The sequence below is a fragment of the Chiloscyllium plagiosum genome, unplaced genomic scaffold (genome assembly GCF_037043375.1).
Source record: "Chiloscyllium plagiosum isolate Xiang-an unplaced genomic scaffold, Cpla_swu_hap1 HiC_scaffold_6, whole genome shotgun sequence".
Classification (NCBI taxonomy): Eukaryota; Metazoa; Chordata; class Chondrichthyes; order Orectolobiformes; family Hemiscylliidae; genus Chiloscyllium; species Chiloscyllium plagiosum.
In genome coordinates this window covers 32051169-32123257 of record NW_028270144.1, presented here as the reverse complement: position 1 = coordinate 32123257, position 72089 = coordinate 32051169, and the positions used below count along the sequence as shown (strand labels likewise).

The following is a 72089-nucleotide window of genomic DNA, read 5'->3' as shown; positions in this document are numbered from 1 at the left end:
ATAAATACAACGGTACTAATGGGTTAGTGTATTTATTTCAATGCAAAAGGTATTACAGGTAAGGCAGATGAGCTAAAGCCTGGATCAGTTCATGGGACAATGATGTTGTGGTCATTACATAGACTTGGTTGAGAGAGGGACAGGACTATCTGCTCAAAATTCCAGGGTTTCATTGTTTTAGACGAGATAGAGAGGGAGGTAAAAGAGGTGGAGGAGTTGCATCACTAATCAGGCAGAGTGTTACATTTGCATTCAGAGACGCCATACTGGAAGGGTCATCCACTGAGGCAATATGGGTAGAGCTCAAAAATAAGATGGGTCCGCTCACTCTGATAGGATTATACTATCAGACCCCTGGCTGCCACCGAGACATTGAGGAACAAATATGAAGGCAGATTATGGAAAGATGCAATAACAACAGGGTTGTCATAGTGTGTCATTTTAACTTCCCCAATATTGACTGGGACTCCCTACAAGCAACAGGCTTCGAAGGAGCAGAATTTATTAAATGCATCCAAGAGGGTTACTTGAAACAGTACATGAATAGTCTAACTAGAGGAGGGGCCATACTGGGCGTTATATTGTCAAGTGAGCCTGACCAGGTGACTGACCTTTTAATGAAAGTGCATTTTGGAAACAGTGGTCACAACTCCTTACATTTTAAGATAGCAATGAATAAGATTCAACCAGGACCTTGTGGCAAAGTACTAAACTGGGAGAGGACAAATTACATCAGTATTAGGCTGGAGCTAGGAAGTGTTAATTGGGAGCTGTTATCAGGCAAGTCCACATTTGGCATATGGGAATTGTTTTGAGACCTGCTGATGACCAACATGTTCCAGTAAGACAGAAGGATAAGGATGGCAGGTAAGGGACACTTGGATAACAAGAGAGATTGCAAATTTGATTAAAAGTAAAAAAGAAGCATATGTAAGGTTCAGGAAGCTAAAATCAACAGGGTCTGTGAGGAATATAAAGAAAGCGGCACGGTGGCACAGTGGTTAGCACTGCTGCCTCACAGCGCCAGAGACCCGGGTTCAATTCCCGACTCAGGCGACTGACTGTGTGGAGTTTGCACTTTCTCCCCGTGTCTGCGTGGGTTTCCTCCGGGTGCTCCGGTTTCCTCCCACCATCCAAAGATGTGCAGGGTCAGGTGAATTGGCCATACTAAATTGCCTGTAGTGTTAGGTAAGGGGTAAATGTAGGGGTATGGGTGGGTTTCGCTTCGGCGGGTCGGTGTGGACTTGTTGGGCCGAAGGGCCTGTTTCCACACTGTAATCTAATCTAAAAAAGCAGGAAAGAACTCAAGCAGGGAATTAGGAGAGGGTGAAGGGGCCATGAAATGACCTTGGCAAGTCGGGTTAAAGAGTATCCCAAGGCATTCTATACATACTTCAAAAATAAGAAGATAACTAGGGAGAATATAGGACCACTCAAGGATAATGGAGGGAACTTGTGCTTGGAGGCAGAGGATGTGATCCCAAATGAGTGCTTTGCGTCGGTATTCACCCAGGAATAGAATCACAGAATCACAGAACCCACACAGTGTGGAAGCAGGCCATTTGGCCCAACAAGTCAACACCGACCATCTGAAGAGCATCCCACCCAGACTGATCCCCGTACCCTATCCCTGTAATCCTGCATTTCCTGTAGCTAATGCATCTAACCTGCATGTCCTGAACACTTTTGGCAATTTAGCATGGCCAATCTACCTAACCTGCACATCCTTGGACTGGGAGGAAACTGGAGTATCCAGTGGAAACCATGCAGACCCAGAGGGAAGTGTAAACACCACACACACAGATGCTCAAGGTTGGAATCAAAGTGGGCTCCCTGGCGCAGAGGCAGCAGTGCTAACCAGTGAATCACCATGATACGGAGGTTAGTGAGACATATATGGAGCATATATGGACATATAATGTTCTTAGGCATTTTGAGATCAAGAAAGAAGTGGTGTTGGCTCTCTTGAAGAGCATTAAGGTGGATGAGTCCCCAGGGCCCAAAGGTATTTACCCCAAGGTTATTGCGAGAGGCAAAAGAGGAGATTGGGGCCTTGATCAAGATCTTTGTATCCTTGCTAGCTGCTGGAGAGGTCTCAGAAGATTGGCAAGGAGCTAATATTGTTCCTCTATTCAAGAAGGAAAATAGAGATAATCCAGGAATCTCTAGACTGGTGAGTCTCACATCAGTAATTGGGAAGCTATTGGCGAGGACGATTAGGGATAGGATTTACATGCATTTGGAAAAGCATGGCCTAATTAGGGACAGTCAGCAAGGATTTGTGCAAGACAGGTCATATCTTAATAACTTAATTGTTTTTTTGAGGAGGTAATGAGGCTGATCAAAGAGGATCGAGCAGTGGATATTGTCTACGTGGATTTTAGTAAGGTTTTCGACAAGATCCCTCATTGTAGGCTCATCAAGAAGATTAAGGTGCACGGGTTCCATGGGGACTTGGCCACTTGGATTCAGAATTGGCTTGCCGACAGAAGGCAGAGGGTAGTGGTGGAAGGTTGTTTTCAGGCTGGAAATGAATAATGATGTTCCATAGGGATCCATGCTGGCACCTCTGCTGTCTGTGATATATATAAATGACTTTGATGAAAATGTAGATGGATGGGTTAGTAAGTTTGTGGATGATACAAAGATTGGTGGAGTTGTGGATAGCCTAGAAGGTTGTCAAAGGATACAGCAGGATATAGAGCAGTGCAGATATGAGTGGAGAAATGGCAGATGAAGTTTAATCCAGGTATGTGTGAGGTGCTGCACTTTTGGAGATCAAATGGTATGGAAAAATATACAGTTAATGGCAGGACCCTGAGCAGCATTGATATACTGAGGGACCTTGGTGTTCAAGTTCATAGCTTCCTGAAAGTGGCCATGCATGTGGTTAGGGTGGTAAAGAAGGTGTATGGCATGCTTGCCTTTATTGGTTGGGGAATTGATTACAAAAGTCAGGATGTCATGTTGCAGCGTTATAAGAATTTGTTTAGGCCACACTTAGAATATTGAATTCAATTCTGGTCTCCACATTACAGGAAGGATGTAGAGGCTTTGAAGAGAGTGCAGAAAAGGTTTGCCACCATGCTGCCTGGATTAGAAAGTATCAGCTATAAGGAGAGGCTAGAAAAACTTGGGTTGCTTTCTCTGGAGCCACGGACAACAACAGGAGATTTGATAGATACCTATGAAGTTGTGAGATGCATAGATAGGGTTGACCATCGAAATCATTTTCCCAAAGCTGAAATGTTTAATACTAGCGGTCATGCATTTACGGTGAGAGGGGCAAAGTTTAAAGGGAATGTGGGAGGCAAGTTTTTTACACACAGAGTGATAGGAGTCTAGAACACACTGGCAGGTGTGGTGATGGAAGCAGATATGATCAGGGATTTTAGATAAACACATAAACATACAAGGAATGGAGGGATATAGACCAAGGGCAGGGAGAAGGGATTAGTTTAATTTGGCACCATGTTCGGCACAACATCGTGGACTGAAAGAGCCATTCCTGTGCTGTACTGTTCTATGTTCTAAAAGCCTGACCCCGATCTCAGAACAAGATCCAAGTGACCAACAAGGTGACCAACAACATCATAATGCTCAAAGCATGAGAGTTTATCAAAACACACTTAAAATATCAACAAAGCGAACAGTCAAAAAACCAAAAAGAAACCTTTGGAAGGTAACTAAATCTTTCACATCTTTAAATAAATGGTATAAGATGAGCAGGAGCTTTTCTGACCAACAACATCATACTTCCCCAAAAGGCAGGTCCACACACCCTGAAAGCCTACATTGGTACAGGAACTAGTGCTTTCAATTTACCATGACACATCCTAAAAGATTTGTAGCCCATCAAGTAGTGCTCCACGGTACAACCTACAAAGGACCAGCTTACAGCATATAATCATTCATCAACTCCATGTAGTGGCATAATCACACTGTTGTGTAAATATGAAAGTTCAGCATGGATTCCTAAAATATTCTCTCTGGTCAATACAAATGATCCAGCAAGGCTACCAATACGCCCAGATCTTAGTGTTGTAGTAATTCATGCGTTTCAAACCATCCCAGTGATGGTGAGAATGAAACAGCCGGTTTTAAGTGATTATTTAATGATGACCTGACTTTGACGAAGTAGGTGTTTGTTTTATGGCAGATTGACCACCAAGAGGATATAAGCTTCTTTCCATGTGTCTGAATGAGAGCTATGTTAGATTGTTAAAAGTATAATACTTTTAAAATCTCCATTTCAATGAGGTGCATTAGGTTTGTCAATGCTGGATGCTTTAAAGTATCTTCTTTAAAGCGGTGGGTGATTGGCTATGGAGAAGGAATGGGGGAATTGGAGGTCAGGGAGAATCAGGGTGGAATGGAAAGAAATATGATGATGCATGGAGGTGTCAAGAGAATGTGTGACTTGGAGGGGGAATGGGGCATGAGTAGATATTGGAGGCAAAGAGAATATGATATTTATTGATTTTCACATGTATCTTATTATAAAAATACCATGAAAGGTGTAGTGTCACTACTTTGCAGCGGAATCTTAAAACACAGTATAAAGAAAAAGTCTCCAACTTTACAGTCCTGGTTAAGTGTTCCATTACGTGTCATGGGCCTGGTGGCCAGGCATGAGTGGCCCTCGCCACACATCGCTGTCGCTGGACTGAAAGTTGCCAATCTTCTGCACTGTCTCACCTCCACCAGTTGTTTCAGTACAGGTACAACACTGGCACCTACACAACAATTTACAACATTGCCCAGGTACGTCATTAATGTTTCCAGACCCAGCGACCGGTGGCATTTGGGTCTTGATGAATCGGACCTAATATTTGTTTCCAATGATACCGTCAGCAAAACCTTCTCCTTTGATGTTCAAATCTTAGCCACAGCCCTACTGAGGTGCACAGAGTGGAAAGTGGAATGAGTGAGAGGAGATAGGTGAGGATTTGTGATCCTGATATTCAATTTTAAAACTGGGCATTCTAACCTGTCAACCTGGAAAACCCATCACTTCTATTGCTGCCTCAGACCTGCCTTAAACACAACAGCCCAGCTCTAGCCCCCCCCCCCCCCCCCCCCACCTCCCAGGATCATAAAAAAGACATGGGAGGTTTGCCCTAGAGCAAATGGATCTGCTAAGTTTCAGAAAGTTTCCTGCCTCGCTCTCCCCACCTCCTCAATGATAATCTATCCTGTTATGGCTGATTGGCGATGAAAGTGCCTAATAAGATCCCTGAAGGGTCATGAGTTGGGCATGATGTTGGAAGCACCATGACAAAAGAAAGTTAATGCAGACAAACATGAAGTACTGCACATCAGAATGAAACAGAAGGTGACATATTGTAACTGAATCATGTTGAAATGGCTCAAAATACAATCAAGAGCCAGTATTTCAGTACTAGTTAACATGGAGTGGGAGCATGTTTAAATTTAAAAACAGGTTAGATAAATTGTTGCAGAATATTCACTCTTCTGAATGATCAAGAATACAGATTTCCATTGCATGATCTGGATCTGAGGTAAAAATGTGTAACAAATGCAATATGCAGCTGACAGAGCAAAACTGCTGCACATACTTTCATGGTGATTTTCCTTTAAAATGCTACCAACATTGGCAATTAGGAATGAATGCAAGACAGCATCATAAGGCAGCACTTTAAAATGAAGACCACCCAAGACTTCTATAAAAAGATGTAGTTTACTTTAATTTGCAGTCGCGCCTAACAGCAAATATAAATATTCTGAAGCTTAACTTGTGTGAGTATGAGGCTGACATTTATGGAGCAATCATGTCTTCTGGTGCCCTCCAGCACTGATCCTGCTTGAGCATGTAAAGTTAATGGGAGGGCACCTCATTAATATGTGAAGAATATGTCCTTCTTTGGGGTTTCTCTGGTAGCAACATGTACATGGCAGCCAGCAACTCAAGTGAGTATCCAACCTTGGGGAGAAATTGCTCTTGAGTCCAGGCATGCATTCCTTAGCTCCTTACATTAATGAGAAGGTCACCTTCTTTAAAAAACAGTGCTCTCTTCAGGGGTCCAATCCACATTGTTAGGGTCCACTCGCATACAGAGGCCAGTATGCTTCATATGCCTTAGCTTCCCATGAACATTCAGGTCCCAGCTGAAGTAAAAGAGTTGGACCTCTCAGGCTGTAACCCTTTGCTGCTGCTGCAATGATGAAAATCAACCCAATCAAACCATAACAATTTTCTGTATTTTCCACTATCATCTTGCTGGTTAGAGACTGGTGGAATTTTGACCAGAGGAATTTCGGCTCCTCAACTCTGTGGCATGGCTCTCCACCATCTTTTCTGCTCCCAGGTAGATGATATAAACAGAGAGCTTTTTTATGCTTCTATCACAGGAAAATTACTTCTGAAAGCTGTTCTATGATATACATATTACCATGCAGCAACAGTATATGGAGTGGGAAAAAAAACTAACAACTTTGTTTGGTCCAACAAGAACAGAAATGACAAGTCAAAGTTGACTGCATTTGTAATTTGTCAGACTGATTGTAGTGAAACAACTCCAGTATTTGAGCAGCTGGGAAACATGATTTCAAAATGGGCATTCATTCAGTTTTCTGCCTGCACTGGATTTATTGTTGTAATCTGGATCAGCGTAAACAGAATCCATGTCCAACAAAAACTTTGAAAAGTGCGAGTGTCTTCTGAGAGATTGCCCCAGAATGTGTCGTGATAACCTTATTTGGATCATTCCTCCACTGCACAATGTAATCCAGGCTGCAGACTTGGAAACCCCAACTGGGCCTCAAATTCAGGTTGACGTCTTGCCAGACAAAGTCAAAGTTGCACGTTGTAAACAAGATGCCTCAGGATTCAAAAGCATATTAAACTATTCACACTGCAATTTAGTAATTGCATCTTGGCTGAATTTGGAGCTGTATAGGTTGCAAAAATATGGCATGATTAGTGGCTCAACTGTTTGGCAGTCCAGTAGGTATTAGGGAGTCAGCTTTCAGTAATTCCAAAGGTCCTTTGATCCCTTTTTAATACCATTGGGAATGTAGGTTTAATTCAATGGACATTTGACAGATAATATGCACACTTTGAAATCTGTCATGTTGAGGCAAATGATCACCAAATGTGTATTTGCTAAGGAGATTCCATAATATATATGTGCTATCAGAGACCGTAGCATAGTGCTCCCTCGATTAGTTGTCCTCTAAAGTGGTAAAGGACCAGTGGGTCCCTGAGCCAATGGAATTGTTTATCATGTTAAATTTGGGTACAGGGAATTGTGTTAAGGGAAAAACCGAAGATTCTTATGTGACTTGCCAAGGTAGATGTTAAAGAATTGTTATCCCTTAAGTGAGACTCTTGGACCAGAGAGCTTAATCGCAAAATAATGGGTCAAATATCTGAGACAAAAATGAGGAGGAATTCATCTCTCAGAAGGTAATGAATCTGAAGTGTAGCTTGACACTAAGAGTTGTTGAGGCTGTGTTATCCTGGTTGGGGGGGGGGAGGAAGAGGAGGAATGGGGGGGGTTGGTGTGGTGAAGAATGTACTCAATACCACCCTTATCCTGGTGGCCAGCTTCGTGTGTGGCTGCATCATGTTGTATGTAAACCCTCAGTACACAAACATTAAATGTCATTATGTACTGAGGTCCTACCTGTAGAAAGTATTGTGAAGGATGGACCTGGCCTCAATGCTGCTGGCCTCTAAGTAGTTGGACTGTTCCATATCACACTCCCTTCGTGGAAAAATTTACAAAGAAAAACACCTTTGATCATAGGTCCATCGGGCAGTGGTCAGCACGTAGCATCCTCAACACCCTAAGGGAAAAGGAGAGGCTGGATCCTGTCGTGCGGTTCCCTAAGCAAATCGTTAAAGTCACTTGGCAGAATGCCTCATCACCAGAACTTTCCAACAAGCACCAAGACGTAGCTTGGTTGGCAGTGAGAGGGGCATTGCTGTGAGATTCTTATGTATGCTCAGACTCTCTCCACCATCACACACCAAACTTGAAGTGGCTGCGCTGGTGAAGTGACTGTCACTCATCTCTTTCTGGAATGTTCCATTGCATGGAAGGTCTGGAGAGAGATGCAGTGTTTTCTTTTCAAGGTTTGTCCCAAGCAGCTCCATGACACAGGACTTTGTGCTTTACAGGCTGTTGCCTGGGACATGAGCCGAGACAAACATTGACCAAAGATCATCAGTTTGGTAAAAGACACTCTTTGGTCCACACAAACTTGTTGATCTTCCAATGTAAAAAGTTGACCTCGATTGAGTCTGCAGACTGACACATTCCAAGGTCCAGGACTATGTGCTGGGAGACATTTTAAGCTTAGGGTAGCTGCTGCCAAGGCACAGCAGGGAAAGACCACCATCTCAGGTCTTTCTGCCAAAATACAATGAGAATCAGTGCAATTGTCAGACCCCCCCCTTATTGCCTCAAAATGAACATAAACAGTTTTCTGCATTAATAGAAAAAGACTTTGTTTTTGCAACTGTAGGGAAGCTCTAAGAAATGTCAAAATTCCAATGTTTTGTTTGTTTTTTTTTCTCTCTGCAAAGACTTCACAGAATTGAGTTAGAACCTCTGAACAAATAGGTGAATTTTATGAATAAAGCATATTTTAACTAAAAAGAATAAGTATACCCAAGGCTGAATGTAATTAGGAAGGGAATCAAAGGTTATGGGAAAAGGCAGGAAAGTGAAGTTGATGATTATTAGATCAGCCAAGATCTCATTGAATCTCAATGGGCTGAATGGCCTATTTCTGCACTTCTGGCCTTACAGAACTGACTTTCTATGAAGTGAACATAGCTTCTCATTGCATTTGCACTCAAGGTGTGCACATTGCACAGTGGAACCCAGCAACTCACTAAGGTACTCTTACTATCCTGAAACCACCTATAGATGAACAAAAGTGTCTCAATTTAAGATTTAAATGTTAAAATGCCATGCAACATTTCCCTTTGTTTTCTGTCATTGCCCGTCTAAGTATTTTCTCAGCCTTATTCCCATGGCGAAAGGCATGTCCAGTGCTAGTAATTCACAGGATGTGTGAGATCCCATGGTGATAGGACACTGCTCCTCCTCCATGATAGACCGCACCACCATCTTTATTTAAGGACACCATGCCTTGGAGGTAGCAATAACTTTAGAACTAAATGCCAGCAAATGTTTATTAACCAAATGTTGCCTCCAAATCAATGCATAACTCTTCAGAAGCGCTGAAACTGCATAAAATTCTTAAACATGGAGCGTTAGGAGGACCATTCTTGTTATTTCTGAATTCTTGTATTTATTTCAGGAACACTTCAGGTTTCCTTTTTGAGCTCAGGCTCTTCCCAGGAGTGTCAAAATGCCAACTATATAGAAATAACATTACACTTACAATTCTGCCAGTGAGTTTATGTTCCCTATTCATCAGCTTAGATACATCCATTTAAAGTCAGAGAGTCAGAGAACTGTACAACAGAAAACAGACCCTTCGATCCAACTTATCCTTGCTGACCAGATATCCTAACCTAATCTAGTCCAACTTGCTAGCACCTGGCCCATATCCCTCCAAACTCTTCCTATTCAAATCCCAACCAGACGCCTTTTAAATGTTGCAATTGTACTAGCTTCCACCACTTCCTCTGGCAGCTCATTCCATACCACACCACCCTCTGCATGAAAACGTTGCCCCTTAGATCTCTTTTATATCTTTCCCCTCTCACCATAAACCTAAGCCCACTAGCTCTGGACTCTCCCGTCTCAGGGAAAATACTTTGTCTATTTATCCTATACATACCCCTCATGATTTTAAAAACTGCCATAAGGTCATCCCTCAGCCTCCAATGCTCCAGGGAAAACAGCCCCAGTCTATTCAACCTCTCCCTAGCGCTCAAATCCTCCAACCCTGGCAACATCCTTATAAATCTTTTCTGAACCTTTTCAAGTTTCATAACATCTTTCCGAAAGGAAGGATACCAGAATTGGACACAATATTCCAACAGTGGCCTAACCAATGTCCTGTACAGCCGCAACATGACCTCCCAATTACTGTACTCAATACTCTGACCAAAACAGGAAAGTACACCAAATGCCTTTTTCACTATCCTATGTACTTGCAACTCTACTTTCAAGGAGCTATGAACCTGCACTCCAAGATCTCTATGTTCAGCAACACCCCCTATGGCTTTACCAATTAAGTGTATAAGTCTTGATAGGATTTGCTTTCCCAAAATGTAGCATCTCGCATTTATCAAAATTAAACTCTATCTGCCACTTCTCAGCCCATTGGCCCAGCTGATCAAGATCCAGTTGTAATCTGAGGCAACCCTCTTCGCTGTCCACTACACCTTCAATTTTTGTGTCATCTGCAAACTTATTAACTGTACCTCTTATGCTGGCATCCAAATCATTTATGTAAATGACAAAAAGTAGAGGACCCAGCACCGATCCTTGTGGCAATCTACTGGTCACAGGCCTCCAGTCTGAAAAACAACTCTCCACCACCCTCTTCTGTCTTCTATCTTCAAGTCAGTTCTGTATTCAAATGGCTAGTTCTCCCTATATTCCATGAGATCTAACCTTGCTAACTAATCTCCCATGGGAAACCTTGTTGAACGCCTTATTGAAGCCCATATCGATCACGTCTATGGCTCTGCACTCATCAATCCTCTTTGTTACTTCTTCAAAAACCTCAATCAAGTTTGTGAGGCATGATTTCCTGTGCTGGAAATGTGTTGCTGGAAAAGCGCAGCAGGTCAGGCAGCATCCAGGGAACAGGAGAATCGACATTTCGGGCATAAGCCCTTCTTCAGGAATGGGGAAAGTTTGTCCAGCAGGCTAAGATAAAAGGTAGGGAGGAGGGACTTGGGAGAGGGGCGTCGGAAATGTGATAGGTGGAAAGAGGTCAAGGTGAGGGTGATAGGTCAGACTGGGGTGGGGGCGGAGAGGTCGGGAAGAAGATCCCAGGTTAGGAAGGCGGTGCTGAATTTGATGGATTTGACTGAGACAGGGTGGGGGGAGGGGAAATGAGGAAACTGGTGAAATCCGAGTTCATCCCTTGTGGTTGAAGGGTTCCTAGCCGGAAGATGAGGCGTTCTTCCTCCAACCGTCGTTTTGTTGTGGTCTGACGATGGAGGAGTCCAAAGACCTGCATATCCTTGGTGGAGTGGGAGGGGGAATTGAAATGTTGAGCTACACGGTGGTTGGGTTGGTTGGTCCGGGTGTCCCAGAGGTGTTCTCTGAAACGCTCCGCAAGTAGCCGGCCTGTCTCCCCAATATAGAGGAGGCCACATCGGGTGCAGAGGATGCAATAGATGATATGTGTGGAGGTGCAGGTGAATCTGTGGCGGATATGGAAGTTTCCTTTGGGGCCTTGGAGGGAGGTGAGGGGGGAGGTGTGGGCGCAAGTCTTGCACCTCCTGCGGTTGCAGGGGAAGGTGCCGGGAGTGGAGGTTGGGTTGGTGGGGGGTGTGGATCTGACGAGGGAGTCACGGAGGGAGTGGTCTTTACGGAATGCTGATAGGGGAGGGGAGGGAAATATATCCTTGGTGGTGGGGTCCGTTTGGAGGTAGCGGAAATGACGGCGGATGATGCGCTGTACATGGAGATTGGTGGGGTGATAGGTGAGGACCAGTGGGGTTCTGTCCTGGTGGCGGTTGGAGGGGCGGGGTTCAAGGGCGGAGGAGCGGGAAGTGGAAGAGATGCAGTGGAGGGCATCGTCGACCACGTCGGGGGGGAAATTGCAGTCCTTGAAGAAGGAGGCCATCTGTGTTGTGCGTTTTTGGAACTGGTCCTCCTGACAGCAGATGCGGCGGAGTCGAAGGAATTGGGAGAATGGGATGGCGTTTTTACAGGGGGCAGGATGGGAGGAGGTGTAGTCCAGGTAGCTGTGGGAGTCGGTCGGTTTGTAGTAGATGTCCGTGTTGATTCGGTCGCCTGAGATGGAAATAGAAAGGTCGAGGAAGGGGAGGGAGGAATCTGAGACTGTCCAGGTGAATTTGAGGTCGGGGTGGAAGGTGTTGGTGAAGTGGATGAACTGTTCAACTTCCTCGTGGGAGCATGAGGCGGCGCCGATACAGTCATCGATGTAGCGGAGGAAAAGGTGGGGGGTGGGGCCAGTGTAGTTGCGGAAGATGGATTGTTCCACATATCCTACGAAGAGGCAGGCATAGCTGGGGCCCATGCGGGTGCCCATGGCTACTCCTTTCGTTTGGAGGAAGTGGGAGGATTGGAAGGAGAAGTTGTTCAGGGTGAGGACCAGTTCAGTCAGTCGAAGGAGGGTGTCAGTGGAAGGGTACTGGTCGATACGGCGGGAAAGAAAGAGGCGGAGGGCTTTGAGTCCTTCGTGATGGGGGATGGAGGTGTACAGGGACTGGATGTCCATGGTGAAAATAAGGCGTTGGGGACCGGGGAAGCGAAAATCATGGAGCAAGTGGAGGGCATGGGTGGTGTCCCAAACGTAGGTGGGGAGTTCTTGGACTAAGGGGGACAGGACCGTGTCGAGGTATGCAGAGATGAGTTCGGTGGGGCAGGAGCAGGCGGAGACAATGGGTCGGCCGGGGCAGTCAGGTTTGTGGATTTTGGGCAGGAGGTAGAAGCGGGAGGTGCGGGGTTGTGGGACTATGAGGTTGGAGGCGGTGGATGGGAGATCACCCGAGGTGATGAGGTTATGGACGGTCTGGGAGATGATGGTTTGGTGGTGGGGGGTGGGGTCCTGGTCAAGGGGGCAGTAGGAGGAGGTATCTGCGAGCTGGCGTTTGGACTCAGCGGTGTAGAGGTCGGTGCGCCAAACTACTACCGCGCCTCCCTTGTCTGCTGGTTTGATAGTGAGGTTGGGGTTGCAACGGAGTGAGTGGAGGGCTGCGCGTTCCGAGGGTGAGAGGTTGGAGTGGGTGAGTGGGGTGGGGGAGTTCAGGTGGCGGTTAATATCGTGGCGGCAGTTGGCTATGAAGAGGTCGAGGGCAGGTAGGAGGCCAGCACGGGGTGTCCAGGTGGATGGGGTGTGTTGGAGGCGGGAGAAGGGGTCGTCAGAGGGTGGGCGGGAGTCTTGGTTAAAGAAGTAGGCACGGAGGCGAAGGCGGCGGAAGAATTGATTTCCTGTGCCCAAAGCCATGCTGACTATCCCTCATCAGTCCTTGCCTTTCCAAATACATGTACATCCTGTCTCTCAGGATTCCCTCTAACAACTTGCTCATCACTGATGTCAGGCTCACTGATCTATAGTTCCCTGGCTTGTCCTTACTGGCTTTCTTAAATAGTGGCACCACGTTAGCCAATCTCCAGTCTTCTAGCACCTCACCTGTGACTACCGATTATACAAATATCTCAGCAAGAAGCCCAGCAATCACTTCTCTAGCTTCCCACACAGTTCTAGGGTACACCTGATCAGGTCCTGGGGATTTATCCACTTTTATGCGTTTCATGACATCCATCACTTTCTCCTCTGTAATATGGACATTTTTCAAGATGTCACCATTTATTTCCCTACATTCTATATCTTCCATGTCCTTCTCCACAGGAAACACAAATGCAAAATACTCGCTGAGTATCTCCCCCATCTCCTGTGGCTCCACACAAAGGCTGCCTTGCTGATCTTTAAGGGGCCCTATTCTCTCATTAGCTACCCTTTTGTCCTGTATGTCATAGAGTCATAGAGATGTACAGCATGGAAACAGACCCTTCAGTCCAACCTGTCCATGCCGACCAGATATCCCAACCAATCTAGTCCCACCTGCTAGCACCCGGCCCATATCCCTCCAAACCCTTCCTATACATATACCCATCCAAATGCCTCTTGTCAAAGCTATCTCATGTCCCTTTGTACCCTCCTGATTTCCCTCTTAAGTATACTCCTACTACCTTTATACTCTTCTGAGGATTCACTCAATCTATCCTGTCTATACCTAATACATTTTCTTAACCAAACCCTCAATTTCTCTAATCATCCAGCATTCTCTACAGCTACCAGCCTTTCCTTTCACTCTAATAAGAATAAACAGTCTCTGGACTCTTGGTATCTCATTTCTGAAGGATTGCTACTTTCCAGCCATCCCTTTACCTGCGAACATCTCCATCACTATTTTAAAACTAATAGAATTATGGTCACTGGCACCGAAGTGCTCCCCCACTGACACCTCAGTCACCTGGGCGGAAGTGGGTACTGCAGATGCTTAAGATTAGAGTCAAGATTAGAGTGGTGCTGGAAAGGCACAGCAGGTCAGGCAGCATCCGAGGAGCAGGAAAATCGATGTTTTGGGCAAAAGCATTCCTGATGAAGGGCTTTTGCCCGAAACATCAATTTTCATGCTCCTCAGATGCTGCCTGACCTGCTGTGCTTTTCTAGCACCACTCTAATCCTGACCTCAGTCACTCGCCTTGCCTTATTTCCCAAAAGTAGGTCAAGTTTTGCATCTTCTCCAGTAGGTACACCCATGTACTGAATCAGAAAATTTTCTTGTAGATACTAAACAAATTCCTCTCCATCTAAACCCTTAAGATTATGGCAGTCCCAGTCTATGTTTGGAAAGTTAAAATCCCCGAACATAACCACCCTATTATTCTTACAAATAACTGAGATCTCCTTACAAATTTGTTTCTCAATTTCCCGCTGACTATTAGTGAGTCTTATAATACAATACCAATAAGGTGGTCATCCTTTTCTTATTTCTGAGTCCATCCAAATTCTCTGGATGTATTTCCAGGACTATCCTCCCTCAGAACATCTGTAATACTATCCTTTATCAAAAACATCACTCCCCCTCCTCTCTTGCCTCCCTTTCCACCCTACCTGTAGCATTTGTATCCTGGAACATTAAGTTGTCAGTCCTATCCACCTCTGAGCCATTTTTCTGCATTTGCTATAATATCCCAGTCCCAAGTTCCTAACCATGCCCTCAGTTCATCTGCCTCCCCTGTTCGGCCTCTTGCATTGAAATAAATGCAGTTTAATTTATCAGTCATACCTTGTTCTCTACTTTGTCCCTGTTTGCCCTGACTGTTTGACTTGCTTCTTTTCCCAAATATACCAATCTCAGATCGATCTCTTTCCTCACTATCTCCCTGGGTCCCACCCCGCAACCCCCCCAACCTTACTAGTTTAAATCCTCCCGAGCAGCTCTAGCAAATCTCCCTGCCAGTATATTAATCCCCTTCCAATTCAGGTGCAATCTGTCCTTCTTGTACAGGTCACTTCTACCCCAGAAGAATCCTTCTCCCATATACCAGCTCTTCAGCCATGCACTCATCTGTTCTATCCTCCTATTCTTACCCTCACTAGCTCATAGCACCAGGAATAATCCAGATATTACTACTCTCGAGGACATTATTTTTAAATTCCCACCGAACTGTCTATATTCTCCATTCAGAATCTTATCCTTTTCCCTTCCTATGTCGTTGGTTCCAAAGTGTACAATGACCTCCTGCTGGAACCTCTCCCCATTGAGGGCTCTCTGCACCCTCTCTGAGATATCCTTGACCCTGCCACCAGGGAGGCAACACACCATTCTGATTTTTTGCTGCTGGCCACAGAAATGTCTGTCTGCGCCTCAGACTAGAGAGTCCCCTAACACAATTGATCTCTTGGAATCCGACATACCCCTCATTGCATTAGAGCCTGTCTCAATGCAAGAAACTTGGCTGTTCGTGCTACATTTCCCTGAGAATCCATCACCCTTTACATTTTCCAAAACAGCATACACGTTTGAAATGGGGATAGCCACCGAAAACTCCTGCACTACCTGCCTACCTCTCTTACCTTTCCTGGAGTTAACCCATCCATGTGACTGTATCTGAGACTTTCCTCCCTTTCTATAACTGCCATCCACCACATCCCCTTGCTCTTATAAATTCCTCATTGCCTCTAACGGTCGCTCCAACCAATCCATTTGATCTGATAGGATTCACAATCAATGGCATTTATTGCAGATATTGACCTCAGTAACATGTAAACTCTCCCTGAACTCCCATATCAGAGATAAAGAGCATATCACTCTACTTGGGGCCATTTTTGCTTCTTCCAATCTACAGACGCAGAAAATAGCACCATCTTATTCCTCTAAAAAACAATGCTCCAGGCTAACTTAACACTTATGGCTTATATTTTTAAGTTTAATCAAGAGATATTTCTCAATAAAAAATATAATCAAGAAAGAGCCTACTTTACACACTATTGCAGATTTACAGCAAGGCTATACTTAAAACTATTCACTTATCTGTTTTTATGCTGTGACCTCTCCCAAACAGGTTCCATCAAGATCAGTTGTGAATTTCACCGTTTGTTTATTTTCCCAGATCCCCTCCGATGTCCAGCGATACACGAATTCAACAGCAAAGGCAGTAACTGCGCAGGTTCACTGCTGTGTCAGTTAGCAGTGTGGGTTTCTTTCTTTCTGTCTCTCTCCTATACTGACCTGACCAGGTGCTGCCTTTGTCTCTTCCTCTCCCTTTTAAAAGTCCCATTGTTTTGACTTTTTTTTTCTCCAAAGTCTTAAAAGAATGCAACAGCATGTAAGACAATAATTGCTGCTCCTGGAAATCGAGGAAATCACCTCCAACACCGAAAATACCTCAAAAATAAGCAGCCTGTTGCAGCCAGAAATTTTTCCCGTCCTCCATCGTGGATTACCCAGAATCCTTTTGACAAAGTTTAAATTGACAGCAGGAGGCAAAATAAACCCTGTGTCACTGATTGTGTTCTGTTGAAGCAGGAAGGAGGAAGAGGAGCAGGTATGCTGTGGTTCTGTACGCCGAGCTGGAAGTTTTTGTTGCAAACGTTTCGTCCCCTGGCTAGGCGACATCATCAGTGCTTGGGAGCCTCCTGCGAAGCGCTTCTTTGATGTCTCCTCTGGTGTTTATAGTGGTCTGTCCCTGCCGCTTCCGGTTGTCAACCAGATTTTAAGACAAGACCTAGACATTCTGGGCCTGTAGGCATGATGGGACACAAGCCCTTGGCCTGAATGATGAGATCCAAGATGCATCTTGCTTTGCTGGTCCTTGTAAGAAGTACCAATTATATTGCATGTTGACATCATACTCACGGGTGCAATGAACTATCCAGAAGCCAGCATATCTTGTAGTCAGTCATAACCAGTTATTAGGCCTTTTATCATGAAAAGAGAGCTTGATTTAGACTGATTTAAGCTTTGATGCTACTTGCTCACTTTTTTTGCCTTTAGGCATATACGGAAGGGTGTTCTTCCCACTCTTAATGAGCATGTGGTTCCTATCCATAAAAATAGAGGCTGCGCAGGTTAATTGGCTGATGGCATAAGTGTTGAGAAACCATGTTTATGGGTCACACAGGCCTTCTGAGTTTGTTGGGGTCACAGGTGAGAAAATCCAGACCTTATTAATAAATAATAGCAAGTACTCAAAGTACAACAGTTGTCTGAATGAGACGCTAGGAATTAACTTACAGACGCTGTATTTGGCATTGGACACACGCCAGTTCCAAGACCATCTGCAATACAACCATCATAATACTGTCCTGCTGCTATGTCATTAGGTCTGGTTACTGATAATCTTTCCCAAATGAGACACTAAATGTGAACGCAAATGAGTTTCATAATATCAAGTCATAAAATATTGTACCTTAGATTAATAAACTGGGCCATGGAGGAATCAGTAAGGTTAAGATGTTGGGGGGGGGGGGGGGGGGGTGGGGGGGGGGGGGGGTGGAGGGGTGGAAAATAAGGCAACTACCAGCAAATGGAAAATTTGCAGAATTTTGCAATAATTTATGCAACAGTAAAGCCATTTTTTCATTCAAAGAGCTTTCTTGCCATTATAAACATTTTCTTTTGAAACAAAAGCCTCCAAATCACAGGTGTAATAGAATGTTTATAGAATGGTTTATCCCTGGGCTGTATCCATCAAAACAGAACAATATTGAATTAACAGATCTGTTGTTGCTTTACATTTATTTTATAGTAATTCTCTGGAGCAATTAGCACAATATGAAAAATATACATGCCTGACTTTCCAAAACCTGCCACCATCTAAATTCAATACAGGGAAGGAATATTTGCTTTGAAGAGGAGACTGTGGCACAATGGTGGTGCCATTAATAATTAGTTGTATTGTATTATATGGAATAGTTTTGTAGTTGGCTAAGTCAATTTTGTCACCGCTTTGAAGTCAGTACTGCATTGGCTTGTTTTCAATCTCTTGTTAATTCCCCAGTATCTAACATGGCCTTAAATGGGGTGACACAGTGGTTAGCACTGCTGCCTCACAGCACCAGGGCCCTCGGTTCGATCCCAACCTTAGGCAACTGTCTGTATGGAGTTTGTACATTCACAGAGATGTGCAGGTCAGGTAAATTACCCATTGTGTAAAGTGCATTAGTCAGAGGGAAATGGGTCTGGGTGGGTTACCCTTTGAAGGGTTGGTGTAGACTTGTTGGGCTGAAGGGCCAGTTTCCACGCTGGAAGGAATCTAATCGAAATTGCAACAACAGTCTGCATTTATGTCGAACTGTTAAAAAAAGTAAGTTCCAGCCACTTTACAGAAGTGTAATCAAAGTACATCCTGAGTTAAAAGAGGGGTAACTTGAAAGTTGGAAAAGACAGAAAGCTATAATGAGAGCCTTAAAAATAAAGAGGTCCAAGGAAGACAACTCGGAGCCAAAACAGAAATTACTGGCGAAACTCAGCAGGTCACTGAAGAAGGGTCACCGGACTTGAAAGCTTAATTCTACTTTTTCTCCACAGACCTGCTGAGTTTCTCCAGCAATTTCTGTTTTGGCTCCAAGTTGTCTTCCTTGAACCTCTTTACCTCATTATTTTCTTTTTAAGGCTCTCTTTATAGCTTTATGTCTTTTCCAACTTTCATGTTACCCCTCTTTTGACTCAGAATGTACTTTGATGTATACTTCTGTCAAGTGGCTGGAACTTTCTTTTTTCACAGTCCTATATAAATTCCAACTGATTTTGCAGTTTCAGGCAATGTTGGATACTGGACAATTAACAAGAGATTGAAAGCAGGCAAATACAGTACTGACTTCAAAGAGAAACTCAGCAGGTCTGACAGCATCTGTGGAGAAAAAGTGAATTTAAATTTCAAGTCCAGTGACCCTTCTTCAGTTCAGACCTGCTGAGTTTTTCCAGTAATTTCTGTTTTTACTTCCGATTTCCAGCACCTGCAGTTCTTTTTTAGAAATCAGGGCCAGTTAATTGAAGACATCGTACCAACTGTGGGATGAGGGACAGGTTTAGGTGGGGAGGGGAGATCTGTGTCCCAGAGTTGGGAGGAACACAGAGATGCTGACAGCCTGTAGGGCTGGACAGCTAGAGGAGGTAGGATATTAAAGAGAATGAACATTTAGAATTGTTTAAATTTAAACTCATTGATAAAAATGATTTAAACATTAATTTAAATAAAAGACACGGGGCTCAGGAATCATTATTGTTCAGCCACCACAGGAGTGATGAGTTGGTGTGATTGCCATTTGATTGGATACAGAAGGAAATGTTTTAGGTGGATATAAATAGAAATGACAAAAATGCTCAGCAGCATCTGTTTGTGTGTCCTGACCCTTTGTCAAGATTGGAAGATGTTACTAATAGTCATCATGTTAAAAAGAACTGGGAGACATGAAGGAGGACACACACAGACACTTTCAAATAGAATGGTTTGCTAAATGGATAACTGAGAATAATTAAATGGGATCAGATAATGGGAGGCATAAGGAGGGGAATCAAAAACGAATGCTTGGCACAAATAAGATATATCCTTTAAGATCCTGAGGGGTCTCAACAGGATAGATGTGGAGAGGATGTTTCCTCTTATTAAAGAATCTAGAACTAGGGGTCACTGTTTAAAAATAAGAGGTCACTTATTTAAAACAGAAATTAAACAAAATATTTTCTCATAGAGTCATTTGTCTTTGAAATTCTCTTCCTGAAAAGGTAATGATGGCAGAGCCTTTGAATATTTCTAAGGCAGAGGTGAGTAGATTATTGTAAGCAAGTTTATTGGAGGTAGTTAGGAATGTGAATTTGAGGTTCCAATTAGGTCAGCTACTGTCATACTAATGATAAGAAAAGGTTTGAGGAGCTGAGTGGCCAATTCCTGCTCCCTATACATAATTAAATATTGAGTGAGTGACTTCAATAGGTGAATGATAAGGGAGATGAAAGAAAGGAAATAATTAGCAATGTAGAGAAACCTTCAGAAGACCAAGAATCAAGTGGATTAGAAAACACGTCGTCAGCATAGATCATTCGGCCAGCACAGTGTTCTGACAGATTGTCCATTTTGAAACACGATCTGCTTCATCCAACAGTAATAACTTGCATTTATATAGTGCCTTTAAATGTAGACAAATTGCCCATGGCATTTCAAAAGACAATAATTGGACAAAAACTAATACAAAAACAAAGAAAAATAGATTACTGCAGAAGTTTTGGCGTGGTGGCTTAGTGGTTAGCAGTGCTGCCTCACAGCATCAGGGACCCGGGTTCAATTCCAGCCTCGGGTGACTGTCTCTGTGGAGTTTGCACACTCTCACCGCGTCTGTGTGGGTTTCCTCTGGGTGCTCTGGCTTCCTCCCACAGTCCAAACATGTGCACGTTAGGTGATCTGGCTGTGCTAAATTGCCCATACTGTTCAGGGATGTGTAGGTTAGGTGTATTAGTTAGGAGTAAATATAAGGTAGAGGGAATGGGTCTGGGTGGGTTAGTTTTTGGAGGGTCACTGTCGACTTGTAGGGCTGGAGAACCTGTTTCCACACTGTAGGGATTCTATGATTAATTTAAGATTATGTTTTAAAGAGCATCTTAAAGGAGTGACAGGTGAAGAAATTGAGTGAGCAAATTCTTGAGCTTAAGACCTAGGCAAAAGGGTGGCAAATGGATTGAGCTTAAGGATATTGTGTTCTTGACGCATTGAAAGGTAAAAGCAAGAATCTTTGAAAGATTTAGCAGGACGGTTACACTTAATGGTAAGGTCCTAGGGAGTGTTGCTGAACAAAGAGAATTTGGAGTGCAGGTTCATAGTTCCTTGAAAGTAGATTCTCAGGTAGATAAGATAGTGAAGAAGGTATTTGGTATGCTTTCCTTTATTGGTCAGAGTATTGAGTAAAACAGTTGGGAGGTCACGTTGCAGCTATACGGGACATTGGTTAGGCCACTTTTGCAATATTGCGTGCAATGCTGGTCTCCTTCCTATCGGAAGGATGTTGTGAAACTTGAAAGGGTTCAGAAGATTTATAAGGATGTTGCCAGGGTTGGAGAATTTGAGCTATAGGGAGAGGCTGAATAGGCTGGAGCTATTTTCTCTGGAGTGTCAGAGGCTGAGGGGTGACCTTATGGCAGTTTTTAAAATCATGAGGGTCATGGATAGGATAAATAAACAAAGTCTTTTCCCTGGGGTGGGGGAGTCCAGAGCTAGAGGGCATAGGTTTAGGGTGAGAGAGGAAAGACATTAAAGAGACCTAAGGGGCAACTTTTTCATGCAGAGGGTGGTACATGTACGGAATGAGCTGCCAGAGGAAGTGGTGGAGGCTAGTACAATTGCAACACTTAAAAGACATCTGGATGGGTATATGAATCAGAAGGATTTGGAGGGATATGGGCGGGTGGCGGCAGGTGGGATTAGATTGGGTTAGGATATCTGGTCGGCATGGACAAGTTGGGCCGAAGGGTCTGTTTCTGTGCTGTGCATCTCTATGACTCTATGACTCTGTTTCAACATAAGGAAGAAACTCTTAAAAGTGGGGTATTGTTGGACAAAAGGTTAGTGTGAGCAATGTTCTGATGGGCACTGAGGGGCAATGTCCTTTTTTTTGTTGTATGCTGCTTGTTTGGTGCACTATGTTCCCTGCATTTCAGATCATTGCATGAACATATTCATGTGCAATTTAAAAGGAATGCTTGTTACACTGAATGATACATTCCACATTTCTGCATAGCCACTTAGCCAGAAATACAGGGAATATTGATGATACGGGAAATGGGACTTGATGTGTGTTCAAGTCTGAGTAACTGAAGTTGCTAGAGGATGGAGGATGAGAGGCTAGCCAGAAAGGCATTGGAATTGTCAATTCTGTGGGTAATAAAGGAATTGACTCAGCAACAATCAACAGAAGCACTGTCCAAGAGGTTATGTCAACAGATTCTTCATGATGGTGAGGATATGGGGTTTGAAAACACAGCTTAGGAACAAATAGGAAACCAAAGTTGCAAATTGGTTTCAACTGAGGAGAGAATCGAGGGAGGGGATTGAATCAGTGTTGAAGGGGTGGAGTGTACAGAAGAGCTGAAATTGCTAATTTCCATCGACCCAGTATTTAACTGAAAGGAATCATGGCTTATCTAGTGTTCAAATGAAACCCGACTCTATGGATAACATGAAAATAAAATATACAAGGAGCACAGTGTTCCAATATGCATTCGTCGGTTCATTGTTTAAACTCATGCAAACTTTTTTGGTTATTTTTTATCAATGTTTATTAACAAACTGAAGTAAGTATCTGAGATTCGGCAATGAGAATTGTTAAGATTTATCTAGGCTATCTGGCCGCATGGACAAGTTGGACTGAAGGGTCTGTTTCCATGCTATATATCTCCATGATTCTATGTTTCTAGGAAAGTTGACATAGTCCCAGATAACCATAGCAGAGAGAAATGCCAGGCGGCGATTTAATCTGAGGGTTACCTCACCTCAGGTTAACAAGACATGGCACTCATGGTGACCTCAGCCAATAAAGGAATTAAAGTCACACTGTTGTTGTCACACTGAATCACAAACCAACCAAGTGAGCTAACTGACCCTAGTTAATAAACTACATGATGGTAAGACTACCTAACAGCATGTTCTTTGTTGTACAGGTCCGAACGTCCTCGCACAGTAGATGCACATGACTCCTATGGTCTCAGTTACCAAGAGTCCATCTACACATTCATTAAAGTTCAGTGATTAATTCTATCTCTACACTTAAAACGACGAAGGTGTTCCAGAGATAACAGAGTGGGACTGAAGTAGAAACCACTGCAGGAGGACTTTTCACCATGACTGGGTGGGTGAAAGTGGAATTCAGAAGCAGCACTTAGATTCATGGAGAATGGAGGACAGGAGTTGGAGAAGGACACATACAAATTGTGGAGGACCAGCAAGGACAGGTCACCCATGTCATGGATATGAGAGATATGAATTGTGACATTGATTTGAGTATGGGGGTGGAGACTGGATTTGAAAAGGTCACTACACTCAAAAATTATTGAGGGGAAACGGAGTTTGGTGTCAGCGCCATGGAATCTCTTAAGTGCTTAACAGATAATGTAATACATTTTTAAAAGTGTGCTGAATACGGCAGCCTTTTGTTTGAGCGCAGCAGGATCCCATAAATGGCAACTTTCGATAATCTTCAAGGTATTTGTTTTATCAAATTGCTTAAAGATTGACGGGGGCACTGGAGATAACATTTCTCTAAGTAATTGGGACATTCCTTCCACGCCGCCAAGATCCCTCACCAGAAAAGAAAATGCGAATGGGAAGATCTGAAACACAATGATAAGATCAGAGAGGGTTGATTGGAAATTCCTATTTTCTGCAGCCAAAGTTTGAAACCGGATCAATTCATTTTCCATCAAGTGGAAGAAAAGCAAACTCGACACGAAATATCAACCTTTTCTCTCGTCACAGATGTCGCCGGAACTGCTGAGTTTCTCCAGCATTTTCTGTTTTTATTTCAGGTTTTACTTCCGTATCTGAATTATGTCTAATTGTTTCAGTTGACCGATTTCACCATATTCAGGGTTAGGTTTGTACTTTCACATGATCTTACACAATGGAAACTGGGAGAAACAAATTCCCAGCTGAAAACGGGAAGGATGTGAATTTGGTGTGAAAAAAAATTGCGGATCAAACTCCAAAAAAAATGATAGTGGCAACAGCACGAAGCTAGGGGCAGGTGGGAGGGCTGGTCATCTTAACTCAAAACATCAGCTTGCTCTCTCTCTCTCTCTCTCCATAGATGCTGGCCGCTGTGATTTGTAACTTTTTTTTGTTTCCAGATGACACCTTAACTCTTCTTGGGAGAAGAATTAAAAAAAAATTCAGAGAGCAGCAGCTGATCTCGGTTGACTTGAATCTGAGATCCCAGAGCCTAGAATCTTGAGTCACGGGGGGGGGGGGGGGGGGCGAGGTGTGGGTTGGTGCATAGGACCCGTGCCCGGGGAAATCATTCTGACCCTGGGTGGGAAGAGTGGGAGCGAAACTTTAAAATCTTCTGACCGCCCCAGCTCTAACCTGTGCGTGTGTGCAGACTGATAACAAACTCAATCCTCGGAATCCCTGAGCTCGTAAAAGTTTACCACCCAAACCCCGCCCGGGACACGGGAGGAAATGAACATGAGGGTTGCCGAGTACATTTTTATTTGGGAGTAGAGAAGGGGTAGGCAGGGGGAGGATGAACAGATTTGTAAACGGTAAGGTGAAGTTTAGGCAATGCGTTTACTGCACGGAAATGGTCGCGGGCGGGGGGGCACAGGATGTAAGAAAACTATTTGTCATTAACATAAAAAATGCTGTGATTCAAAATACACTCCACATGAGGAACCTCCCTCCTTAAATCTATCGCCAGGAAAGTTAACGCCTTCTGGCCCCTTTTAAAAAAAACCCAGTCCAGATTATCAGAGAGAGACTGAACTTGGACTGGGTTTGGCAGATCATAGCTTCTGGTCCTCCAGCGAAGGACCAAGTGGAATTGGTTGAATTATCTTGTACCTTCCTGCTCCTCACCCACCCCCATCACAGCCCCTTCTTTCCTTGACAGTGAGGAAGTCTTTTCTCTCAGTGACCGTCCCTCTTGGTTCTGAGCGAAAAGACTTTTGGGGAAATTTTCAGGATGGTCGCTTCAGGAGCCCTGGTCTTTCTAGTCCTCCTCACCCTGGGGGAGACCTCTGTGTTGACGGTGCGGGGTCAGACCGCAACCCCTCAACCCGCGCCGAGTGCCCCCAAGCCGGCCGGCCGGGAGATGACCAACACCAGCGGCTGGGATCGGAACGGGAGTCGCTCGGTGAACCGGCCAATGTGCACGCAGCGGACCGAGATCACTGGCACCTTCAAGTACATCAACACCTTCGTCTCTTGCCTGGTGTTCGTGGTGGGGATCATCGGCAACTCCACCCTGCTGAGAATTATCTACAAGAACAAGTACATGAGGAATGGACCCAACATCCTCATCGCCAGCCTGGCTCTGGGGGATTTGCTGCACATTGTTATCGATATCCCCATCACCGTCTATAAGGTAGGACACAGGGCTTAGAGATCCCAGGGGGGGAGGGAGAATTGTGTGTTGGTGTAGGACAGAAGCGGTCGGAGTAGTGCTGAGGATTGTGCTTTGCAGTTTATGCAGTCCCGAAGGACAATGGGAGCTTGTCTCTTGCACTTGTAAGCTTTTCCGCCTTTTAAAAAAAAATTTGGCTAGCACATCCCTACATTTATACCAGGAAATCTGTAATCAGAGGCTGAGTACACAGATTGCGATTAAACCGATTCACGGACCTTGAAGGTGTAGTTAAGCTGCTACATCATTCCACGTGCAAATGCATTTTGAGATGTCTGTATCGCCCTGGGGGTAAAACACTGCCCTCAACGAAATAAAACTTAAGTGTACACGACTCGTCCGGTAAACTTCCATGGCCTTGCACCCAGCCCAGATAGAGAGAAAAAAATGCCCATTCCACTCACCCCTCTCCCGCCTCACCCCGTTGGATTTGCTAGAACGTTTTGTATTTAATCTGTTTAATGACTGCACACCCCCCTCATGCCCTTATCAGAGAGCAACAAAATGTAGAGATCGTGGGGCGATTCTGCTATCGAAATAAATGATAAGGCAAACCATACTTGGTGGCGTTTACGTACAGATGCTGCAGCAAATTTAGTCAAAGCCAGGTAGGAAGCCAACTGAAGGATATTGTATCGCAGTTACAGTATCCACTCTGGCCCGTTCCGCTGTTCGCTCCGCTAAAAAAAAGTCACATCCCACTGTCTGTCACCATTCAACAATGGGAAGTTTCCGTATTCGTTCAGGAGAAAGCAATTAAACTAGCCACGGAAGGTTGAGTGTGGTTCATTCCAAAGTATTCCAAAAATGGAAAGTGTTAACTATTGCTTAACAACATTTCTGGCAGCGAAAATGAGCTCGTGCAAGTGAACTAAATTATTCCTTCAGGTCTTAATTGTTCTCCGACATTTTAAACATTGGTTAAAAAAAGTCTCTTGTGGTGGAGTGATAGTTTCTGAGGCAAGACGCATGAGTTCAAGCCCCACCTGCTCTAGAAGTGTGTAATAACATCTCTGAACAGGCTGATTGGAACAAAATGTAAAAACTGATTTTTTTTTGTCGTTTATGACTTTTCATTCTCACTCCAATATTTCTCCCGCTCTTTATTTCTGCTATAGTACCTAATTTGCTATCGAATTTAAATCGCTAAATTTGTACCGTCTTCCTGCCCAATCACTATTTATTACACAATCCTGCAATCTGATCGATAAAAGAAATTATGCAGTTGCTGCTCTGTTCATTCTGGTCCCAGATTAGCTCTTATTTAGCAAGTCTGACTAGCGGCACGTATTGCCCTGTTCCAGGAAAACGTGGGCCAAAATGTATGTACAGTAAAGTTCTTACACAACAAAGTTTGAGTTACAGTCCAGCAAAGCCTGCACTATATCTTAGGTGTTGTCAGCTGCATTTTGTATTGTATTGCAACTAACTAGCAGAATAGCACATTCAGATAATTAAAGCCTAAAGCACTACTTTTTAGCAAGCATAGTTTACGTTTAAGTTTTCTCTTCATTATGACATAGGGTCATTCTCTAGTACAAGATCAGAGTGGTGCTGGAAACGGACAGCATATCAGGCAGCATCCAAGGAACAGGAAAATCGAATTATTCCTGATGAAGGACTTTTGCCCGAAACGTCAATTTTCCTGCTCCTCAGATGCTGCCTGACCTGCTGTGCTTTTCCAGCACCACTCTAATCTTGACCCTAATCTCCAGCATCTGCAGTACCCACCTCCGCCTCATTCTCTAGTACTGTTAGTGACAAACAGCTAATGAAATGTTAGCTTTATGGACCTTCTAATCTGACAATCTAGCATTGAGTGTCATAATTTCAGCATTAACAATGGTTCTTTAATTTTCTTCATTCACCAAACATTGATATACTGACATCAATGACTAGCATTGACAAAATAGTCTTTTTAAATTTGAGAGAGCTAAATTGAAATTACGAAAATGCTGTTTGATTCAAGTAGCATAACTCCAATGGCATAGTCACTGTATCGTACAAGGACTCAGAAGGAAATGCGCACTGTTCTGTATCAATGAACAATACGTTATATCAACAGCTTTTAAACTTGTTTGCAATGCAAAGCTCTTTCTACTTTAATTTTAAATTGCACAAAGTGTAAAGGAAGCTATATCAAACTTAGCATTCAGCAAAGGCATGGTTTATTATTTGCAGAATTTACTTGCTGCAAATGTTTGTTCGAGATGCTTTCAAATTTCAATTTTATTAGTTCTTGCAATTGAGGTATAGGTGTGTACTGTACATGTACTTTTCATGGGGTGAAAGAAACCTTCAGCTTAAACATCATATACTGTTTAAACTGACAATGTATCAATGTTCTGGATTATGAGCATATGAAAAATTTTGAATACTCAGGTAATGCATATTTTGCATTGTGCACATTAAATATTGTGTATATTAACATATCCAGTTGTCATATTTCAAAGATGATGATACCCTGAGGTTTTGCAAGAAATTCCAGTTTCATTTCAATAAAAAGTTAACAGTTGTTCATATTAAAAGTGCTTGTTCAGGTTCGTAGATTGTAGGGTATTCTAATCTATTATCTGCATTTCTAACATGGGTAAATGATAGGAATAATACCAATGTGTAATTCAAATAGCGTAACAATTTCTGAATTCACGTTTGCTTGTGTAGCTTAAAATGTACAACCAGTTGACTTTTAAAATGTAAGTGTGGTATTCTTGATGGTCATCTAAATATATCGGATATCCATTTGTTATCATCTTTGCTAATGCTGTTCACCTCTATTTTAAAATTGCCCTCATTGTTCTTTGTCTGTACTTCAGACTTATACTGAACCCATCCTCTCCACAAACACATTGTTTGATGTTCTTGGAATAACAGGATCATCATTACTGGACCCATCCTAAATGTCATCATTTTAATCATTAGTCAACCACACGTACAGCAGCATATGCCAAGATCTTTCTGCTTACGTGTCAGTTAGTACAACTGAGGCACAATATGGCAGTGCCGAGAATCTGAAAATGGAACGGAAGATGGTAGCGTGCTATGACAACTTTCTTACTCATTTTGACCAGAAGACAATGTCCAAACTGAGATAGTATTGTGAAACTATCTGGTGAACATGAATAGAAACATCAAATTTGCCAATAGCACAGGATTAGGTAGTTATGCCTGAACTGACATACAGGTATATTGACATTTCTCCCAAATCAGCTATAGTTCTTGTCTACTGTTTCGTGCTGTCAGCATTGATTTTTGTTTCATGTCTTTTCATGTGCTTTACCATTTTACTTTGCCTCTGCTCAGCAAACAAGAACTACAGGAAGAATCCTACTGACTGCTTGCAAAACATTTCTGTAGGTGTTTGTGTGCAAGTTTTAGCAATGCAACCTAAACATATTCACAAATGTACCATGGGCAGATTAGAATGTATGTGCTCTATAAAGTGGAATATATTTAAATTCTTCAGCTGTTCACTCTCTCCACCTTTGCTAAGCTAGGTGCATTAATTATGAGGAGCACTGAAAACCCTACCTTATTGCTATAACAACTTTATTGCAATAAGTATACTTTGAAAGCTCCGTGATTGCCAAACAGGTAGGACATCAAGATTAGTATTCACTTCTAGTTATCAGCTTTCCCTGCCATTACATATAATTTGCTAATAATCGCTTTTTAACAGTTCTGCTACTTTACATTTCAACAGTGTTATTAATCTTTTGGATAGAAAATCGTAAAAGCAGGACTTTACAACATTTATTTATTTACGCAGTACTTTTTTAATATACAGAAACACAAAAGACCCGACAACAAATGTAATTCTAAAAGGGAAGATTGGAAGGGATAACCACATGTTTTGTGAATCGATTGGATTTTAATTAGACTTTTAAAGAAGCAGAGAAAGATAAGGTCGAGAAGTGAAAAGGAATTTTTGGAACAAATGTATGGTCAGAGAAAAGGACAGTTTGCTGGAAAAGATTATAACATAGCATAACAGAGAGCTAGGAAGGACCAAGACGATGATGGGATTTCAACTTAAAAATTAATTATAATTTTGTTGCATGCTTCAGGAGAGGGAAAAGAAACTTGATGAAGGATGGCTAATGGGCAGCAGACCTTTGAACACACTGAAATCTATGAAGACAAAAGGCAAGGCTGATGCATCAAATGCACCAGTTCATAGAACATAGCAGTATAGCACAGGAACAGGTCATTCAACCCACTATGTCTGTGCTGACCATGATGTTATCCTAAACATAATCCCTGTACGTGGTCTGTATCCCCGTATTCCCTGCCTGTCTTGTGTCTGTCTAAATACCCCTTAAACATCACTATCATATCTGCTTCCACGTTCCAGGCACTTTCTGCTCTCTGTGTAAAAACCTGTTAGAGAAAGGTTGTGAGCTTTTACTTTGTCAAAAGCTGAAGTAGGGTTCAAGAGGACAAGGAGGGTGACTATCATAGTCATAAATGATGTTAGTGACTTCGGTTATGATAATTTTGGTGATGTGGTGGGGGTGAAAATCTAACCGGACTGGTTTAATAACACATCTGCAAGAGAGATGGACAGATCTGCAATCCATTAGTACATTAAGATACTGGAGAGATGAGGAAATTTGAAGGTATGATGATAGTTTGTAAGGCCAAGCATGTTGAAAGTGGACTTCTTTGGCAAAGTTTGATGATGGATTTCAGAGGAAGGGAGGCAATGTCTAAGGAGCGGGAGCTATCTACAATATCAGCTACTGTAGTAGCCAAAAGAGAAACTGGGTGGTCAAGCATTTAATGGGAATTAAATATGAACATATGATTTGGACAAAGCATTGAGAGGGAATAGAGAAAAAAAAGTGTTCTCTATTAGCTGTACCTGCTCAAATTGTCTAATGTTTAATTGCTTTGAAGTTTTATAATAAAACAGCATCCAGTTGAAAATATGCCCTTGAAATTCTCAATGAAATTCTGCATCTGTTCTCTTTTCCTCGGAATCTTTACTTTTCCCTAAACCAGATGCTGAACAGGCACTGGCTGCATATTTCCTTGCATGAAGGGGACAGTGAACTAACAAATGACTGAGTATAAAGAGATAATGCAACTTTCAACATGACAAATGTTGTATTAATATAATACCTTTCATTTACAACTGGGCATACCAAAGCACTTCATAGTCAATTAAATACTTTTTAAATGTAGTCACTGTTGGAATGTAGACAACATGGCAACTGATTTTGTCCATAACAAAGTCCCAGAACAGTAATGTGAAAATGCATACACTTTTTTTTGAGATTCCAATTGAAGGATAAATGTTGACCTAGACACAAGGGATAACTCTGCTGCTCTTCTTCAAAATAGTGCCTTAAGATCTTTGGCATCCACCCAAAACTGCCTCAGTTTAATGTTTCATCTGAATGTTGCACTCTCTGTGCTGCACTGAAGTGCCAGTTTTGACTTTTGTGATGGAGCCCTAGAGTAAAAAATGAAAGCTAGAACAGCGATCTTTTGAGCCACCACTAACATGGCATTTGTAATGAAAAAATTAAAATAACATTACATTTCCAAAGCTGAAACATTTTAAACAATGACGGGAAATGTACCTGGTTAACATGAAAACAGTCCAATTGGACAAGATTCTAAAACTTGACAATTTACAACACTGAAAAATCATATAAATTGTGATTGCTAAAACTGTTTAATTGTCTAATAGACTCATACTCAAATGAAAAAACTTTTTCTTAAATTTATATACTGCACAGAAAATAATAAACTTACCAGCTTTGAGGCACTTGAAAGTCTGTGATATTTTACTTCTATAACTCACATGGAGAGTAGGCATTGGGAAAATTGCCAAAGTTCACTGCAGTAAAACATTGCCAATTTCTTTCCTCTCCTTGATGAAGAGAACAGATACTTCATTAAATCAGAATAGGAATTAAATGTAAAAATTTGTAATTAACAGCAAAAAGTGCTTTTTAGGAAGTATTGGATGTGAATCACTTGTCAATAATTTTAAGTTTCTGCTGCACTAACTGTTGCTATGAATATATTACAGAGAAAAAAAACACACAATATGGTAGCTGAATCACACTCCATTTTGTCAGAGCCACCCATGGCTGTGATCTTCGAGTGCAATAAAGCTACCACAGCTGCAATCTAAAATCCTAGAATTCAGTATATCTAAAGGCTTCACTCTGTTTTAACCTTATAACAACCCTTCAGACCAGTAAAACTGTGAGCCAGTACTAAAGATAATGAATGTAGCTAAGTATGTGGGCTATACTGAATGATTTATGTAGCAAGCTCTCCTTATCTCAAAACTTGGAGTACTACTGTGCATGCCATGGTGCATATGATATGCATCATGTTTATCAGCTTAGGCAGCTTAAAAGTTGATAGAAAGCCCAAGCACTAGATTATCTGTGACAAGTGTAGCCTGGTTAGCATGAAAGTGATAGAATTGGTTCACATATTTATTTGCATTCATCTTATTTCAAGTCAATGATTTGATTAAAAATGAGGAAATAAAGTCATACATCTCTAGAGCACTAAGCTTGAGCAGTTTAGTTCAATACTCAATATTGAAAGTTAAATCCTTGTCTTAAATCTGTCATGTGGCATCAGATGTTTCTTCTCAAGAGAATACTATCTTTGTGTGATTTATTTTATTACCGTCACTATATATATTTTCTGTTGCCACAAGAGGTTGGCGTAATGAGAGCTGTTGGAATTTTGGTGGTCACAAAGTTAATGAATCATGTAGCAAATAACTAAAGAGCATTGTATTGATAATGCAAGATCTCTGGAATAAATAGATTACATCTGAGGTGCATTGATTTAGTGGATAAAGATTATTAAATCTACTGTGTCAACACAGTAATTAAAATAGCTTAGTCCATTTATCTTTACATTCACAATTTTTAAAAATCCAGAATTAGACTTAAAGAAGCAACACGAAGTTAGAACTTGAGCGACAATTTTACCTTCTTGGTATGTCTTTAGTTTGATTGTCATGTATGATCTGAGTTGATGCTTACTGCATGTGACAACAACATTCAGTGGCAGGCATCAATGTTCCCCTCTTTGCTTTATATCCTGGTAACTGGGTGGCCTAGTTTGAACAGGCTGGATTCTTTCTATACTGTCAAACTGATTATCAGCCATGAACTAAAAGGATGAGCATATGATTATAATGTTCCACATTCACTGCAAGGTTCTTAGTTGCATTTTGCAAATATATTTTCCTCAGTGCATTAATTTTGATTTTAAACAGTAGTCCTGAGAAAAGGGAAATGAATAAAGTTTAGTTGAATATCCTTAGCTGTTTTCTACTTCTATTTTGCAATTTTTTTTGTCTTTTTATAATGAACCCTTTGAAATCAAAAATGTCCTTCCCCAGCTACCATTTTGTTTTTCTGTGCTTGAGCATGGGTTCAGCTGCATTGTGACATTTCGCCAAACTCTTTGTCTCCTTTGATTGTCAATGTGACATACCCAAAAGTAAAGGTCATGGCATATCTCCCTTACACAGTGCACAAAACCAACAATGGTGGATCAGTCAGGCCTTACTAAAACTGCTGCTGAGACAATATTTGCACAATCTGCAACTGGATTAAACTAGTAACATGGGAGCCTGCAAGGCAAAGAATGTCTCAGAGTTTATTACACTTTTCACACCCTTTTTATAATCAGATCTTCTGGAATTTGTAAGCCATCTCTAAAGTGTAATTGAATTTCACTTAACCCCTGCCTCTGTAATCCTTCCCAGGAGCTGAATGCTTGCTAAGGTCCGCCACCTTTCTTTGGTTGCTCCTAATCCTGGAGATTTCTTTACATGACCTCCTACCTCCAAGTGCCCAGCCAATAAAGACAAAACCGTTTTGTGAACATCCCTTAGATTTTCCTCCTTGTTTGCTTCCAGCAGTTTCCGGGAGGTTAATCTTTAATTTCAGGAGGTTCCAGGAGAATCCTAGAGGATTGGCAATCCTACACCTTCTCTGAGCCCACAGACTGTAGTTTTGTAGATTTACAGGGTTGGATTAATACTGCTTCCATCAGAGTAATAATGGGTTTTCTCCATTTTGTGTAACTTTCTCTGCCAGAGTGGATCCACAAAATGGTCCTGATTTAATGTGCGTAAATCATTTAACTTTTGACACCTTTGATATTGCAGGTGTGACTTTTAAAAAATCTCTTTTGCACTCATATTGCATTAAACCACATATTTGGCCATTTGATACTTTGATTAGTTGCTGTTAAAATCTGTGAAGAAAAATGTAGCTCCTAATGTCTTGTAAAATTAACATAAATAAACTATTTAATTCATATTTTATGATGTTGGACAAGGTATCCACAGATTTTGCACTTGACTGTATCAGAAAAAGCTGCTACAAACTGTTTTATGACCACGGTAGTGTACATCTGGAATCTCTCACTCAAGTATCATCTTAATTAACCAACCGCTTGGGTGTTTGCCACAAGCATATGCTACATGTATCAGAAATTACGGTATTCTCAGCAGAAAAGAATAAGGACTTTTGTTTTCACCTGTTGAAAGTAATCAAAAATTAAATCTAATGATAGAAGCTAAGATATCACATTCACTGACTTACTGATCTAGATCGACAAAATGTGCTTAAATGTTTGGCAAAATATGGATTATGAAAATCTTAGAAGACAGACTGTAATCTGCAACAAATGTACCTGAACTTTAATTTCACAGAGTAAATTTGAGCTTTTTGTACCGGCAATAGCAGATCATTGCACATCTTCTTTCATCTTCAGTGAACTTAAAAGGAAGGAGATGGTAAATCAAAATCTCATTTGCCTGCTCATGTGAATAGAAAATATCCTATTTGACTATTTCAAGAGCAAGAAGTTCTCCCTATCTTGATAAATATTACTTCCTCCAAAAATATTACCAAATGCAGGCTATCTGTTCATTCATTTTCTGCTTGTGAGGCCTTATGTGAATACCTCTGTTCTCTCCTGTTCCCTTCACACTGGCCTCAGGCTTCTTGTATCGGCAGTATTTGCCTTTTATTCCTAGACACATCTGACCTTGTAAATTATTGTCCCTTCTCCAACCTCCTTTTCATTTCTGAATTCCTTGGGTATGTAGTGACCTCCTAGATCCATTCACATTTCTTCTCAAAACTCCATGTTTGAATCCTGCAATCAGCAGTCTGCCCGGATCGCAGTACTTAATAGTTCTTAACAAAATCGCAAGTGTCAGCTCAAGTGACTATAATAAAGGTAAACTTTCCAGTGTCATTCTTTTTGACCTGGCTTCAACCCTTGACATGGTTTGCCATACCATCCTCCACTGATGCCTCTCCTCCATCATTCAACTCAGGCAGACAGGTCTCAGCTGGTTCCATTCTCCTCTATTTAACCGCAGGCAGAAAACCAGTTGCAATGAGTTCTGTTCCTGCATACTCAACTCTGGTGTCCCCATGGATTTATCCTTTCCTTCATCTTAGTTCTCATCCATAGGATGCCTCTTGGTGATATCATTTGAAGGAATGCATTATTTTTTAATTGTACATTGATGACATCCAGCTCTCCCTCACTAACATCTCTCAACTTCTCTACTGTTGCTAAAATATCAGACTGCTTCTCTGACAGCCAATACTGGATCAGCAGTAATGCTCTCCAATCATATATTGGGAAGATGGAAGCCATTGTTTTCAGACTACAGTTCAAACTTAGTTCCCTAGATGCTGGTTCCATCCTTCTCCTTGGCAGCAGGCCAAGATTAAGCCATTCTATTTTCAACTTTGGTGTCACATCTGAGCTCCCAACCTCATTCCTGGCATCGGTAAGGCTGCCTATTTTCATCTCTGTACGATTGCTGGACATTATCATTGCCTCACCTACTGCTCAAGCCCTGATGTTTTCTTAGTTTTCTTAGACTTAACTATGCCAATACTCTCCTGGCCAATCTCCCACATTATATCCTCCTTAAACTCTAGGCCATATAAAGCTTTGCTGCCTGTGTCTTACCTCTCAACAAGTCCCATTGACTTTACCAAAGAATTAGATTAGATTAGATTAGATTAGATTACATTACAGTGTGGAAACAGGCCCTTCGGCCCAACAAGTCCACACCGCCCCGCCGAAGCGTAACCCACCCATACCGCTACATTTACCCCTTACCTAACACCAAGGGCAATTTAGCATAGCCAGTTCACCTGACCTGCACATCTTTTGGACTGTGGGAGGAAACCGGAGCACCCGGAGGAAACTCACGCAGACACGGGGAGAACGTGCAAACTCCACACAGTCAGTCGCCCGAGGCGGGAACTGAACCCGGGTCTCTGGCATTATAGAATCTCTACAGTGTGGAAGCAGATCATTCGGCCCATTGAGTCCACATTGACCTTCCAAACAGCATCCCACCTAGACCCCCCCCACCCTATAACCTTGCATTTCTCATGCCTAATCCACTGCACTTCCCTGGAAATTATGGGCAATTTAGCATGGACAATCCATCAAACTCACATCATTAAACTGTAGAAGGAAACCAGAACAGCCAAAGGAAACCCATGCTGATGCGGGGAGAAAACGCAAATTCCACACAGACAGTCATCTGAGGGTGGAGTCGAACATGGGTCTCTGGGGCTGTGAGGTAGCAGTGCCACTGAGATTGTGTGTTTGCTGACCTAGTTGGTTTGCAGTCAAGCAATGTTTTTATTTTAAAATTCTTATCCTGGTTTTTAAATCCCTCCAGAGCTTCCTCCCTCCTTATCTCGGTAACCTCTTCTAACTCCACAACCCTCTGAGGTGCCTGTGCTCCTTAAATTTTGGCATCTTGTGTATTCCTAATGATAATGACTTCACCATTAGTGGTTTTCCCTTCAGTTATCTAGGCCTCAAGCTTTGATGTCTTCACTCTGCACATCTCTAATTTGATGTCAAATAAAAACTGAAAGAATTACAGATGCTGTAAATCAGGAACAAAACAGAAATTGCTGGAAAAGCTCATCAGGTCTGGCAGCGTCTGTGGAGAAAATTTGGGTTAATGTCTTGGGTCGAGTTCAGAGGAAGGGTCACTTGACCGAAATGTTAACTCGGATCTCTCTTCGCAGACGCTGCCAGACCGGCTGAGCTTTTCCAGCAATCTCTCTATTTGGAAGACCTTCTTTAAGACAATCCTTTAAACCTGTCTTTTTGACTAAGAGTTTGTCATTTGACCCCAATGTCTTTTTATGTGGTTCATTGTCGGACAAAGTCTAACTATGTCTATGTCAGACAAGTTGCTTTGAAGTGCCTCAGGATGTTTTGTTAGATAAAGGCATTTTATGAATGTAAGTTGCAATATATTTATCTGCATAACCATGACTACATTCAACCTTCAACATTCAACATTAAACTGTTAATTTAGGACATGCTAGAGGTGTGATAACATGCCATGTAAATGCAATTTCTTTTCTGCTTCCGGCAATGATTAATCCTTAGATACTTCAACCCTTTATTTCTTGTATCTTAAAGGATTTGAATCTGAGGGAACTTACTTTTGGAGGAGGTTTAGAGATGTGTGGAGTGGAGATTAAGGATGTAGGTGGTTAGCTCCTGGGATTAATTGTAGAAGTAAAGTTGTTGGAATGAAATGAACTTAGATTAGATTAGGTTAGATTATTTACAGTGTGGAAACAGGCCTTTTGGCCCAACAAGTCCACACCGACCCTCCGAAGAGTAACCCACCAGGACCCATTCCCCCTGAAACTAGGGGCAATTTAGCATGGCCAATCACCTGACCTGCACATCTTTGGACTGTGGGAGGAAACCAGAGCACCCGGAGGAAACCCACACAGACACGGGGAGAATATGCAAACTCCAGACAGACAGTCAACCGAGGTGGGAATTGAACCTGGGTCCCTGGCACTGTGAGGCAGCAGTGCTAACCACTGAGCCACCATTTCTTTCTGTGGCTCAGATTTTTATGCCTCTAATTAATATGACATTACTTTGAATTTCATTATACATTACATCATTGGAAAAACCACAAATAGCTAATTGCATTTTAACATCTTAACATTCTTCTTCTACTGATTACTTTAAATGGCTTGAGATTTTCTTTTCTTGCCCAGCTTATGTATTACTGTTCCATTTTTAATTTGCTCAATGTTGTTTACTTTGACACTCCAGTCTTTAGAAATTGCAAGTGATAAACAATGACAGCAACCGGCACTAAATTATACTATTTGCACAGAATAATGTTCCAAGCATTTTATGTTGGAATGATATAAACTTATTTCATTGTTCCTGTTGTCCTCTCAATAGTACAATGGAACTGTATAACACACCAGTATGAATGTTATTTGACATTTATATGTGGCTCTCAAATCACATGAACTCTTTTAAAAAAACTGCGTGTCCTTCTTTATTTAATTAGGCCCTGCTGGTTAGGCCAGCATTTATTCCCCATCTGGCAATTAGGAATCACCCTCGTGTCTGGAGTCACACGTAAGCCAGACCAGTTAAGGATCCCCTTCACTAAAAGACATTAGTGAACCAGATGGGTTTTTATGACAATCAATGGCAGATAAGTTTTTTGATTCGCGAATACACATTTAACCATCTGTCAAGGTAAACTTTGAACCCACATTTCCAGAATATGAGTCATTGTTTACCAATACACTACTGTCTCCTTATAGCAGAACCTAACTGTATCTTAGAATATAATGTTAAGAGGTTCCTGCTTCACATCCTTTGATTCAGCGCGGCTCTCTTGTTCTGGTCAAGGTCAACAAGGTCCTAAGCCTTTCACTAATTGCACACAAACTACCAAAACAGCTTTTCTCCTTCATGTAAAGAACTATTTTATTGCAGAAATTAAACAATTCCCAAAGGAGCATCACTGCATTAAAATGCCTTTATTCATGGGAATGGGTTGTGGATAATACAGATGAAAATAAGTTGAAAGATCATTTCCATGAATTTGCTGAAATAGAATGGTATTGTATGTGAAATTTAATATTGTGCCAACTCCAGTGAGTTGATGCTGCCAAATGGTGGTGGTTGGAAGCTGAAGGCTTCAGATTTATTCTCTGAGCCTTTCTGAGCCAGGTGCAGTGCCTTATTAAATTTCCCATACTTCTCGAAGTGAAAAAAATTAAAAACATCCAGCTATGCACTTGTAGAGTTGGGGGTGGAATCATACTATATGATTTCAGTCATACTTATTTATTCCCATAAACTTTCTCTTCATGCAAGGCACTAACTTATTTAAACTGGCCTTAATTTACAGACAGAGAAACCTTATGCATATTTGTATTTGCAACTGAATTTTTAAGCAAATTTGAGTGCTTCCTGAAGAGGGCAGTTTGAATTGTGTAATATGAGGGCGAAATGCTGATAATTATAGGTCTACTATTGGTGGTGGTCATAGTCAGAATATTTTGAAGTGCTGGTTTTCAGCTCTTCTTGGGCCCAGTGATTGCTTTGGTGATAATTTGGTGACAGTTTTGAACATTAGCCTATGCCACACTGATTCAGTGCTGTCAGACTAATAAAATTGACATACAGTGGTGCCTCAGAATCCAACTTTAATTTGTTCCAGGAGGCTGTTCGGATTGTAAAAAGTTTGGATTCCGAAACTATTTTCCCCATAAGAAATAATGGAAAGTGAATTAATCCATTTCTGGACCCAAAAAAAAAATTCAACACACTTTTAACTGCAAATACATATGGTTAAGGTAAAATAAGATGAGTAAATGACCTAAATATCAAGTAAAAATAATAAAAGCAAGAAATAAATGTACTAGCATGAAAATAACTCAATTTACCTTAGTGAGGAGTGCTAATGGTGAATGCACTTATTTGCTTCACTGCTCTTCTTGGGTGCCATGGTGAATGCACAAGGGTGATAATTAAAAAAAACAGCACAAATGAAGGTGAAATCATGAGGTAAACTAGTGATGGACACACGAGAGATGCTTTCACGACTACTTCCCGGGACGAACTGAACAAACAATGTGCGACCTGAACAGTACATGGTGTTCGGATTCTGAAAATGTGTTCGGATTTTAGGGCAAAATTTTCTCGAAATAATTGTTCGGATTCCAATTTGTTCGAACAATAGGGCGTTCGGATTCTGGGGTCACCACTGTATTCCTAAAGAATGTAGCAAAATATTGTACCTGATGGGATGTCTGTCTAGTCACAAATATAATGCCACTAGGCTAAACTATCCTACACTTGTAGTTTCAATTAGTACAAATTGTAAAACCCCCAAGTTTAGGTGTGGTCCAAGAATAGGATTCCAAAGTTCGGTTACTTATTACAAGTCTTAGAATCTAAGGCAATCAGAATCTAACTATGGCCCCTTATTGTTCAATGGCAATACCATTGTTGAATCCCTCATTATCAATGTCCTTGGGGTTACTATTGAATAGAAATTGAATTGGAGTAGCCATACAAATACACTGGCAGAAAAACAGGTCCAAGGCTAGAAATTCTGTGGTGAGTATCTCAGACCCTGTTCTTCCTCAAGCCTATCCACCATTGACAAGGTTCAAGCCAAGAAGGTGATGGAATACACCCATTTACCTGCATGTTCCCAGCTATTGTGACATTCAAGAAGCTTGACATCATCCAAAGCAAAGCATCCCACCTGATTGGTACCCTTTCCCCCACCTTCACTCCTTTCATAATCGCTGCACATTGGCAGCAACATGTTATCATCTAGAAGATGTAAATTATCCTCTGATAGCACTGTCCAAATTAGTGGGCGGCATGGTGGCACAGTGGTTAGCACTGCTCCCTCACAGCGCCAGAGACCCGGGTTCAATTCCCGCCTCAGACGACTGACTGTGTGGAGTTTGCACATTCTCCCCGTGTCTGCGTGGGTTTCCTCCGGGTGCTCCGGTTTTCTCCCACAGTCCAAAGATGTGCAGGTCAGGTGAATTGGCCACGCTAAATTGCCCATAGTGTTAGGTAAAGGGTAAATGTAGGGGTATGGGTGGGTTGCGCTTCGGTGGATCGGTGTGGACTTGTTGGGCTGAAGGGCCTGTTTCCACACTGTAATGTAACCTAATCTAATCAAACCTCTCCCTCTGCCACCCAGAAAGACAATGGCAGCAGATGCATGGAAACACCACCACTTGCGAGTTCCCCTCCAATCCACACACCATCCAGATTTGAAATTATACTACCATTCCCTTACTGTTACTGAGGTAAAATGCTGAAACTCCCTTCTATGCAGACGGCTGGAGAACAGAAGACTCAAAGAGTTCAGCTATTTAAGAAGAAAGCTCATCATCATCCTTTCCAGGGCAATTAAGATTGGGCAACTTCTGGTGGTTCAACCAGCTATGTCCACATCCCCTGAATGAACTTAAAGTGGGATTGGATTATTTTGTTGTAAGTCCTCCAGTCATTGTAGACTGTTGATCCTCAACATCTGGTTTTGCACAAGGAGCAGTTTCTGAAGTGTGAGACTAAAGGGCAAAACACTGATTGCAAAGTATACGTTGTGGTCATCACTAAAGAAAAGAGAAAGGAATGCAAATTTCAAGAATGATTTTTATTCATTTGTGGAATATGGTCCTCACTGGCAAATCCAGCAATTATTGCTCATGTCTAATAGTCCTTGAGACAGTAGGCATAGAGCCATAGAGATGTACAGCACAGAAACAGAACCTTCAGTCCAACCCGCCCATGCCGACCAGATATCCCAACCCAATCTAGTCCCACCTGCCAAAGGTAATGAGCTGTCTTCTTAAGTACAATTGTGTAATTTGTTAAATATCAATAGAGATAAATGAAGCTTCAGTCTCATTGCTGAAATCACAAATAGGCCAGTTAAGGATAGAAACTACCCTTCTTTAAAGGACATTAATGAATCAGATGGTTTTATTTTACAATTTATAATTAATCCTTTTCTTTTCAGCTCCATGCTGAAGACTGGCCCTTTGGGGTGGAAATATGCAAACTCATGCCATTTATGCAGAAGGCGTCTGTTGGAATCACTGTTCTCAGTCTCTGTGCACTCAGTATAGACAGGTAATTTAACACACCAGTCAAATATGTTTTATTTCTGTCCTATCTCTCTCTCTCTCTGCTTATTATCAAAAGGCATTTTACGCATAATGTGTTATTTTCTAATGCATTCATCCAATCTCAGGTATCGAGCTGTAGCATCCTGGAGCCGTATTCAAGGAATCAGAGTTCCCATGTGGACTGTGATTGAAATTATTCTCATCTGGGTTGTGTCAATTATTCTGGCAGTTCCTGAGACTATAGCCTTTGACCTGGTAAATGTAGACTACAGAGGAAAGAAATTCAATGTCTGCTTGCTCCATCCTGTTCAAAAAAGTCAATTTATGCAGGTATGTGGATCCATCATTTTTATTTATGGATAATATTCAGCAATACCCTTTTCTGATCAGGCACGGACAGGGTACAGCTGATTTAGTCTGCAACCACATAGTGACATGACAATAACTAATGCATAAAATTAACCAAGTACAACATTACATTGAACTCTTTAATAAAATCACAGAATTTTAATAGACAACCGTTATTTGGTTCAGTTATTTGAATAGAACTGACACTATTTAAGATTGACATGCACTCTAGTAAAAGGCCCTCTCAAAATATCTTTTGTCATTTTACATGCTCACACACGTACCCAGTATTCGGAACTTCATTTCTTCTATGTACATTTACTGTACTACCAATGTTTATAAATATTTCTCCTGTCACACATAATGCATAATCAGAGGCTACAATGAAATAAGATGGATTATTACACACTTGTTTCATTTCAGTTTGAATTTAGATCTGATTTGTAAAATAGAGAGCCATTCATTATGGCCATGACCCTACTTTATGAATGCAGCTCATAGTTTGGAAAGACTTATACACAACTACTGTGATTTGAAATAAGGTAGCTAGGAAAGCTGGTAGTGAAGGATACCAAATTTGTTCTGCCCTGTAAATTGTATGCTTTTATTTTATGCTATAATTAACCCAAGAATGTATCATATTGATGGTGGACACCAATAAGTGACTATTTTTCCCAGCTCTGTTAGGGGTGGCACGGTGGCAAGCACTGCCACCTCACAGCACCAGGGACCCGGGTTCAATTCCCACCTCGGGCAACTATCTGTGCGGAGTTTGCACATTCTCCCCGTGCCTGCGTGGGTTTCCTCCCACAGTTCAAAGATGTGCAGGTTAGGTGAATTGGCCATGCTAAATTGCCTGTTGTGTGAGTGGAATGGGTCTGGGTGGGTTGCTCTTTGGAGGGTCAGTGTGGACTTGTTGGGCCGAAGGGCCTGTTTCCACACTGTAAGTAATCTAATCTTGTATTACTGAACATGAAATTCACTCCATTACATTAGAAATATAAGCTGATTACAGGGGCTTTCCAGAGGGTCATTTCCTCTCCATTGCCACATTTTCTCAGGAGTAGCAAAAGCTCGTACTGCAGGCCCAGCAAATTTACAGGCAACACGGGTTACAGTGTGGATAGTAGAGTTGGTATCTTTCCAGAATTGACCTGGATCTCCAGGAATAAAACTGAAGAGGGCAGCTAGACATCTCATGGGGCTGATTCCACAAGGCTACAATGGTCCCGACCAACATCCAGCTAAAAAATAGAGGGGAGCCCACCCATCATCTGAACGACTACCCTGCAGTAGTTTGATGCTGGGAGCAGTATTAATAGCTTTAAGCTGATACCTCTGCCTTAGCTCAGGGAGACATGCTGTTTTAGATAGCTGCTGGCTAATCCCACTTAGCCATAGTTCTATAATCCCACCAACGCTAGTGGAGCCACAGGCTACAGCTGAGACATCAAGGAACTAAGCAGCCCAGATAGGTCTGGAATCTCCCATGGCCTGCCCTGGTGAGAGGATTGGGGAGGTTCAAGGGGCAGATTGGAAAGCTAAAGGTGGGGTGTTCACCTTGGAGGAGTGGGGGAGGGGTGGGGTCTACAGGGTTCACAAAAGAGGTAACCATTCCCCACCCCATTGTCACAAAGCTGAAGCTGCTAGTCTTGTTGCATGGTGCCATAGTAAATTTAACGGTGGCAGCAGAATAAGGCCCTTGCAGGCTGTCACGTGTTTCCATAAAACAACAGAAAAGTCATGTGTGGAAAGTTAGCAGCAGAAATATACCCCATTTACCTTTAAACCCACCAATGGGCAAGTATAAATTCCACCCCTGAGAGGTTTACAGAGTTCTTCATTTTGTTTTAAGAACTTACGATTCTCACAGTAGCACAGAATGATTGCTACACACATAGAGGTAATTTGACTTGTATGTGCAGCTAAACTGAGTCTGCACCTCACAATGTGATAGGTCTGCTGCTACCATCCTCTTTAAATGTAGGGACCTACAAGTTCTGCATAGTTTGTTGTGGTAGAGGAAAATCATGCTGAGATCTAACGAGAAGAGTCCCTAAAAGTTAACAAGATCTAGTATATTCCATGTTAGCAGATAAGTACAGGTGATGTTGATTTGATAGACATTGTTACAGAGACTTTAAGGAGAGTCTGATAGCTAGGTTTATTCCATTAAGATCCTAAACTGTTCTATCCACAAGTCCATATGATATCATCATAGTGTATCATGCAACTGGAACTACTCTGTGTTAACCTTTTGATACCTTTATATAATAGCTCCACCCAAGCACACTGATGTATTTGCTTCAATCATCAACATGCCACCTCTTCCCTAAATGTGACTTTACAAATTTGTGATTTTCCTTGATTGTATTTTCTTAAGACTGGAGGACTGGTAATTTGCTAAGTAGAAGGCTGCTGTCATTGATTCTTTTTCTAGTGGTGTGAGATCAATAGGTCACTTTAAATCAGGAGGACCTTTAATCTTTTGAAATTCCTTCATGGAGGATATCATCCCTTCTAAAACAGGAGGTTATTTCTTTGCAGTATTTTGAATAATAAGACATTGGTTGTCTTTCTGAGTTGTGGCCTCTATACAGTGTATATATCACATCTTCAGTCTGTGTCAGCACATTTTTATTCTCAGTTGCCAGTACTTTTGTGCTGAACAACATAGATTCTTTGAACATGTTGACTGGTTTAGACTCTCACTCACTCTCAGTGATTACACTATTGATAAAGCCAACATATTCACTTCCAAATTTCTGCTGTTTGAGAATTGCTCCTTGCTTGCCATGATCTTTGTCTGTGTTAATGAGGACACTTCCTGGCAAAATAAGGAAGGAAACATTCTGTTTGAATTTGTCTCTTCTGAGTCATCTCTGCATCTAATATCAGACTTAAATCTGCCACAGTTACTCATTCACCAAGCTGTATTGTAGTCTGAATTATTTCAGTTATTAATTTGTTGATTCTCTCAATATGACTTATGACTGTCTTATTCCTTATGCTTCCTTTAAACTGAGCTGATTCTTGCAGTTTGAGCTGTCTTCAGCGTTGATACATTTCTGCCAAACCAGTATAGTCACGCTTTCACAATCAGCTATGAGGTCTTTAGTTTCCTTAGAGATCCAAGGCTAACAAACTAATGGCCAAGCTCTGGCACTACATATTTTAATCTCCAAATGTCACATAGTCAGACAGCATGGAAACAGACCACTGTCTTGGGTCTAAAGTTGGCAACTCTAAGTAAATTAGGAGAAAGTGAGGACTGCAAATGCTGGAGATCAGAGCTTAAAAATGTGTTGCTGGAAAAGCGCAGCAGGTCAGGCAGCATCAAAGTAGCAGGAGAAGGGCTGAAGAAGGGCTTATGCCCGAAACGTCGATTCTCCTGCTCCTTTGATGCTGCCTGACCTGCTGCGCTTTTCCAGCAACACATTTTTAAACTCTAAGTAAATCTAGAATTCGGAATGTTGCATTCAATAATTTGCATGTTTCAAATGCTCAGTGTGACGTGTGTGAAATGTTTTATATTATGGTTTGGATCAGGACTGTGGCAGTTGTGATTCTTTTAATGTGATTGTCTTTCTTTGCTTTAATGTGAGATTTTTATGTACCTATTTTCAGTTCTACAAGATAGCAAAAGACTGGTGGCTCTTTGCTTTTTATTTCTGTATGCCCCTCGCTTGCACAGCTCTGTTTTACTCTTTAATGACTTGTGAGATGTTAAGAAAGAAAAGTGGGATGCAGATCGCCCTGAATGATCACCTGAAACAAGTAAGCATCTAAATATTAATTTTACATAATGTTTTGAAGTTCAACATGACAATCGGTTTTCGTATACAAATAACTTAAACAGTATCAGTGGTCACCTTCAATTTTATGTTGTCAACTAAATATTATGACTTTCTCAAGCTGACTTATGTCTTTTCCTTAATTCAATACAGTTAGTATTACTTGTAAGTTAATTTGAGCCTTCACTGAGATTGAGCTGGAGTTACCTGGAGAATTTAGCAGGGCTCTCTCAGAACTTCAGGAGCTCAAACTTCAAAAGAGGGTCTATTTTCATTTAATTTAATTTCATTTTATTTCCTTCAGTTTCTCTCAAAAGGAGGTCTTCTGGTGCAGTGGATAGTATTCCTGCATCTGAGCCAGACTTTTGAGATCAACCCCCACTTCATGACTTGATGGTTACAGAAGGTTTAACGCATATCACAGCAAAATTGGTTATCATACCCTTACAATTTCTGTCCTGCCACAGCCACAGCTACAGCCATATCCATTTCTTTCATTTGACTCTCTGATGCACCTCTTGGTTTAAAGGCCTGTCAAGCATACTTAATGGAATGTTGAATGCAAAGGCTACCTCCATGAAAATTGATCTGTTGTAGACCCAGCCTGTAAGTGCTCAGTCAGCCTCCATATTTGGTCCCACTGGCAAAATCCTGAAGTCATTACGAGAATCTATCCCATCAATTCATTCTTGAAAATAATGGAAATAATTTACGCATCCATTAATGTGAAACTTTTTCCTGGAACAACCATCGGTACTTACAACTTAGTCTATGTATTTGTGGTAATGCAACAATAAACACTTAATTGACAAAATCAAGTGCTATTACCTTAATAGACTATTGTTTAGATTTCACTTAATCCTCTAGTTATGATTGAATTCCATCATTCATGATTAGATATCAAGGATAACCAAGTTTGTGATGTTCTCTGATTGTTGCTTCACAGTACAGACGTAAACTCACTGTCCATTTCAAAGGTGGAAATAAAATGTTGTTTCTTTCAACCTAAAAATAATAACTATATCAATACTGCAAAATGTTGATAAAATACAACTGGTTCACAAAATAATGTTCCAGTTTAATTAGTTAATTGAGTTATTAAATGAATTTCCAAATGAAGATTTAATTGATCATCATTCAACAATGTACATGCTGTTTTGACGAAGTAGAAATACAATTGCTTCACAAACCTACATCTGCCATACCTGATCCTGTAAAAGCTCAGATCTTAACAGAAGCATGTTATTTGTCTTGTCATTCTTACATCAGATCTTCAGCTGGAATTATCTTTTGGAATTCCATTTCCCTATTCTTTCTCCATATCTTGGTCTATCCTTTCGTTACAATGGTTTTTTAAGTGACTCAGTAAAACTAAAGTATATATTTATTAATTCAGTTGTGAAAACAATTACTTAAACTTTCCTTTTTGTTCTTCCTATCTTCTCTTGTCTCTCAACATTGCTAATTTAATAGCCACTGCCAACAATCTTTATTGGTTAACCATCTCAAAAATCTTCCATCATTTTGAAAATGTTAATTTTATCTCATTGTTTGTTTGTTACAGTGACATTCATTGCACTATTTTGAATCTTTCTGCAAATGTAGAATTTATTATTCTTTACCACATTTTTGTTGCAGACTTATCATAGCTGTTGGAAACTTCTACTAACAGGGTTCCCTGAACTTTACGGAATATTCAGACAGTGAGAATTTGTATAAACACCAATACTTACATGATTTTTTATAGGGATGGCCCTTAACTATTTGTTCCTGAATTGTATGAATCTTATGCTTTTTAATATTAGTGTTTCCACTTTTACCCACTCAAATTAGAGCATTAGCATTTAGACCGTAATCCTTTCATAATTCCTTTTCTCCCAGACTATAATATGATGCATTGATTTATTTTTCATCTCTCTGTCCATTCACCAACTATGAAGTTACAGTAAAAATTTATCAATATGCCATCTTCCAGCTTTACCATTGCATACACTCATTACTGTAAGCAATGATAAACTACATTTACATGGAAACAAAAAGTGCCAAATCAGTTCTGTGGTATAAGTACTATTTTGGTGGCTTGTATGCAATCAATTATAGTACTCAGAGTGATATGCTAAATTATTGAATGTGTATCACTGTATTCCTACAGTGAAAATGGTTTATTAAACTGCATTTAAATAAGCTTTATCATTAGAATGGTATAGTGCTTTCAGAGTGTTGTTGTTTGCAAATCTTGAAGCTCTTTTCAACAAAGGAATCAATAGTATAAGTAACATTCTGATCTTTCACTTGCAGCGTCGTGAGGTAGCAAAGACTGTATTCTGCTTGGTGCTTGTTTTTGCCCTCTGTTGGCTTCCACTTCATCTTAGTAGGATTTTAATGAAGATATTCTATGATGAATATGATCCTAACAGATGTGAACTACTGAGGTAAGAATTAATGGAATGTGAGGATGTCAGATTACCATAAGAGGGCAGTAAGCATAACATGTACCAGAGAAATAGCTACCAACTTCTGTTAAGGCTTATTTTCTGACAGAGAATGAGGAGAGTGTGAGATTTTTTATTTTTAACTTATATGAAAATTTAACATTTTAGCCTCTGTTTCATTTGCAAATGGCAACTTAAAAATCACCAAACATTATATACAATAAAAAAGACATGACTATGCTGGATGCTGTTTCAGAATTTATAACAAATAATTTGACTTGCTAAGGAGTATTTTAGTTTGTTGCCAAGGACTTTTATGCTATATGTAAGGCTTTGTAATTACAAATAATTATATCTATCTTTCTGATTGTGTGAATGTCGTACATATTATAACATGGGTGCTCATTATGACATAGGAATGAATTAAATTTTGTTTTCAAGTTTAAAACCACCATTGCCAGAAATGAAACATTAAAAGTTTAGAAAGTGCACCTCTTTTTTAAATCGGAAAACCACTTGTAACATACAATCGATGTTACCTAAAATAAGTTTTTTATTCTTTCATGGATTTGAGTGTCACTGGCAAGGTCAGCATTTCTTGCCTGTCCCTAATTGTTGTTGAAATTGCCCCCTGTATGGGATAATGTATTAGCTTGGACAGAGGATTCGATAGAGAACCAACAGAAAATTAAAGTCAGAATAGAAGGGTCTTTCACTTGTTGACAAGATGTAACTTCTGAAGTATGACATGGGTTGATCCTTGGGCTCCAACTATTTGCAATCAATATTAATGATTTAGGTACAGGAATAGAATGTCCTTTAGCCAGTTTTGCGGATGACACTAAAATAGGTATGAACGTCAGTTGCAATGAAGAAATAAGAAATTTACAAATAGATATGGATAGGTTAGGCAAATGGGTCAAAATTTGGCAGTTGGAGGTTAACATGGCTAAGTGTGAAGTTATCCATTTTGATTAGAAAAATAGAAAGGCAACTTATTGTGTAAATGGAGATAAACATCAGAGTGCTTTGGTGCAGAAGATTCTGAGTATCTGCGTGCATGAGTCATAGAAAACTAGTATGCAGGATCAATAGGTAATAAGGAAGACACTTGCAAGTTTGGCATTTGTTGCTAAAAAAGTTTAAAAGGAGGGAAGTGTTGTTGCAATTATACAAAGCATTAGTGAGATTGCATTTGGCATATTCCATACAGTTTTGGTCCCTATATTTGAAGAGGGATTGGAGGCAATTCAGAGGATGTTCATGAGATTGATTCCAGTGATGAAGGATTTGTGTAATGAAGAGAGATTGAGCAATTTAGGCCTAAGCTGTCTAGAGTTTAGAGGAATGAGAGGAGACCTAATTGACGTATAAAATATGCTAGAGGGGATTGATAGTATAGGCATAGTGTTTCCTCTTCTCGGACAATGTAGAACAAGAGGTCATATTTTAGTTTAAAGGGTAGCAGATTGAAAACGGAGGTGAGGGGAAATTTCACCTTTCAAAGGGTTCTGAATCTGTAGAATTCACTATGCAGATTGCAGTGGACGATAGGACATTGAATATCTTTAAGGAGGAGCTAAATTAAGGAGGAATTCTAATTAGTAATGGGTTGAAGGGTTATGGAGAAGAGGCAGGAGGAGCTAAATTAAGGAGGAGTTCTAATTAGTAATGGGTTGAAGGGTTATGGAGAAGAGGCAGGAAAATAGAGTTGAAGTCAAGTGGAGATCAGTCGTGATCATATTGAATGAGGGTGGGGCAGGCTGGAAGGGCTGAATTGCTTACTCCTTCTCCTAGTTCATCTGTTCTCAAATGTGTAGTGAGCTTCTTACTTGAACCATTATAGTCCATCTGTTGTTGATACATCAATGGCTAGCAATTAGAAAGGGAATTCCAGGATATTCACCTAGCAACAGTGAAAGAGTTATATAGTTTCAAGTTTGGAAGGGTAACTAGCAATTGTTGTTTTTGTCCTTTTAATTTGGGGAGGTCAAAGAAGGTACTTTTGAAGGAATCTTCACAATTTGCTACAAGGCATCTTATAGATGGTACACACTGCTGCCACTGCTGTCTGTGGTGAGGGAGTGATTGCTTAAAGTGGTAAATTGGGTGTGGCTGAAGAGATTGCTTTGACGTGGATGGTGTGGAGCTTCTTGCATATTGTTACAGATATACACTCATCCAAGCAACTGGAGAGATTAACTTCAGAAATTCTTTAATGTGCTCTTACATGTATAACAAAATACTTCAAATCTCTAATTAGTCATTTCTAATGTTCTTGTTTTGGCATCCAGTTTTCTCCTAGTGATGAACTACATTGGCATCAACATGGCTTCCCTCAATTCCTGCATCAATCCAATCGCACTTTACTTTGTCAGCAAGAGATTCAAGAACTGCTTTCAGGTAGCAGCATAATTGTTTTGAAGATCTTCATCCTAAATCATTTATTGTCTAATTCAAAGCTGCTGCTAAAGTTGAAGTTCAATGATAGAAGTATACATTTAATGATAGAATTTAAAGTGTTAATCATTTTCGGATTTATTATTGAATTACCTAATCAAAAACATACTTATGATTCATATATTTTAAATAACCATATATTTTAATTAATAATTCAAATAATAAATTATACATCATATAAGGGTGTCTGGACTTTTTATGGTAGCTGTGACAAATGTGCAGAGACTCAGCATTGTCTTGATATGCTGAATGACTGTCTTTTGTGCCATAATCCATCAAAGAGCTTATATCAATCTTCAAATCTCATGTAGAGTTGGCACAGATCCATTCTGAAAGACCATGTGCAAGGAGCATTCAATTCACTGAGCTAAGCTCATTAACATAATTTATTCACAACACCAGACACTGATTCATGTAAGACTAGGGCTGAAAGGAATGGGGAGAGAGGGACTTTGTGTAAGTGATGTGCAAAATGATCGGACAATGATCGGGCAGTGTCACCAAATGGGAAGTGAACATGACTACAAGTTTTCAGAGAGCTACCTTTTAAACATTGCAAAGCATAATTGGCTTTTGTCAAAGCAGCAAATATGGATGAGTAAGATGCAGCAGGGAAAAATGAAGGAAAAGGAATTGAAATCCAACCAGAACTGTAGACAATTGAGTAACACGAAAAGCAGTTGATTGATGTCCTTTGAAGGTGAAACGGTAGCAAATGGAATGCTTATGAGGAGGTTAGCCTTCTATGCCACTTCAGTTTCCACATTTATAGGCAGCATTGAAGCTTGACCACCAAAAAGTACATCCAAATTTTAGGCCAAGCTGACTTTTACCACCCCTACGAGTGCAAGATGTCAACTGCATTGTAGCTGCAGATATGCTTAAATAAAATGTGTCCACATCTGTATGTGCCATGCCTAGAGTCTAGACAGCCATAATATTGCAGCCATTGGCAGCAAGACATGGCAATGCCAATACTAAGAGTTAGTCGGCAACACTATCCCTTAATCACTAGTATGTCTGCCATGCCGGATCACGTAAAGCAGAACATGATATGGTTTGGTATTTTCAAAGATCCTTACAGCATTTTGATAGGTGTTAGCCAGTTGAAGTTTGCAGTAAAGCCGCCTAGGATTTGATTGACACAGTGTGCTCTGGAAAAAGGACCATCAATAACAACTTGTATGTATCTAGTACCATTAATATAGTAAAATGCCTGAAGTGATATCAAACAGAACTTAACACTGGACATCTGGACAAGTGATGTGGAGATCGCTGATCATTGTTCTCTGTAAGTTGCCCAGCTACATAAGCAAAACACAAATCAACTCTAACATCCATGCGTTGCTGCACCAAAAATAACAATTGCATGAGCTTGTGCACTTAAGTGAATAGATGACCCACAACAAAAAAAAAGCTCTTTGCAGCTGATCTAAAGAAGTAGGTTTTAAGAAGGAGAGACAGAAGCAAAGAGGTTGGGTAAGAAATTGCAGAGTAAAGGATGGTGGCAGTATATGAAACAGCCATCAAATGTTGGAGCTTTGGAATGTGCAAGAGGTCAGAATTGAATGAGTGTGGTGATCCTGGAGAATAGTAAGGATAGAGGGGATTGCAGATACATGAGGGGATCAAACATCAAGGCGAAAACTTAAATAGAGAAAAATACAGAAATAGAGAAAAGTATTGAGAATAATTTAGCTAAAGCTATGGCTGCTAAAGCATGGAAAATCAAAAGGTTTCCTAAGGTACACAACATCCAGTGCAACCATCACATGCACAATGGAAGAGCACCTTTCTCTACTGCACCCTCTTTGACTATCTTAAGAAGACAATTTGATTTGGACAGAACATTCAAAAATAAAAATGGACACTTAGCTGAAATCTGCAGAGGGATTAAAATTAAGTAACAATTTGGCATTCTTGGCTGTTGCTTCATCTGACAATTAAATGCAATGTTTGCATGTTGTGTGAGAAACTAAAATTTTGTCCAATATCTCTACTTGACATTAAGGTTTTGAGGCTATAGTAAATTGATTCCCCTACACTTAGTTTCTCTGTGTTACAAAGGAATCTATTTATGCATTATTGCCAATGTAACATATAGTTTTCCCGTTGTTAGGTCTGGTGCCAGCACACAATGATTAATTTGCTTATTCAATAATTCCAAGACTTTAAAAGTCTGGATGCTACTACCAGTCCTAATAATTGCGCTAAAGCACACCTTTATATTTTTTGAGCAATGAGTTGCAATTTCAAATGTCTGTAAAAGCTAAACTTTAGCAATTTGCCTTTTATACCAGGTAATGTCCAAAAGAGAATGGGAGGCAGTGAAGGAAGAAGGGTTTTATTGACAACTGTCTGCCTAGGGGGCAGAGCAGTGTTATGTGCACTCTTTCAGCTAATTCACAAGTAGTTCTTGTTCTATCAATGTGGAACTGAACAAATGAAGGCACAATCTCATGTACAGGTTTTGTGTTGCGAATGTTTCATCTTACTAGGTGGGTCAATAAAGCACCCCTTATTGCTTCACTAACAAACATTTCATTGTGAGTTAATGGCACTAAATGTAATAATTCATTACAACTGTATTTATTTTTTTCAATTTAATAACCCACTTCAGGGATGATAATCCAACTTACAATGCGTATTTTTCACTTAACTGACAAGAGGAGTTTTACCCAAACCCACTTCATTAGATATCATTGTTTAAAAAGCCACACTTCAATGTATAGTGTGCAAGTTATTTAAAGATTACTCCAGAGTTTTCAATGTCAATGATGTATCTGATGCAGCCTGAAAATAAAAAGTAGTAGTGTAAGAAGGCATTTTTATTTTTTAAAGTAAATTAGTAAAACATACACAAAATGTTTTATGTAATATTTTTATGTATTACATGATATGATGAGAGATAAAAGACCAGGATAGTTCCAGTTTAGCATCTCAGCCTCTAATTGACCTCCTCCATCCTCCACCTCATTAACCGCTCTGATGAAGAGTCATTTAGACTTGATCTGTTAGCTTACTGTCTCTCCATGGATGCTGCCTGATGCACAGTGATTTCCAGCATTTTTTTTTTGTTTTCAGTATAGATTCCAGCATCTGCAATAATTTGCTCCTACTCCACCTCAATAAGTTATGACTCCTAGAACAACCATATGTGGGACTGTGAGCAAAAATAGGACAGAACTTGGTCACAATATAATGCCCCTAAACAGGATGAATAAACTGCAAACATTTATGGAGGACATTACTAGTCCTTCAAGGTACATGGAAACTTGATAGTGCCTTATTTTCCCATCAAATCAAGCCTCTTACTTTCAGGCAACCATAATGTGGACTTCTGTATAAAATATAATATTCAACTCATTTCCTTTTGAAACTACTACAGTATTGATGCTCTGGTTATGCCCACAGCAGGTTTCAAATAACTTGAAGGTACTTAAAACGTCAAACCTGAATCTTCAGCAATCAGCAGAGCTAAAATTTCAGTTGCAACTTTCTTAACTCTGCATGCATATTTCTAGTTACATATTGCAGAAAGTCTGTGTTTTCTGGAACACTAGTGATGAAATACTGGTGACCTGACTATTTTTTTTAAACTGCTTAAATCATATTCCAATCTTATGGCTGTAACAGATTTGTAACTCATTTCCACCAAATAAAAATACTTATAACAAATTGAGAATAAAATGCTTCTCATAAAGAAAATGCAAACTGTGTGTCATAATTCTATTGCCTTAGCTACAAAAGTAAACAATTCACCAGCATTAATTATATTTAATATTAAAATAGTGTACAATTGGTTATGGAAACTTAAATAGTTGCTTTTGCATCTCATCCAGTAGTCAACTTAACTGCATTAGTCAAATGTATCAATAATGATAAACTATCTGAGGATTTGAATAGAATTATAAAAATGAAATATAGCTTAAATTTTAAGAAAGATAACAACTTATGCAGGGTTTTGGGGTGGGGGGAAAGGAAGGAAATAGAAAGATTATCAAAAAGTTAACATAGGCCCAATTGGTCAAATTACTTCCTGTGCAAAAATTATTCACTTATGTGACTTATCAATGAAAATTGATTATTGAAAATGGAATATTAAAATGTGCAGTTGCTGACCTAAACTTGCAACAGTTTTATCTTCAAACAACAGATTATCTTATAATCCATTTAGACACATAAATTAATGCACAAAATATCTAACCTAGAAAGCTAATGAACGTTACTGGTAGGCTTGGGCATGATGTATGGCGAGGCTTTCCCAGTAAGTTGCAGAAGGAAATAAGAGGGTGACTAACTCTGGAAAGCTGTTATGTATGAAGCAATTGCCTTAGCAAAAGCCACATTGTTAGTTGCCTACTTTCTGGGTATAGCTTAGGACCGAGGCAGTACACACAAAAATAGCAGAAAGTATGAGATAACAGAAAAGAAGTATAAAGGGCACCATATCGAAATTTTGTGTTGTTTTTCCAATTGTTTAAACTAGTTTGTCAGGGCGTGGGAACTAGAGCTGCAGATCTGCGGATGGAACAGCTAGTGAACAGCCAGATAGAGCATGCAGACAGTCTGTGAGGAGGAATAGACAGTTGATAGGGCAAAGTTTTATTCAGTGTGATGTGTCAAAATATGTCCATTTTAATGCAAGAAGTATCAGGAATAAGATCGATGAACTTAGAGCATGGATCAATACTTGGAACTATGATGTTATGGCCATTATGAAGACTTATTTATCACAGTGGCAGGAATGGTTGTTGGATATTCCAAGGTTTAGATGTTTCAAAAGGAATAGTGGGGGAGATAAAAGAGGTGAGAGAGTGGCATTGCTAATCAGGGATAGTATAACAGCTGCAGGAAGGAAGGTCATCAAGGAGGGTTTGCCTATAGAATCAGTATTGGTGGAAGTCAGAAACAGGAAAGGAGCAGTCACTTTATTGGGAGTTTTCTACAGATATCCAATAGAAACTGAGATACGGAGGAGCAGATTGGGAAGCAGATTTTGGAAAGGTGCAGAAGAAGCAGGGTTGTTGTCATTGGTGACTTTAACTTCATTAATATTGATTGGAAACTCCTTAGTTCGAATGGTTTGGATGGAGCAGATTTTGTCAGGTGTGACCAGGAAGGATTCCTGACTCAATATGTAGATTGGCCGACCAAAGGGGAGGCCATATTGGATTTGGTTCTTGGCAACAAACCAGGCCAGGTATCACATCTTTCGGTGGGAGAGCATTTTGGTGATAGAGATCACAACTCCCTGACGTTTACTATAGTCATGGAAAGGGATTGGAGCAGATGGTATGGTAAAGTATTTAATTGGGGGAGGGGGAATTATAAAGCTATTAGGCAGGAACTGGGGCATCTAAATTGAGAACAGATATTCTCAGAAAAATGCATGACAAAAATGTGGAGGTTGCTTGGGGAGCACTTGCTGATAGTGCTGGACAGGTTTGTCCCACTGAGGCAAAGAAGAGATGGTAGGGTGAAGAAACTTTGGGTGACAAGGGGTGTAGAATATCTAGTCAAGAGGAAGAAGAAAACTTACTGGGTTGAGGAGGCAAGGATCAGACAGGGCTTTGGAGGGTTACTAGGTAGCCAGGAAGGATCTGAAAAATGGACTTAGGAGAGCTAGAAGGGGGCATGAAAAAGCTTCAGCAGGTAGGATTAAGGAAAATCCTAAGTCATTCTACACTTATGTGAGGAACAAGAGGATGGCCAGAGTGAGGGAACGGCCGATCATGGATAGCGGAGGGAACTTATGCCTGGACACGGAGGAGGTAGGGGGGGTTCTTAATGAATACTTTGCTTCAGTATTCACAACTGAGAGGGACCTTGCTATTTGTGAGAACAGTGTGAAATAGGCTGATATGCTTGAATAGATTGATGTTAAGAAGGATGTGCTGAAAATTTTGAAAAATGTTATAGATAAGTGCCCTGGGTCAGATGGGATATATCCAAGGTTGCTCCAAGAGATTGCAGCGCCTTTGGCAATGATCTATGTATCCACACTTTCCGCTGGAGTAGTGACAGATGATTGGAGGGTGGCAAATGTTATTCCCTTGTTCAAGAAAGGGAATAGGGATAATCCTGGGAATTACAGACCAGTCAGCTTTACGTCTCTGGTGAGAAAATTATTGGAGAGGATTCTAAGAGAGACATGATTTATGATTTCTTGGAAAATCATAGCTTGATTAGAGATAGTCAACATGGCTTTGTCAAGAGCAGGTCATGCCTCACAAGCCTTATTTAATTCTTTGAGGATTTGACAAAACACATTGATGAAGATAGAGCAGTGGATGTGGTTTTATATTGATTTTAGCAAGGTGTTTGATAAAGTTCCCTGTGGTAGGCTCATTCAGAAGGTAAAGAGGCAATGGATACAGGGACATTTGGTTTTCTGGATACAGAATTGGCTGGTCCAAAGAAGACCGCGGGTTGTAGTAAGTGGAAAGTATTCAGCCTGGAGCTCAGTGAGCTGTGGAGCTCTGCAGGGATCTGTTCTGGGATCTCTGCTCTTCGTGATTTTTATAAATGACTTGGGTGAGAAGGTGCAAGGGTGGGTTAGTAAGTTTGCCGATGCAGAACTGGGCTGATAAGTGGCAGATAGAGTTCAACCTGGAAAAGTGTGAAGTGACTCATTTTTGAAGGTTAAATTTGAATGCAGAATACAGGATTAAGGCCAGGATTCTTGGCAGTGTGGAGGAATAGAGAGATCTTGGAGTCCATGTCCATAGATCCTTCAAAGTTGCCACCCAAGTTGAAAGGGTTGTTAAGAAGGCATGGGGTGTGTTGGCTTTCATTAGTGGGGCATTGAGTTTAAGAGCTGTGAGGTTACGCTGCAGCTCTATAGAGCCCTGGTTAGACCACACTTGGAATATTGTGTTCAGTCTGGTTGCATCATTACAGGAAGGATGTGGAAGCTTTAGAGGGGGTGCAGATGAGATTTAGCAGGAAGCTGGAGGGCATGTCTTGTGAACATAGGTTGAGAGAGCTAAGGCTTTTCTCATTGGAGCGAAGAAGGGCGAGAGGCGACTTGATAGAGGTGTACAAGATGATGTGCGGCATAGATAGAGTGAAATAGCCAGAGACTTTTTCCCAGGACAGAAATGGCTATCACAAGGGGCCATAATTTTAAAGTGATTGGAGGAAGGGTTAGGGGAAAATCACTGAGTTAGGTTCTTTACACAGAGAGTGGTGGGTGCATGGAGTGCACTGCCAGCGGTGGTAGTAGAGTCAGGTGCATTAGGGACATTTAAGTGACGCTTGGATAGACACATGGATGTCAGTAAAATGAAGGGTATGTAGGTTGGTTTGATCTTAGAGTAGGATAAAAGGTCGACACAACAACAAGAGCTGAAGGGCCTGTACTGTGCTGTACTGTTCTATGTTCTATGTCTCAAAGTGGTTTACAAATACAGTTACTTGTGGGTATGTTTATTGTTTCCATTTTTGAAGAACATTAGTCAACTAATTGTTAACTAAGCTATTCTAGACTTTCTCGTCTGCTTATTAGAATGGGAATTATAAAGCTTTCTTTGTTATATACAGTCCTGCCTTTGCTGCTGGTTCCAGAGGAAGACTATGATGCACGTGTTGCCCTTGGATGAGAAGCAGTCCTGCATCAAGTGGAAGTCAAATGGTATCGATCATGGGCTAGACCACAGTAATTCACGTTCCAGCAACAAATACAGTTCATCATAAAACAGAGGCCGTGTTCCACACATCCATCTCCGGGAAGAATGTGGCACTGCCAAAAACTGAATAAAAGATCTTATTGTTATCCCAACTGACAAAAGTCCAAATTGAAAAATCATAGAGCGTTCCTAAAGGGCAGATGCTGCAATTTATTTGAGATAAACACATTGTGTAAGGAAACACCCATCTTAAAATCACACACACCCTTTAAACGTTCACTGCAGCCTAAAGAGTAATAAATATGGAACGAAATGAAGACAGGCCTGCTTATAGGTGAAACCATTGTTAAGGCACTTGAATGGTCTGACTCTGCACTTTTGGGTCACCACATCATCCCAACCTCTTAATCATTTGCAAAATATACTACAGGGTAATGAGCCTGAGCCACAAGATAAGATGATCAGCTTTCAATTAACATATAATATTTGATAATATTAGTGTATCAGTAAGTTAAATAGGTCATAGTATCTAGAAATCAATTTTCTTAACCTTTCACAAGCAAAGTTCATAAAACGGATTTTGGGCCGGACCCATTCCCTTTTTACTTTAATTGCATTTTACTCATATATCTGCATACACGGTGAAGATATTCTATTACACCATCACTGGATGTTGCATCAACATCATAAAGGCGTGTGATACAGTAGACACACAATTATTTGCATAAGTAAAGCACTTAAAATCACATTGTTTTTAAAAATAAAAATGAGCTGTGAATAGTCACACATGCTTTGACACCCATAACAAAAATGTATTGATCCTTTGCAACATTCTATAATGAAGGTTTTGATGCACTGAAGTTGACCTTGTTAAACTGATACAGTTTGCATTGCAGTTCTTCAATTCATTGAATGAAGAACTGTTAAGGATGGAATGTAAATGTCTTCTTGCTTTGCTATTTGTTAGAAAATTGTGAATGCAGCAACAGCAAAAATGTATAAAATTTCACCACAGCTAGCAAAAAGCGAACTTGCCCGCCAGCTTCTGCCTGCTATCAATACCATACAAGAATTACCAGGTTATATTAGGACTTGAACAACTATTATGACTTATCTTTCACCATCGTGGCTCTAACCATAAATGCAAAAAAGCTTCATTTTCATTGAATACAGCAGCTTTTCAGCAAATTGAGTCACATCTTTCCTGTCTGTTTTTACAAATGCATTTGACAACAAAGTTTTTCAGTATTATTTTGTTAAAATAGTATATGTATATTTTTTAAAAAAGCATTTCAAAATACACAATTATTTAACATTTATTTGATGCATAGCTGGATTCAGTGTTATTACATCATTGATGAGAATTAAGTTCTTTCTGAATTTCTTGTATATATTGTTTATATGACACCGACTTTCTTGAATTAAGTTAGCTCTAGTGCATTTCTAGATATAAATTATCCTGACTTATGTTTCCTTTTTCCAGCAGTTTTTTTCTGTTATTGTTATATGCCAGAAATGTAACTGAAGCAAATAATTGTCCCACATCTGAGAATGTGACAATAATGTTTTCATTCTCAAAATGATGCTTTATACTTATTGTTCTCTTCTGTATATTTCTTATAATCATTTTATTGCAAAGCATTCTGTTTTCTTTCTAATGCCTTTAATACAATACAAATGTGAATGTTTCATACAAAATAAATTGTGATTTTATTATTTTTGCCTTAAATTTGAAACTAATTTCTTCACTGAGAAAATTCAAACAACAAAACATCAATTTTGTAGCAAACTGTGACAAAAACAAAATTACATTGTAAATAAAAATCAAACTGCAATGTTAATGACTATCATTAATAGTTTAAGAACCAAAAATGCAAAATGCTGGTAACACACAGCAGATTTATTAGCATTATGTGAGCAGATAATAGGAGTCAATTCTGTCAGCATAATTTTTAAACCTAAGGAAGATTAGAAAATGATAGCAAATAAATCTATTGTTTTCTCTTTGACTTTCTTCTGCATCGCTGGTGAAAGCCATCAGACTGTAACTGTCCCATTTTAATTCCTGTTAGTTTTGTCAGAAATAATACCTTTCCAGAATTATCTCTAAGGATTGTTCCACATCCTCCTCTAATATATTCTCACTTTCACTATCATTTGTAAAAACTGACATAAAATAAGTAATTTAGTATCCCGACTATATAACTTAATTTAATATCCCTACTATATCACTTTTCTCATCAAACACGAATGGCTCCAACTATTAGATTACGTTTTACTAGATTACTTACAGTATGGAAATAGGCCCTTTGGCCCAACAAGTCCACACCGACCCTCCGAAGAGTACCCCACCCAGACCCAATCCCCTACATTTACCCCTTCACCTAACACTAAGAGCAATTTAGCATGGCCAATTCACCTAACCTGCACATTTTTGGACTGTGGGAGGAAACCGGAGCACCTGGAGGAAACCCATGCAAACACGAGGAGAATGTGCAAACTCCACACAGACAGTTGCCTGAGACGGGAATTGACCCCGGGTCTCTGGCGCTGTGAGCAGCAGTACTAACCACTGTGCCACCGTGCCGCCCTACTTTTGAGAAGACAATACAATTTTATTTTTGACCTTCTGTTAGCGCTGTTGCATCTTCTTTAAAGAAAATATTTGTTTATATTGTGGATTTCAGAATATTAAAGTGGTCTCAGGCATTTTTTAACTAATAGAATATGTTTGAAATGAAGTCAGTGCCATAATTAGCCCATTCAATCTTCCTCATCACTCAATATCCATATCTCAATGTCCATCATGACTATACAGCATGCAACACAAAACGGACCCTATCTCATCTATGGAGACTAAGCTTCCTAAACTAAACTAGTCCCACTTCCATATCCTGCTCAACCTTTCCTATTTGTGTGCCTGTCTAAATGTCGTTTTACATGTTGTAACTATACCGGCATCCACTACTACCTCTGGCAGTTCATTCCAGATACGAACCACCCTCTGCATGAAAATGTTGCACCTCAGGCCCCTTTTAAATCTTTCTCCTCTCCCCTTAAAAATATGCCCCCTAATTTTGAACCCCCTACCCTAGAGAAAAGACCTTCGCTATTCACATTATCTATGCCCTTCATGATTTTATAAACGTCTATAAGGTCACCCCCTCAACCTCCTAAACTCCAGAGAAAAATATCCCAACCGATCCAGCCTCTTCCTTTAACTCAAACTCTCTGGACCTGACAATATCCTGGTAAATCATTTCTGAACCTTTGCCAATTTAATAATATCCTTCCTATAGCAGGGTAATCAGAAATCTATGCAGTTTTCCAAAAGTGGCCTAACTAATGACCTGTATAACCTCAACGTGATATCTCAACTCCTATATCCAATGGACTGAGCAATAAAGGCAAGCATGCTAAATGCCTTCTTAATCATCCTATCTGCGATGTCATGATTTGGAGATGCCGATGTTGGACTGAGGTGTACGAAGTTAAAAATCACACAACATCAGGTTATAGTCCAACAGGTTTAATTGGAAGCACACTTGCATTTTAGCCAAATTAAACTCCATCTACCACCCTCAGCCCAATTGGCCTTATTGATCAAGATCCTTTTGTAATCATAGGTAACCTTCTTCGCTATACGTCAACTATACCATTAACGTTGGTATCATCCACAAAATTACTTACCATGCCTCCTAAGTTCTGATCCAAATCATTTATATAAGTAATAAACAATAGTAGATGCAGCACCAGTCCCTGTAGAATACTGCTAGTCACAAGCCTCCAGTCCAAAAAACAGCCATCCACCCGAACCCTGTCTCCTACTGTCAAGCCAATTTTATATCCACTCAGCAAGCTGTCCCTGAATCCCATGTGATTTAAATTTACTAATCAGTCTATCATGCAGAACCTTACCAAATCTTTTACTAAGGTCCATATGTACAATGTCTATTGCTCTGCCCTCATCAATCCTTCTGGTTATGCCCTCAAAAAACACAATCAAGTTTGTGAGGCACAACTCCCCATGCACAAAGCCATGCTGACTATCCCTAATCAGTCCTGGCCTCTCCAAATGTATATAAATCCTATCTATCAGAATCCCCTCCAACAACTTAGTCACTAAGATGACAGACTCACTGGTCTATAGGTCCCAAGGTTCTCCTTACCTCTTAAATAAAGAAATTAAGTTCAAACAAATCTAAATCATTAGGTATTTTTAATCAACCTGTTCAAGGATCTTATGACACCACACTAGAGGAGTGGAACTAGAATCCAGGTTTTCCGATGCAGAGATAGGGACAGTATCACTGCCCTGTTAAAGTCCCTTTTTAAATATCTCATCCTTCAATTTATTGCATCTGCACTTAAATTTTGGGTGATCATATCAGACCAGAATTGGGCTGGTTTTGAGCCCAGACTTGACTCTGTGGTATCAAACACAAACGTGAGAAAGAGGTTCCAGGGATCAAAAGAAATTAACTCTCAGGCCATACCTGAATAATTAGCTCCTGATCATACCTTCAAAGGCAACTCATTTTGTGAGAGCCATCAATTTTGGCTCAGCTCTCACATAGCCAGAAGTGATGATTCGGATATGCGGTTTTGGACTGGCGTGTACAAAGTTAAAAATCACACAACACCAGGTTATAGTCCAACAGGTTTAATTGGAAGCACACTAGCTTTCGGAGCGACGCTCCTTCATCAGGTGATTGTGGAGGACTCGATCGTAACACAGAATTTATAGCAAAAATTTGCAGTGTGATGTAACTGAAATTATACATTGAAAAATTGATTGTCTGTTAAGCCTTTCATCTGTTAGAATACAGTGATAGTTTCACTTCTTTCATGTGTAAATCACAAAACCCTTTTTTTTAAAGTTGCATTCTCGAGTTAGCTGTTAACAATGGTGATAGCTAGACAATATGTTGAAGGTGTTAGCCCCCTATGTTCTCTGTCTATGACCTGATGTTTAGATTGATTCTAATCTAAAAAGTGAGATAACAGAGTTTTACATAAATTCATGCAGTTTTTGAGCTCAGTTCTACATGAATGTATGCAGTTTTTGAGCAAAGTGCAATGTAACCCTGCAAGTACAAATTCACCCTATAAAATATATGTGTACATGTGGGTCTTTGTCTGTCTATGTGTGTGTGTCTGTCTGGGTTGGGGGTTGTGAGTGTGAAAAAGTGTATGTGTGTGTGTGTAGTGAGTGGCGAGTGTCTTACGTCTGTGACGGGGTGCATGTGTGAGTGTGGGAATATGTGTGTCTGTAAGGGTGTGTGTGGGTGTCTGTGTGTACCTGTGTCCGTGTGTATGTGAGAGTGTGTGTGTGTAGGAATATCTATGTGTGTGTATGTGTAGTGCAATGGTGATCACCTGTAATGTGACATGAACCCAAGGTCCCGGTTGAGGCCCTCCCTATGGGTACCGAACTTAGCTATCAGTCTCTGCTCGGCCACTTTTCTCTGCTGCCTGTCCCAAAGTCCACCTTGGAGGATGGTCACCTGAAGATCTGAGGCTGAATGTCCTGGACCACTGAAGTGTTCCCCAACTGGGAGGGAACCCTCCTGTCTGTTGATTGTTGTGCGGTGCCCATTCATCCGTTGTCGTAGCCTTTGCTCGGTTTCCCCAATGTACCATGCCTCCTGCCATCCCTGCCTGCAACGTATAAGATAGACAACGTTGGCTGAGTTACATGAGTACCTGCCATGTACAAGGTGGGAGGTGTTAATGTGTTGCAGGTCACGAAGAACATGGCGTAATTTTTCGGCCCCTGGGAAGTACTGAACAATGAAGGGTACCCTGTCAGTTGCAGCGCGTGTCTGTCTCCTGAGGAGGTCATTACGGTTCCTTGCTGTGGCACGTCGGAACTGGCGGTCGATGACATTATCAATGAGGATGAGCACCTCACCAAGACCTTCCCCACACCTCCACGACTTGCCTTTAAACAACCGCCAAACCTCAAACAGATCATTGTTCGTAGCAAACTGCCCAGCTCTCAGGACAACTCCATACAACCCTGTCACGGTGGACGCTGCAAGACGTGTCAGATTGTGGACATAGATACCACTATTACGCGTGAGAACACCTCCCACCTTGTACATGGCAGGTACTCATGGGACTCAGAGCTGAAAATGTGTTGCTGGAAAAGCGCAGCAGGTCAGGCAGCATCCAAGGAACAGGAGAATCGACATTTCGGGCATAAGCCCTTCTTCAGGAATGAGGAAATTGTGTCCAGCAGGCTAAGATAAAAGGTAGGGAGGAGGAACTTGGGGGAGGGGCGTTGGAAATGCGATAGGAGGGAGGTCAAGGTGAGGGTGATAGGCCGGAGTGGGGGTGGGGGCGGAGAGGTCAGGAAGAAGATTGCAGGTTAGGAAGGCGGTGCTGAGTTTGAGGGATTTGACTGAGACAAGGTGGGGGGAGGGGAAATAAGGAAACTGGAGAAATCTGAGTTCATCCCTTGTGGTTGGAGGGTTCCCAGGCAGAAGATGAGGCATTCTTCCTCCAACCGTCGTGTTGCCATGGTCTGGCGATGGAGGAGTCCAAGGACCTGCATGTCCTTGGTGGAGTGGGAGAGTTAAAGTGTTGGGCTACGGGGTGGTTGGGTTGGTTGGCCCGGGTGTCCCAGAGGTGTTCTCTGAAACGTTCCGCAAGTAGGCGGCCTGTCTCCCCAATATAGAGGAGGCCACATCGGGTGCAGCGGATGCAATAGATGATGTGTGTGGAGGTGCAGGTGAATTTGTGGCGGATATGGAAGTGTCCCTTGGGGCCTTGGAGGGAAGTGAGGGGGGAGGTGTGGGCGCAAGTTTTGCATTTCTTGCGGTTGCAGGGGAAGGTGCCGGGAGTGGAGGTTGGGTTGGTGGGGGGTGTGGACCTGACGAGGGAGTCACGGAGGGAGTGGTCTTTTCGGAACGCTGATAGGGGAGGAGAGGGAGATATATCCCTGATGGTGGGGTCCGTTTGGAGGTGGCGGAAATGACAGCGGATGATACGTTGTACATGGAGGTTGGTGGGGTGGTAGGTGAGGACCAGTGGGGTTCTGTCCTGGTGGCGGTTGGAGGGGCGGGGCTCAAGGGCGGAAGAACGGGAAGTGGAAGAGATGCAGTGGAGGGCATCGTCGACTACGTCTGGCGGGAAATTGCGGTCCTTGAAGAAGGAGGCCATCTGGGTTGTACTGTTTTGGAACTGGTCCTCCTGGGAGCAGATGCGGCAGAGACAAAGGAATTGGGAATATGGAATGGCGTTTTTACAGGGGGCAGGGTGGGAGGAGGTGTAGTCTAGGTAGCTGTGGGAGTCGGTCGGTTTATAGTAAATGTCCGTGTCGATTCAGTCACCCGAGATAGAAATGGAAAGGTCTAGGAAGGGGAGGGAGGAGTCTGAGATGGTCCAGGTGAATTTGAGTTCGGGGTGGAAGGTGTTGGTAAAGTGGATGAACTGTTCAACCTCCTCGTGGGAACACGAGGCAGCGCCGATACAGTCATCGATGTAGCGGAGGAAAAGGTGGGGGGTGGTGCCACAGTAGCTGCGGAAGATGGTCTGTTCCACATATCCTACGAAGAGGCAGGCATAGCTGGGGCCCATGCGGGTGCCCATGGCTACTCCTTTCATTTGGAGGAAGTGGGAGGATTGGAAAGAGAAGTTGTTCAGGGTGAGGACCAGTTCAGTCAGTCGAAGGAGGGTGTCAGTGGAAGGGTACTGGTTGGTACGGCAGGAAAGGAAGAAGCGGAGGGCTTTAAGTCCTTCGTGATGGGGGATGGAGGTGTACAGGGACTGGATGTCCATGCTGAAGATAAGGCGTTGGGGAAGCGAAAATCATGGAGGAGGTGGAGGGCGTGGGTGGTGTCCCGAACATAGGTGGGGAGTTCTTGGACTAAGGGGGACAGGTCCGTGTCGAGGTATGCAGAGATGAGTTCGGTGGGGCAGGAGCAGGCTGAGACAATGGGTCGGCCGGGGCAGTCAGGTTTGTGGATTTTGGGCAGGAGGTAGAAACGGGCGGTGCGGGGTTGTGGGACTATGAGGTTGGAGGCGGTGGATGGGAGATCCCCTGAGGTGATGAGGTTCTGGATGGTTTGGTGGTGGGAGGTGGGGTCATGGTCAAGGGGGCAGTAGGAGGAGGTGTCCGCGAGCTGGCGTTTAGCCTCAGCGGTGTAAAGGTCGGTGCGCCAAACTACTACCGTGCCTCCCTTGTCTGCTGGTTTGATAGTGAGGTTGGGGTTGGAATGGAGGGAGTGGAGGGCTGCACGTTCCGAGGGTGAGAGGTTGGAGTGGGTGAGAGGGGTGGAGAAGTTGAGGTGGTCAATGTCGCGGCGGCAGTTGGCTATGAAGAGATCGAGGGCAGGTAAGAGGCCAGCATGGGGTGTCCAGGTGGATGGGGTGTGTTGGAGGTGGGAGAAGGGGTCGTCAGAGGGTGGGCGAGAATCTTGGTTGAAGAAGTAGGCGCGGAGGCGAAGGCGGCGGAAGAATTGTTCAATGTCTCACCGCGTGTTGAACTCGTTAATCCAGGAGCGTAGGGGAATGAAGGTGAGGCCTCTGTTGAGGACTGATCTTTCATCATCAGAGAGGGGTAGATCTGGAGGGATGGTGAAAACACGGCAGGGCTGGGAGCTAGGACCTGGTGTGGGGCTGGAGCTGGGAGTGGGGGCGGGGACGGAGATTGGCGTGGGGGCAGAGTTGGGCGTGGTGACGGAGATCGGCGTGGGGGTGGGGTTAGACATGACGGAGATCAATGTGAGGGCAGGTTTAGACGTGGTGACGGATATCGGCGTGGGGGCGGGGTTAGGCATGGTGACAGAGATCGGTGTGGGGGTGGAGTTAAGCGTGGTGACGGAGATCGGCGAGGGGGCGGAGACACATGTGGCGTTGTGGTCGTGCAGGTTAGTGATGTCACTGGGGGCGGAAGTGGCTGCGGCGGCAACCCAGGGGGGGAAATGGCTGTGGCGACGACCGAGACAGTGTTATTCCCAGTAGGAGCGGGGGCCGCGAATCTGTCGGAGATGGTCTTCCTGGCGATCGTGGAGGCAGTTGTCTGGGCGGCGATTGTGGAGGCGGTTGTCTGGATGCCGATCGCGGAGGCTGCGAGGTCGGTGGGGGCGGAAGTAATGTCATGGTCCGCGGCAGCGGTTGTTGCCGCGGGCGTTGTAGCAGACGCGTGGTTAATGGCGCCAGACCGATTTTGGAGGCCGATGGAAGATTCTGGAACAGTTGAGGAACCCAGAGTGTGGGGGTAAGTACATAAAAGTTTTTGGTACTTACTGTCTTTAATTTCCGATATGGCTAGGAAGAACTATTTATTTAGTGTATAGATTCTTCTGTGGATGAAGAACATGTGACTCAGCCAACATTGTCTATCTTATACGTTGCAGGCAAGGATGCCCAGAGGCATGGTACATTGGGGAAACTGAGCAAAGGCTACGACAACGGATGAATGGGCACCGCACAACAATCAACAGACAGGAGGGTTCCCTCCCAGTTGGGGAACACTCCAGTGGTCCAGGACATTCAGCCTCGGACCTTCGGGTGACCATCCTCCAAGGTGGACTTCGGGACAGGCAGCAGAGGAAAGTGGCCGAGCAGAGACTGATAGCTAAGTTCGGTACCCATAGGGAGGGCCTCAACCGGGACCTTGGGTTCATGTCACATTACAGGTGATCACCATTGCACTACACATACACACACATAGATATTCCTACACACACACACTCTCACATACACACAGGCACAGGTACACACACACACCCTTATAGACACACACACTCCCAGACTTAAGACACTCTGCACTCACTACACACACACACATTCTCACACTCACAACCCCCACCCCAGACAGACACATAGACAAGATTACTTACAGTGTGGAAACAGGCCCTTCGGCCCAACAAGTCCACACCGCCCCGCCGAAGCGCAACCCACCCATACCCCTACATTTACCCCTTACCTAACACTACGGGCAATTTAGCATGGCCAATTCACCTGACCTGCACATCTTTGGACTGTGGGAGGAAACCTGAGCACCCGGAGGAAACCCACACAGACACAGGGAGAACGTGCAAACTCCACACAGTCAGTCGCCTGAGGCGGGTATTGAACCCGGCTCTCTGGTGCTGTGAGGCAGCAGTGCTAACCACTGTGCCACCGTGCCGCCCACAGAGACCCACATGCACACATATATTTTGTGTGGTGAATTTGTACTTGCAGAGTTACATTGCACTTTGCTCAAAAACTGCATACATTCATGTAGAACTCTGAGCTCAAAAACTGCATGAATTTATGTAAAACTCTGTTATCTCACTTTTTAGATTAGAATCAATCTAAACATCAGGTCAAAGACAGAGAACACAGGGGGCTAGCACCTTCAACATATTGTCTAGCTATCACCATTGTTAACAGCTAACCCGAGAATGCAACTTTAAAAAAAAGGGTTTTGTGATTTACACATGAAAGAAGTGAAACTATCACTGTATTCTAACAGATGAAAGGCTTAACAGACAATCAATTTTTCAATGTATAATTTCAGTTACATCACACTGCAAATTTTTGCTATAAATTCTGTGTTACGATCGAGTCCTCCACAATCACCTGATGAAGGAGCGTCGCTCCGAAAGCTAGTGTGCTTCCAATTAAACCTGTTGGACTATAACCTGGTGTTGTGTGATTTTTAACTTAGCCAGAAGTGAGGATGGGTGAGGGAATGGTTGTTGTATTTCCAGGAAGACTGATATTCCTTCCAACTTCAAAGGAAGGGTTTTTTGTGGGTTAGGAGCAGGAGTATGGCCCTTGAGAATCTTTCTCCAATTAATACGGTTTTTGAGGCCTCAACTCCACATTCATTTCTATCAATAAACTTTCACCCCTTCTATTTACCAAGAATCTATTTACCTTTGCCTTGAAAATATTAAAAAATAGCTCTGCTTCAACCATTTGTCGAAGACACTCTGACAGAAAACATTTTGCCTCCTCTCTGTCTTAAGCAAGTGATCACTTAGTTTTAAAACACAACCCTTACTCCTAGATTTTACACAAGAGGAAGCATCCCCTTCATATCTACCCTGGTAAGGCTCCTCAGGATCTTATATGTTTCAACAAACATGCCTCTTAATTACAACAATTACCTTTGGTTGCTGATCATTGACCAATCATAAGCAATTTGTCAAACAAGCACATGTCTCTGGTTTATATGTTCAAAGATTCCAACATCAGCCCTAGGTATACATAAAAAGGGAACTGAATTTATCAGGAAGGCTTGTATCCATGTGTCCACTTGTACACTCAAGAATAATTCATTGTAAGCTCTACCCCTCATTCTTAAAATTTTTTTAACCTTCTACAAAAACAGGTTATTTTATACATTTTCTTATTCAAGATGGTCCACTGCTGATATCTTATGCTTTTTGCAAACTTTTCTTCATGCTACTGCTGGATGGATCACATCTTATCTCATTAAGCTCACCATCAAGTATTTGTTGTCTTTATAATTTTCACATTAATTTCAACAGTTTAGTTCTACCTTTTTGCAATTGTCTTGTCTATTAATCAATTATTCCATCGCAAGGGTTCAGTTCACTTAGTTGGCTGGATGGTTAGTTTGCAATGTAAAGTAATGCCAACAGCATGGATTCAATTCCCGAGGTTATCATGAAGGACTCTTTTTACAACCTCTTCTCTCAATTGAGGCATGGTGACCCTGAGGTTAAACCATCACCAGCTGTCTCTCTCTCTCTCTCTCTTTCAGTCTCTCTTTCTCTGATGTGAAAGCAGCATGTGGTCCACTCAGACCATGATGACTTTACTCTAGCCCATTGTACTTTTCAGAAAGAAAATCAAGTAAGTTTTGCCCTTTGTTAAACCAAAAGCTTTCCAATTTAGGACATTCAAAGAATATTTTACATTTTCCCCACTGACTTCACCTCAGTCCCACACTGTCTTTTGATGTTTTAAATCGCCCATTACTGGTGAACGTATGATTTCTCAACTGTATATAATGTCTCCCATCTCCACTGTATTCCATCCTGTTGCATAAATGCGCATATAAGGATTTTATCCCTAAAATATTTCTTTATAGCAGCATGATGTAATCTTCTATTTATTAGTTACAATACCAATACCAACTTTCTCCCAGTTCTACCTCTCCTGAAAACATCATATCCAGATAACAGCAATCTTTCAGTCCTGTCAAAACTAAAACATCTCTCTGTTATAAATATCATATTAGATAGGTCTATAATTCTGATGCTCCAGTTTTGTGTAAATGCTGTTTGTTCATATACAAATAAAGCAAGTGATTAGGGAGGCAAATGGAAAGTTGTTTATTGCAAGGGTTATAGACTACACAATTAAAGATGATTTTCTACAGTTGTCCGTGGTATTGATGAGACAATATCTAGAACACTGTGTGCAATTTTGCTCTGTTTATTTGTAAATATTTGTCAATACTTTGAAGACAGTTTGAAGAATGGGGATGAGCACGGAGGGGGATGCTGGTGGAATTATTTTATGTTGAAAGGTTGTACAGGCTGGGAGAATGCATAATAACCTTTTAAAACTTACAAAATCTTATCAGAGCTTGAAAGTGTGGATGCTGAAAACAATATTTCACCTTGTGAGAGAGACAAAAACAAGTGATAGTTTAAAAATAAGAGTTCTGTTGTTTAAAACAGAGACAACAAAATTGTTTTTCTCACAGAGTAGCATGACTTTTAAAGACTCTCTTTCCCATGTTGTGGGAGGCTGGGTGATTGAAAATTTTTCAAGCAGGAGTGGATAGATTCTTCATGAACAAAATGATTGGAGGAATGACTTGGATAGCACAGTGCCTCAGTTGTTAGCACTGCTGCCTCACAGCGCTAGGTAACACAGTACGATTCCAGCCTGGGGCAACTGGAATATTGTGTGCAATTCTGGTCTCCCTCCTATCAGAAGACTGTTGTGAAACTTGAAAGGGTCCAGAAAAGAGTTACAAGGATGTTGCCAAGGTTGGACAATTTGAGCTGTAGGGTGGGGCTGAATAGGCTGGGGCTTTTTTCTCCTGAGCGTCGGAGGCTGAGGGGTGACCTCATAGAGATTTATAAAATCCTGAGGGGCATGGAGTGGGTAAATAGACAACGGTGGAAGAGTCCAGAACTAGAGGGCATAGGTTTTGGTTGAGAAGGGAAAAATTTAAAAGGATTCTAAGAGGCAACTTTTTCTGCAGAGCGTGTTGTGTTTATAGAAGTTGTGGAGGCTAAAAAACATTTGGATGGGTATATGAATAGGAAGGGTTTAGAGGGATATGGGCCAAGCGCTGGCAAATGGGACTAGATTAGATTAGGATATCTGGTTGGTGTGGACGAGTTGGATCGAAGGGTCTGTTTCTGTGCTGTACATCTCTTATGGCTGTGTGGGGTCTTGTGTGTTCTCATGTCTGTGTTGGTTTCCACCGGGTCCTCTAGCTTCTTCCCATAGTTCAATGATGTGCAGGTTAGGTGGATTGGCCATGCTAAATTATCAAGAAGAAAGTGAGGTCTGCAGATGCTGGAGATCAGAGCTGAAAATGTGTTGCTGGAAAAGCGCAGCAGGTCAGGCAGCATCCAGGGAACAGGAGAATCGACATTTCGGGCATAAGCCCTTCTTCAGGATTCCTGACGAAGGGCTTATGCCCGAAACGTTGATTCTCCTGTTCCCTGGATGCTGCCTGACCTGCTGCGCTTTTCCAGCAACACATTTTCAGCTCATGCTAAATTATCCCAATGTATCCAGGGATGTGCAGGCTAGGTGGATTAACTATGGCAACATTGGCTTATGGGGACAGGGTGGGGGTCTGGGTTTGGATGGAAAGCTTTTCACTGTGTGTGTGCAGACCCAGTGGGTCAAATGGCCTGTTTCCACACTGTCAGGATTCTATGATTGCATAACATGCAATACCAAGTCTCCCATGACATGGGAAAGAGAGTCTTAAAGAATCATGCCACTCAGAGAGAAAAAAATTGTTGTCTCCGTTTTAAAATAGAACTCTTATTTTTAAATTGTCGCTTGTTCTAATTTCTCTTTCACAAGATGAAACAGTTTAACTTTCTCTACAATACTCCCAACAAGGTCACCATTTTTCCCTCAGCTGAAACCACTCAAACTACTCCTATTGCATAACTAATGCTAATGTCCACAAAGGTGAACTTTCCTTTTGAT

General features: G+C 41.5%; 1 protein-coding gene and 1 pseudogene across 1 annotated transcript; one reads left to right on the top strand and one right to left on the bottom strand.

Moving 5' to 3' along the window:
* The first annotated feature begins 24545 nt into the window (after window positions 1-24545).
* Window positions 24546-59658, top strand: LOC122550536 (endothelin receptor type B-like). The gene is made up of 7 exons (XM_043691434.2): window positions 24546-25233; window positions 41156-41268; window positions 41390-41594; window positions 45240-45389; window positions 47705-47838; window positions 50133-50241; window positions 57844-59658. The coding sequence occupies exons 1-7, from the start codon at window positions 24832-24834 to the stop codon at window positions 57994-57996; spliced, it is 1266 nt and encodes a 421-aa protein (XP_043547369.1). The 5' UTR covers window positions 24546-24831; the 3' UTR covers window positions 57997-59658.
* A 6591-nt stretch (window positions 59659-66249) lies between these two features.
* On the bottom strand, window positions 66250-67257 carry LOC148149737 (uncharacterized; annotated as a pseudogene).
* Between the last annotated feature and the right edge of the window lie 4832 nt (window positions 67258-72089).

Bases quoted from the DNA above. Each gene is read 5' to 3' on its own strand.
- LOC122550536 (XM_043691434.2), top strand. From the start codon at position 24,832: ATGGTCGCTTCAGGAGCCCTGGTCTTTCTAGTCCTCCTCACCCTGGGG. The intron at 41,595-45,239 runs GTATGTGGATCC...ACCTATTTTCAG, and splicing joins AAAAAAGTCAATTTATGCAG to TTCTACAAGATAGCAAAAGA. The intron at 45,390-47,704 runs GTAAGCATCTAA...TTTCACTTGCAG, and splicing joins TGAATGATCACCTGAAACAA to CGTCGTGAGGTAGCAAAGAC.